This window comes from Mirounga angustirostris, unplaced genomic scaffold (assembly GCF_029215605.1).
Source record: "Mirounga angustirostris isolate CCGP_5_RB_7025 unplaced genomic scaffold, mMirAng1.0.hap1 SCAF_2, whole genome shotgun sequence".
NCBI classification, from domain to species: domain Eukaryota; kingdom Metazoa; phylum Chordata; class Mammalia; order Carnivora; family Phocidae; genus Mirounga; species Mirounga angustirostris.
Window position 1 is genome coordinate 70,492,709 of NW_026991710.1, and position 72,089 is coordinate 70,564,797.

The following is a 72,089-nucleotide window of genomic DNA, read 5'->3' on the forward strand; positions in this document are numbered from 1 at the left end:
AGTACATTTATCATGATGTCCACTGAATAATGTATAGAATTGTTGAATCATTATATTATACACCTGAAACTAATATAACACTGTATGTTAATTATACTTGAGTTAAAAAATTAATTTTTAATATATTGCAATCATATCAAATATCTTTTCTGAACACAACTAGATATAAAAACAGAAATCAATTCCAAGAAAAAAGTTTTGGAAAAAATACACATGGAATCTAAACAACATGTTCCTAAATAACCAGTCAACCAAGAAATCAAAGAGGAAATTAAAAAAATACATGGAGACAAATAAAAAAAAAATACAAATCTCAAATAAATACCTAACCTTACAATCAAAAGAAGTAGAAGAATAAATGAAGCCCAAAGTAGGTAAAAGAAAGGAAATTATAAAGATGAGAGCACAAATAAATAAAACAAAGATTTAAAAAATAAAAAATAAACTAAAATCTGGTTCTTTGAAAAGACAAACAAAACTGATAAGCCTTTAGCAAGGCTAGTCAAGAAAAAAAGAAAGAGAACTCAAATAAAACAGAGTAGTTACAAGCAACACCACAGCAATACAGAAGATTTTAAGAGACTACTACAAAAAATTATATGCCAACGAACTGGACAACCTAGAAAAAAATAACAAATTCCTAAAACATAAAATTTTCCAAGACTGAATCAAGAAGAAATGGAAAATCTGAACAGACTGATACTAGTAGTGAAAGTGAATCAGTAATAAAAAACTTCAAACAAACAAAAGTCTAAGACCAGACAACTTTGCAGGTGAATTCTACCAACATTTAAAAAAAGTTAATACCTATCCTTCTCAAACTATTCCAAAAAATTGAGGAGGAGAATTACCCTGATACCAAAACCAGACAAAGAGACTACAAAAAAAGAAAATTACTATTCAGTATCCCTAATGAACATAGATACAAAAATCTTCAAGAAAATACTAGCAAACTGAATTCAGTAATACATTAAAAGGATCATTCACCATGAAAAGTGGGATTTATTCCAGATATGCAAGAATGGTTTAATATCCACAAATCAATCATCGTGCTAAAACACATTAACAAAATGAAGGATTAAAATCATATGATCATCTTAATAGGTGCAGAAGAGCACTAGATAGAATTCAACATCCATTCATGGTAAAAACTCTCAACAAAGTGGGTATAGAGGAAACATACCTCAACATAATAAAGACTATGTATGACAAACCCACAGCTAACATCATACTTAATGGTAAAGAGCTGAAAGTTTTTCCTCTAAGGTCAAGACAAGGATGTCTACTCTTGCCACTTGTACTGTAAGTCCTGGCCAAAATAATCAGAGAAGAAAATGCATCCAAGCTGGTAAGGAAGTAAAACTGTCTTTATTTGCAGATGACATGATGCTATAGAAAGAAAACCTTGAGGACTTCACCAAAAAACTGTAAGAACAAATAATGAATTCAGTAAAGCTGCAGGATACAAAATTAATATACAGAAATATGTTCTGTCTCTCTACACTAATAATGAAGTAGCAGAAAGAGAAATTAAGAAAGCAATCCCATTTACAATTGTACCAAAAAGAATAAAATACCTAAGAATAAATTTAATCATGGACATAAAAGACCTGTACTCTGAAAACTAGAAGACACTGATAAAAGAAATTGAAGATGTCACAAATAAATGGAAAGATATTCCAGGCTCATGGACTGGAAAAATTACTATTGTTATTTTAATAAATAACTTACAGTACTCAAAGCAATCTACAGATTCAATGCAATCCCTATCAAAATACCAACAGCATTCTTCATAGAATGAGAACAAATAATCTTAAAATTTTTATGGAACCATGAAAGACCCCAAATAGCCAAAGCAATATTGAGAAAGAAGAACAAAGCTAGAAGTACCACACTCCCAGATCTCAAACTATTCTACAAAGCTATAGAAGTCAAAATGGTATGGTGCTATCACAAAAATAGATATACAGATCTATGTAATGCCCAGATAAACCCACACTTCCATGGCCAATTAATCCATGACAAAGGAGGCAAGAATACACAATGGGGAAAAGATAGTTTCTTTAATAAATGCTGCTGGGAAAAGTTGAGGGCTATATGCAAAAGAATGAAACTGGATCACTTTCTTACACCACACAAAAATAAACTCAAAATGGATTATAAACCTAAATGTAAGACCTGAAACCATAAAACTCCTAAAGGAAACACAGGCAGTAGACTCTTCAACATCAGTCTTGGCAATTTTTTATTTAAATTTGTCTCCTCAGGCAAGAACAACAAAAGCAAAAACAAACAATTGGGACTACATCAAACTAAGAGGCTTTTGCAAAGAAAATGAAACCATCAACAAAATGAAAAGGCGACCTACTGAATGAGATGACATATTTGCAAATAATATAACCAATAAGGGGTCAATATCCAAACTATACAATGAACTTATACAACTCAACACCAAAAACAAAACAAACAAACCAATCTGATTAAAAAATGGGCAGAGGATCTAAATAGACACTTTTCCAAAGAAGACATACAGATGGCCAATAGACACATGAAAAGATGCTCAACATCACTAACCTTCAGGGAAACAGAAATCAAAACCATAATGAAATTACCACTGTTACTGGTGGGAGGGTCTGTCTTGTGTGAATGGAGGTTTCAGTTCTTGGATTCCCCATCAAAGATTTATGTGAGGGTCCATTCTCAAAAAAAAGACAGCCAGAGGAAGGTAGCAAGCACACAGCAGTTTATTACGGACACTACACTCTCAAGAAGGGAGAGTGGGCAGGCCCAATGTGGCAACTGCACCGGGGTTAGGGCTGTTTTTTCTTTTAATGTTTGCAGAGGTCATGGCCATCTTCCCCCATAGGGTGGGGGTGCGGTGGGGTAGAAGGGTTGAAACCACAGTGTATATATATTATAATGAAGCTACAGGTTACCCTGGGGCAGAAGTTGAAGAGCAAAACACATATTCTGTACCTGTGGCTCCTGGTCTGTCAGCCCCGGGGTGTTGGAAGCCATAAGGCCAGGATGTTAAAAGCCAAAAGTCAGGGTGTTGTCCCCTCAGCCTTCTAATGTATCACCTATTTATCACCGCCTTTGCCTCCCGCTGAAGTCTAACTAATTGCCTACTCTATGATCACCACACAGAAGTTAGAATGGCTAGTATCAAAAGACAAGAAATAACAAGTTGGTGTGCATGTGGAGAAAAGGGAACCCTCATGCACTGTTGGTGGAAATGTAAATTGGTGCAGCCACTTTGGAAGTTTGTACCTGTTAATCCCATTCACCTATTTTGCTCATAGGTGGGGGGTCACCTTCACCGCCACCCCTCTGGCAATCACCAGTTTGTACTCTGTATTTAAGAGTGGAAATGATAACTAACATAACATAATAAAATAAAATTAAAAAAAATAAAAAATAAATGCCACAGCAAAAAAAAAAAAAAAAAAAAGAGTGGAAATGATATACATCACTTCTAGTTCTGTTCTCCAAAATAAATCTTCCACAGTATGATCCACTTTCTTTCCCCCATCTGCTAGTTGGTTCCTTATAGCCAGCATGACCTGGAAGCTCATGTTACAGATGCCAGAGCCTCCATTTGCCCGGGCCTATAGGATGGTATGGAGTAGAGGCCCCAATTCCACCACCAGACAGAAAAACCCAGACTGGGATTTTATTTATTAAACCAAAAACATTAGGGGGTTTTATCCATCAGAGTATGTCTAGTTTTGTTTTTTTTTTAAAGATTTTATTTATTCATAAGAGACAGAGAGAGAGAGAGAGGCAGAGGGAGAAGCAGGCTCCCCGCTGAGCAGGGAGCCCGATGTGGGACTCGATCCCAGGACCCCGGGATCACGACCTGAGCCGAAGGCAGACGCCCAACCATCTGAGCCACCCAGGCGCCCAGAGTATGTCTAGTTTATTCCATCAATTTGCCTTATGTAAGTTCAACCACAGAATCATCTACATAAAACAATGCAAAAAAGTTTTTAATTTAAACCATGTCACTATCTATAGGATATGAGCCAGTACTCAAATTATACTCTCAATATATTTTGTCTAATTTTGATATATAAATTATGCTATATCTGATTACATTTTACACCAATTAAATTTTCTATGACCTTAACTAGAACATCCCATTTAATTTTTACTTATCAAGGTGAGAATTACTTTATAGATGAAAAGACTGAGTCTCAGGGTGGTCAATTAATTTCTCTTAAGTCACTGAGCCAGAACTTAACCTAAGTATGTCTGGCTCTAAGTATGTCTTTCCACACTCTAGTTAGTGTGGAAAGTTTCCACCACTCTAACTGATGTCTGCTTACTCCCATGACAATTCCCAACACAGCTGGGCTGAAGTGCTCAGAGCTGATTTGAGAGCACTGAAGTATGGAGCTCTTGGTGTGTTCTGGTGTTACAGACCCTATTAATTATAGACCTATTAATAAATTGTATTGGCCCTTGTCCATCTCTTTTATACTCTGATTCTACTCAAGAAGAAGTACAGTACTTCCACTTACTTAAGTTTAAATATCAATGCTCTAACTTCATTATAACTTAAATTTAAAATTAAAAGTGTTATATGTCCATTAAAAGAGGAGTACACCAGAGTCCAGTCTCTCACGGTTTGTCTCCCTCTCTGATTTCTTCCCATTCAGTTTTCTCCCCCTTCCCCTCTGGTCATCTGTGCTATTCCTCAAAAACTAATAATGAACTATATGTTGGCCAACTGAACATAATAAAAAAAAAAAATAATAAAGAGGAGTACACCAATGTTCACTTCAGCTTTTTTCATGATAGAAAAAAAATGGAAATAAACCAAATGTCCATCAATAGGGGTATGAAAAAACAAACTGTGGTATATTTATATAATAGAATACTACTCATCAATAAAAACAGTGAACTGCTGATACATGCATCAAAATTGGGTATAAAAAGCATTATGCTCAGGGTGCCTGGGTGGCTCAGTTGGTTAAGCAACTGCCTTCAGCTCAGGTCATGATCCTGGAGTCCCGGGATCGAGTCCCGCATCAGGCTCCCTGCTCGGCAGGGAGTCTGCTTCTCCCTCTGACCCTCCTCCCTCGCATGCTCTCTGTCTCTCATTCTCTCTGTCTCAAATAAATAAATAAAATCTTTAAAAAAGAAAAAGCATTATGCTCAGCAAAAGAAGTCAGATACAAAAGGAGATTTACCATATAATTCCATTTCTATAAAATTCAACAGAAGGCAAAACTAATCTATGGGATAAAAATCAGAAGAGTGGAAGAAAAGACACTTCAAAGTAATACAGAGTATAGTGTTAACCAGAAAATGTAACTCATTGTTCTTCCTTGATCCAAGAACACTATCAACTCATTCTGCTCCAGGAAGCAGTTTCTCTTAATTTTCTCAGATGTGTTATTAAAAACAATATTGCTGTGAAACCCTAGATATACAATTACATCAATTTAAATTTCCTTCATTATTCTGTTTAGTGATTAATAGTCTTAAGAGTAATTAGTACACTATTTTATCAAGTTGGGGTTGATTCCTTCACCATCTGAGTGGCTCAGTAAGAAGATGGTCTTTACATCATGATCAAAGGCATTTATTAAAACATACCATTTGTGACATGGTCTTTAAAAAGAATAGAGTTATTGAAATATAGAGATTATTTCAAGAGTGTTTAAAATGTCTTTTACATTTACTGTAAAGTGAATGACATTAGCCATATAACATTGAATCTAGTTATAAATTAAATAGTTACATTAAAGTGTAAGTAAAAGGGTACAGAGAATAAAGAAGAGGCAAAAATTTGTTTTAGAAAATTAAATCTTTAATTCTTCATATTTTGGGATAAATATCTAGATTGTGTTAACCAAAGTCTAACTTGAAATACAAATTTTACTTTAGAAAACAAATGAGGCAAAAAAAAATTTTCTCCCACTAGTGTCATAGAAGAACTTTGTTAAGCTCTGAATCTTCTGTGCCTTTCTTATGATTAGGCACAGTAAGATGTTTGGATTCTCCTTTAGATCCATCTTTTTCTGTCACCATCTTTGTTTCCACCCTCCACTCCCACCCTTGCTACCCCAGCTACTGCTGGTATTATGCCTGTAACGTCCCCACGAGGCCCCTGAGCTGGAGAGTCATCCCCTTGCAATCCAGTGCCTCATTTGATACACTCCACTGCCTTCTTTACAGTCCTTTAGATTTGATTGTTCTAAAATAATCTGCTCTTTTGTGAAGTTCCCCTCTAGTACTAAATAGAATCTACTACCATTTTTAAAAATTTTTATTTAAATTCCAGTTAGTTAACATATACAGTAGTATTAGTTTCAGGTGTACAATTTAGTGATTCAAAACTTCCATATAACACCGGGTACTCATCACAACAAGTGCGCTCCTTAATCCCCATCACCTATTAAACCCATCCCCCACCCATCTCCCCTCTGGTAGCCATCAGTTTTTTCTCTTTAGTTAAGAGTCTGTCTCTTGGTTTTCCTCTCTTTTTTCCCCCCTATGTTCATTTATTTTGTTTCTTAAATTCCACATATGAATGAAATCATACGGTATTTGTCTTTCTCTGACTTATTTTGCTTAGCATAATACTCTCTAGCTTCATCAATTTTGTAATTATGTTTTCCTGTAATAGCGCAAAAGCTCCTGCTCGTTCACGTTCAAGTTCATACTTAATTAAGGTAAACGGGCCGAGTCTCTGCTTCTGTTGGTGCTACTGTGTCAAACAGTGAAAAGCCTCCACCCGTGGAGACCAGACATGGTCTTTGTGGTGGAAGGAGTGTTGGCCACCAGGAGGGACAGAAGTTCTGTCTCCACGTGGGTGGTCTCCACGGGTGGTGGCTTTTCACTGTCTGACACAGTAGCACCAACAGAAGCAGAGACTCTGCCCATTTACCTTAATTAAGTATGAACTTGAACGTGGGGCAGGAGCTTTTGAGCTATTACAGGAAAACATAATTACAAGGGGGACTTGGCTCTGGTTTGAATCAGCCTGAAATTGTAGTCAAATCCTTTGACCCCCACCGTAGATGTAAAGCCACAACACCAAGGGAAGACATCATCTCCTGATGCCAGCTCATCAGATTTAAAGAAAAATAAGGAATTCCATGTGTTTTAACAGATTTTTCTAACACTGTAGAATTAGATTACAAAACTTGACTTTTATGGGCTCTCCAGTCCACCATTCCATAATTGTATTTACTATTTTCCTTTTTCCATGAAAATACTGAATCTGGCCTATTTGGGCTGTTACTTAATTTTATATTTCTATCAAGGAATGACTATTTCTAGGTTTTTAGATATTTCTATCTAAAAATGAAAAAGAACCTCAGACATTTTTTTACATATAGAGGTTGTTCTTCCAAGAGGAAGACAAGTAAAAATAGGCATTTCAACATTTTTGATAATGATAGTGATGACAGTAACAAAAGATCATGTTTTCTAGAGTTGTTATATTTCTTGCTTAATCTCATTTATTTTACTTCTGACTTGGTCTATCATTTAACTCACCATCACTTTATCCATTTAATTTTACTATAAATTGTTTTAAATTTTTTTAGATTTTAAAAATTGAGGAGACATGATTCTGCAGGTAGAATATAAAAACATATGTATAACCATCTTGAGTTTAAAAATCCCTCTAAGAGGGGCACCTTGGGAGCTCAGTTGGTTAAGTGTCTGACTCTTGATTTTGGCTCAGGTCATGATCTCAGGGTTGTGAGATCAAGTCCTACCTAGGGCTCTGCTCTGGGTGTGGAGACTGCTTAAGATTCTCTCTCTCCCTCTCCCTCTGCTCCTCCCCCCAATTCTCTCTCTCCCTCTCAAAAAAAAAAAAAAAATCCCTCTAAGAGATGCATTTCTTAGGCATTTACAATTTTGAATCTAAATAAATGACATTTTATTCTTTAGGGTAAAAGTAGGTAGGATTAGGAGGAGGAAGGAACTCAACTCTGTAGCTCAAATTCTGGAATAGGAGGAAGACTTCATCCTCAGTAATAAGGGTCATATACAAGAAAATCAGTCATTCAGGGCGCCTGGGTGGCTCAGATGGTTAAGCGTCTGCCTTCGGCTCAGGTCATGATCCCAGGGTCCTGGGATCGAGTCCCGCATTGGGCTCCCTGCTCCTTGGGAGCCTGCTTCTCCCTCTGCCTCTCTCTCTCTCTCTGTCTCTCATGAATAAATAAATAAAATCTTTAAAAAAAAAAAAAAAAGAAAATCAGTCATTCATTCAGTCATCCAATATTTAATAAGTTCTTTCTATATGTACAGTACCATGACAGCAATACAGAAAATTATTTGGGGATATAGAGAAATCAGTGAATTAACTAGAAAATCTCAAAAGAAAAAGAAAAAACCCTAAAATCAGAAATTTTTAGGACAGAAAATTTAGATGAAAACCCAGGTGGGGGGGATAAACTAGCTTCAAGAAAATGAGATATATAGGGGCACCTGGGTGGCTCAGTCATTAAGCGTCTGCCTTCGGCTTGGATCACGATCCCAGGGTCCTGGGATCGAGCTCCTCATCAGGCTCCCTGCTCTGCAGGAAGCCTGCTTCTCCCTCTTCCACTCCCCCTGCTTGTGTTCCCTCTCTCACTGTGTCTCTCTCTGTCAAATAAATAAATAAAATCTTAAAAAAAAAAAAAAAAGAAAATGAGACCTATATAAATTATTCTTCCAAAAGGGAGACATTTGCTTGGAATGTGCTAGGCCAGAGGTATCTCTAAGAATCCACACTGGACACACTCAAGCAAAAAATATCAAAGTAAATCCCAATAAAAGTCCACCAAATGGCCAGCTGGCCTCAGATTTCCAATGAGTGTTGTAACCTTTATGGTTGGTGCAAAGCAATGAGCTATTATCAGACAAAATTACAGCAAGACCACAACTAAAGACTGGCAGTGATTTGTTTTCTGTGGAATCACAAACTGTTATTATTGCAGATCATTGCAGAAGGCCCAAGGCAATGAAAAACCTAAGAAATACCAAAAATATAATCCCAGCTAGTAACTAAAAGACTATGTTTGTCAATTGTGAAATCTCTGAAATGATTTCTGAGAAAATATTTTTCAGTTTTTCATTAAAGAATGTGCTGATTTGATAAAAAATATATATACACACATATACATACAATATTCATATTAGGCATTTTAACACCACAAAGTGAACTTTCAGGAAACAATCAGGTTATTTACAAAGTAACTGAATAATTAGGTAATAGCATGAAACAGAAGGTTCTGTTACTTTACTCTGGTAAGTAGAAATTTCCTTCTAGAAGGGTAAGGAAAATTATTAAATAAAGAGCAAGATCAAAAGTACCCCTCAATCTGTCTGTATGTAGAAAAGAGTTTTTGATTGTTTCTTCTTTCCTTAACTGTGGCTGGTATAGATATAGACATGACTGCCTTCTAGAAATCATTATAGATTCCCTTCCCCATTCTTAGGTATTACAGTGGTATGTGGTCTTTCAAAGCCCACTCTTTCCAACAAAATCTATTCCTTAGTATTCAATTTTTCTCCTTAGGGAGACATTAATTTAAATTAAATTTTTCTCCTTAGTGGGCAATAATGAAAAAAAATTGCAAAATACTGTGTTAGTCTTTCAGGCATTTGTTCTTAGTCAATCAGCCATTATTTAGAACATTTATTGAATAAATGCCCTACACCAGGCACTGTGATGAGTGGTTGGAGATACAATGGCATCCTCTCAATGGCATCCTCTCCCTGTCCTCAACAACTCCTAATCTATCTAAACAGGAAGAGAGATAAGCAACCAGCCACAATAGAGAAGGAGAGCTTGGAAACACAGACAAGGCCTGGATAGGAATCAGGACAGGATTCCTGAAGGATGTGACTTCAGAACTGAGTCCTGAATAAACAAGTCAAAGATAGACAGACAAAGATAGCAGGTATAAAGGCTCCCAGAAAAAGACATGGGGCACAGGGAAGGAAATGCAATACTTTAGTATGACTTAAGCTCAGTGTGAGGCAAGAAAGTGTAAAGGGTGGGGCTGAAGGCCTATGTAAAAGCAAGAAACTGAAGGGCTTTCTATATAACATTGAGAGTTTAAATTTTATCCTGAAGGTATTAGAGCCATAGAAGATTTTAAGCAGAGACTGAAAATATATTATTGGTGTTGTAGAAAATTTATTTTGGCCATAGTATGGAAAACAGACTGGAGAGAAAGTAAAGATGTTCTTATATGAACCCAGGTGAGACAATACTGGCCTCAAATAAAATAACAGTGGTAGTGGGGGGTAGTGGTGGATGAAAGTAAGATTTGAGGGCTATGGAACTGACAGGAATTGACAGGACTACAGTGAGGTGGGAGAGATAAAGGACAGATAGGTGATAAGGACGAGATCCAGAATCCTAGCTTGAGCAACTGGAACAGAAACGGAAGGAAGAGCAGTTGGGAATTTGAGGTAATTTTGGAACTTCCAGGTAGAGATTTCCATTGTAAATATGATATTCAACCCTGAAGCACAGGAGGAAAATCCATATAAAAAACCAAATGAGTAAATGAAGCCATGGGAATGAAAGAGATCAAGACAGACCCTGGAGAATGAGAAAAGGAGATGGACAAGGACAGAATCTTGAAAACAAAAACATCTAAAATCTGCTAGAGAAAGAATAGCACATAAGAGCAACTGAGAAGAAAACCAGACAATACAGTACCATGCATGTGGCAGGTAGGTAGAGCTTTTGAAAGAGGAGAAAACAGTGGCATCAACTCTATCAATGCTAGCAGAGAAAGCAAATGAAAGTGTTCATTCATTCCAGTTAACTAACAAGCACTCACTGATTAACCAGAATGAAGTCATTCGTAACCTTTATAAGTTTCTACAAAATTGTGGGGGCAAAAAGCCATATTGCAGTAGGCTGAGAAATGAGCAGAAGGTAAAGGAACTGGGTCATTAGAAGTTGACAACTCTCAAGAAACTTAGTTGTGAAGAGGAAAAGAGAAGTATACGAGTAGCTGGATGGGAATGTGTATGGATGAAGAAAGGTTTTTATTTCTCTGTTTTATGAAAGAGATTTGAAAATTAAGTACCAATGAAAGAAAGCCAATGGAGAAAGAGAGATGATAAAGTAAGAGAACATGACACTTCTTAAACAGGAATTTATATTAGGTATGAGTTTGGTATTTGTTATTTCTGGCTATGGATTACATGAAAGTTTTATTGGCACATTGGGTGGGGTTAGGAAAAGCATTACTGGACTTCCACAAAAACAGAGGAGGTCTGGGAAATAAGTGGGGAGGGAGAACTAGACTGGATTATAAATTCTGAGGAAAAAAACCCATTGTATCCCCTACCACCGGGCTTACGAGGGCTCAGTAAATGACAGCAATTGACTGATTATATAAAGTCCTAGATCCAGGATTTGAAGAAACAGGGATAAGAAAGGAGAGAGAAGTCTGGATTCCAAAGAAGTCTCTGGACTTCTGGATTCCTAGAAGTCTCTGGATCTAGGACTTTATATAATAATTTAAATCTATTTAAATTACTGTATATGGAATAAATTGATAAATTTATATGGAAAAACTAGGTTTTTCAACTGGTTCAACTAAGGTTGAACCGGTAAGCCTTGATTAATGGATATCAAAGAGCAATCAGGCTGATGATGAGACAGTTCAGAAGAATACTGTAGAGATGAGTACTGGTACCCAAACTAGATACTACTACCTTTTGGTTTCAGAGAGAAAGCGTGGATATGGAAGAAATAATAGAAGTATTTAGTAATAAACAGAATGTTGGCATAGCCAAGATTTTAGCGTTTTTCTAATGGAAGGGAAGAAATTTTATCATTTATTCTAGAAAATTCTAGGTTATTAAGATTTCAATTAGGAGCTGCAAAGAGACCTCACATGAAAATATGTTTTAAAAGCATTTGTCTATTTTTTTGACTTGGCTATTCGTAAGTCTTATCTACAGCATCTTGCAATGTATTCTAGCAGGCAAGAAGTATAAATGACATTGGAAAAGAAAGTTGGGGTCAGACTTTTTATGTTGAGAGAGTTTTAGCCAAGTCAAAAGCTAGCAAGAGACAGCACCAGGACTCCTTCTCAATCTTTGATTCTAAATTTTGTGATCACAGAATATTTTGGAAGGGTAAATAGGTAACATGCCCACAATTAGAATATTACTACTATAACTTGGCAAGAAGTAATGAGGATTTGAACAAACAGGGATAAGAAAGGAGAGAGAAGTCTGGATTCCAAAGAACTGTGGAGGTGATGTTAATAGGATTTGACAACTGAGTACATGGGGTAGGTAAGAAAGAAGGATACATCATAATGAGTACGGGGTTTCCCCAGAAATGACTCACCACACAGTGCAACTTGGTTGTGGCATGCCAATGAGACGAATGTGTGTCCATATGTCATCTAAGAGAATCAATTCATAACAATCTGCTTAAATAAAGATTATCATGACAATGAGACTGCAACAAAAAGTATTGTTGAAATAGCCCTGATTATAGAAAAAGCAGAATTAGTAAGGATCTGTGATTTTTTTCTCTAACACTACTCCTTAGAAAAAATGCTCCAATTGAGAGGTAGAGTTTGACTGGAGTAGAGGGTTGTTGGAAAGGACATAGCAGGCTTAAATAACTTATTGAAACTAAGAGATTACAGAATATTAGAAATTGAAAAACTGTTAGAGATTAGTTAGTTCAATTATTTCCATTAAAAAAAAACTGTATATAGACGATTTCAAACATACATAAGTGAAAAGAACAGTATAATGAATCCCTAGGGTAACCTGTTACCAATTCAATAATTATCAATTTATAGCCACTCCTGTTTCATCTTTATCCACCACCCCAATAACTGTAATATTATATAAATATTTTAGTATGAATCTCTAAATATAAGAATTATTTTTTAACACATAATATTGTCAGAAGATATTAGCAAATGCTATATCCAATAAGGTGTTAATCTCCAAAATATATAAGGAACTCATACAACTCAATACCAAAAAACCCAATAATCCAATTAAAAACGGGGAGAGGAACTGAACAGACATTTTTCCAAAGACATACAAATAGTCAACAGACACATAAGAAGATTTCAACATCACTAATTATCAGGAAAATACAAATCAAAACCACAATGAGATCTCACTTTACACCTGCCAGAATGGCTAGTATCAGAAAGACAAGAAATAGGGGCGCCTGGGTGGCTCAGTCGTTAAGCGTCTGCTTTCAGCTCAGGTCATGATCCCAGGGTCCTGGAATCAAGCCCCGCGTTGGGCTCCCTGCTCGGTGGGAAGCCCACTTCTCCCTCTTCCACTCCCCCTGCTTGTGTTCCCTCTACGCTATCTCTGTCAAAAAATAAAAAATAAAATCTTAAAAAAAAAAAAAAGAAAGACAAGAACTAGTAAGTGTTGGCAAGGATGTGGAGAAAATGGAACCCTACTGCACTGCTGGTAGGAATGTAAGTTGGTACAGCCACTATGGAAAACAGTATGGAGGTTCCTCAAAAAATTAAAAACAGAAATACCATAATGATCCAGTAATTCCACTACTAGCTCTTTACCCACAGAAAACAAAAACACTAATCTAAAAAGACATATGCACACTTAAGTTCACTGCAGCATTATTTACAATAGCCAGGATACAGAAACAACCTGTGTCCATTGATAAATTAATGGATAAAGAAGATGTGGTATATACACACAATGGAATATTACTCAGCCATAAAACAGAATGAGATCTTGCCATTTGTGACAACATGAATGGACCTAGAGGATATTGCACTAAGTGAAATAAGTCCAACAGAGAAAGACATATGTCATATGATCTCACGTATATGTGAAAACTAAACAACAAAACAACTAACAATAAAAAAAGCAGAAACAGACCCATAAATAGAACTAACTGATGGCTGCCAGAGGGGAGGAGAGTGGAAGGATTAATAAAATGGGTAAAGGGCAATGGGAGATACAGGCTTCCAGTTACGGAATGAACAAGTCACAGGGATGAAAAGTACAGCATAGGAAATACAGTCAATGGTTCTATAATAGAATTGTATGCTGACAGGTGGTAGCTACATTTGTGGTGAGGATAGCATAAGGTAGACTTGTTAAATCACTATGCTGTACACCTGAAATTAATGTAACACTGTGTGTCAACTATACTTCAACTAAAAAAGAATATGAATTCAATAGAAATTAGCAGATTTTTTCTTAAAAAAATATCGTTTCCAAATAATCATCACCAAAAAATTAATAAAAATTCCTTAATACCATAAAATATTTTGGTAAAAATATTTTTACCAAATATATTAATAAAATATAAATATATTTTATTAATATATTTATATATAAATATATAAATATAAATATTTTTTATATATTTACTAAATATAAAATATTCAGCATTCAACATTTCTCCAATTGTTTCATAATTTCTCTAGATATGTCTCTGAAGTCTTTTTCATCTATAGTTTCCCCTTCCTTCTTTTTAAATTTTTCTTGCTAATAAAACAGAAGCCAGGTAATATGTCCTATAAAGTTTCCCACATTCTAGATTTTGCTAAATGCATCCCAATGGTATCATTTTACGTATTCTTCTATACCTTGTATTTTCTTTAACCTGGTATATATAGGCTTCATCAGATTCAAGTCCAATTATTTGGCAAGAATGCTTCACAGGCAATAGAGGCACACAATGACTAGCTCTTTTTTGGTCCAAAACCCCCCTTATTTTTATTTTTTTAAAAGATTTTATTTATTTATTTGAGAGACAGCGAGTGCACACGAGTGAGTATGAGCAGGGGGAGGAGCAGAGGGAGACGCAGACTCCTCGCTGAGCAGGGAGCCTGACCCAGCAGGGGGGAGGGGCAGAGGGACAGACAGAAGCAGGCTCCCCACTGAGCAGGGAGCCCAATGTGGGGCTCAATCCCAGGATCCTGGGATCATGACTTGAGCTGAAGGCAGACAGTTAACCGACTGAGCCACCCAGGCAAAACAAAACCCCCTTATTTTTAAAATATGGATTAAATTGAAGCCTCAGTATTGTCAAGTAGTTCACACAGCGATAAAATCAAGAACAAAACCCCAGCCTTTTAATTCTATTTTCTACTCCTTTCATTATATCAGATATTGTTAACATCTTGCTGATTGATTATAATATACCAATTACTCTGCTATGCATTATATGAGATATGGTCCCACCACTCACCACTTGTTACACAAGCCATAAATCCAGAAGTCATTCTAGGATTCTTCACTTCTCTTACTTTCACTAAGTCCATTAATTTTATCTAAATAACATCTCTCTCATTTGTTCCATCCTCTACCCCCCACAGCTACTGCTTTAGTTCAGACCTTTCCCATTGCTTTCCTGAATCACTAAAATAGCTTCTTGGACCCCCCTTCTCCATAACTATCTTGCCTTTTTCAACCCAGATCTACCTTGTCAATAAAAGATTTTTCCAAGTTACAAGTCTAAATATATTATTTTTCTGCCTTAACCCTTTGATATTCTCTCATTTCCATGGTGGAGTCCATATTCATTAATACAACCTACAGTCCCCATCATCTGGCCTTTGTCTATCCAACCACCCTCATCTTCATTACTTCCACTCACTATATTCCAGTTTATTGAATCATTGAAGCTTTCTGAATGTGCCAGCAAGGATATATAGTAATTAAAAGTAGACTCTAGAATTAGACTTGACTTTGATCCCTATAGTCCCCCATTTACTATCCATGCAACCCAGAACATACTTACCATCTCTGTGCCCCACTTACCTCACCTGTAGAATGGCAATAATCTCACTGTATTATTTTCTGTGTGTGTGAAGGATGACTGAAATAGCACAAGTAAAAAACTAGCATGAGGGCACTCAGCAAATATTGGAAGTGTGTCATTCATTATGTTGTTCATTCATTTCTATATCCTTTAAATCTATTCCCAAGAATGTTTCCCTCTTCTTTCTTGATAACCTTTCCCTTATTAATAACCTAGAAAATTCCGATTCTGATCTCTAAACCTTGTAGATATTTGCATTGCTGTGCCCTACAGCTGTAAGTCTGTCTCTCTACACAACTGTGAAAATTTTAGACAGGGACCAGATCTTTCTTATATTTGGCTCTTCATGTCCTGGAACGCGGGCTCTCCACTGTCCCGGTTCAGTGGAAAGCTCAATAATTCAAGTTTGGTAATCTGAACAAAATTGATGGGGTTCACTTTAATTATATCAATTTTAATTTATGAGTTACTGAAGCATATTTTAGGAAAAATATAAAATAATTGATTTTAAAATATTAACTGTTCATCAGCTCCTTTCCTTTTTTTTCTTTTTTTACTAAATTAAATAATGTAGGATTGTATCTTATGACAATAAGTTTCCTTTTCTTTCAACAGTGAAAACTTGCATAATTATAAAATTTTTAAATGGTTAAATCTTTTGCTACTTATTTTAATTCAAGTCCAGTATATTATTATATATATTCAGAACTCAAACTATTCATCTTCATCTAAACCTTCAATTAAATTCCACAATGCAAACCTCTTGGCACTAGAACCACATTTCATGTTTATTCAACTGAGACTGTGTCTTGAAAAAGTGTTGAAGTCTGGGGGTTTTCTGGTGAGAATCCACATTCTGACATCACCTTGCCCATGACAGCGATTGGCTGTTAGAAGGCAAAGAAGAGTTTATAGCCAGTCACAGCAAGCAAATGAGTGAGTGAGAGAGCAGAGGAAATATTCAATCTGTGTCGCTCACTCCTGTGAGACTGTCTCCTCACTCCAGCACTGCAAAAGGGTAAGATTTACTATGATGACTTCATTTTCTTAAAATTGAACACTCCACATTTTACAACTCTGGACCTGCTTTGAATTTTTTATTTTAATGTTGATGTTATTGAATTGTATAGAATGGCTATGTAATTTAACACTTGTTTATCATTAAACTAGTACCTCAGAGTTAAGATTCTTTCCAAAAGGTTAAGCTTATTTACCTACGCATGTAAATAAGTTCTTAATATTGTGCACATAAACTAGAAAATTCTGTGTCCTACTTTCTATCTCTCCACCTCACAAATAACTGTTTGTTTCCTCATTCTGATGTATTCAAGATAACCTGACTGAAATACTATTTTTCACTTGTAACTCTGCCCCAATGAGTGCAGATTTCACCATAAATTATGCCTAATCTACTTGGATTATATATAATGTCTTTTTAACATGTTCGGTTTCAAAGTGTTGATATCCTGTATATCTAAAATCAGTATGGGAAAATATATAGGACTAAAGAAATAAATAATGTTGTTAGTTTATCAGACTTTTCCCAATGAATACTTGTAATTAGATTTTCAAAACTATCCTTTAAGAATTTGAATTGTCATCTGGGTTAGTAGTAGTCAATATAGAGTCTGTGTTTTTTATGAATCAGAAAGTAAATAAAATGAGATTTATGTAGGCAGCCGATTGCTGCCTACATGAATCACTTGGTTCTTTTTATATTATTCCTGCTACATTTTCATCTAGTTGTTTTTATGGTTTGCTATGAGAAATTTATGTAATCAAAACCCTTTCTACAGTTCCATGTACTTAAGTTTTTAGCTCTTTAAGACATTATAAATATTCCAACTCTTTTCATAAAGCTGCAGAGCAATAATCTTCCTGTTTGCTGGCAAGCTTGACCATGGGTAACAAAGTTCAAAGTATTACTTTAAGCACCCCAATAGCAATAAAAACTTCTTAGACAGATGGGCCCCCTTCAGGGGCAAAGCCTCTTTATCACTGTGTGGCCATTAAGAACCTTTACTAAAGTAGACAGAACTGTGAGGAAGTGAGTAGGCATCAAAATCAAAAGACCCAGTCTGCCACAAATAAAGTGTGACTTAGGATCCAAGACACCTTCTCCAGGCCTTAAATTTTACTCTGTGTAATGTTTAGTGGTAGATACTCAATAAGGATGCAATAAATTGTGGCTAATGACAAAATGCAAAATCAAACTTCAGAATATGGTATATGACATGGGTTTCATACATACATTTTAAATATCACTTTTCCAAGTGTGTTTATGGGGAAATTGCCATCATCACTATATACTGCTTCTAAAATGTTGCCAAAGCTGTCACTCTCAGTTAAACACTCTCAGTTAAATGTATATGTCAGTGCAAATGGGTGGGTATTAGTAGGCTTTTAGCTAAGTTTATTCAACCTCTATTAAAATAGGATTTTATCAGGTGCCTGGGTGGCTCAGTTGGTTAAGTGTCTGCCTTTGGCTCAGGTCATGATCCCAGGGTCCTGGGATCGAGTCCCGCATCGTGCTCCCTGCTCAGCAGGGAGTCTGCTTCTCCCTTTACCTCTCCCCCATTCGTGATCTCTCTCTCTCTCACTCACTCTCTCTCAAATAAATAAATATCTAAAAGAAGGATTTTTTAGGATTTTATCAAATAGAATGAAATTAAGTAGGATAGGATTCTACTATCCCTCTTTTTTTATTTATGAGGAATCTATATGGAAGTGAAATCTTTGCATGGCCACAAACCCCAGGACTGTTTGGGAATTACTCCCATTCTGAGAGTTCCATCTTCAATTCTTCCATAGAATTGAAGTCTCCATGATGACTACTGCCCTGACCCTGAAAAGCCCTTGATCCATCCTGTGAGTCTCCCCACTAGTGATGGAAAGCTTAAGTGGAGCTGCAGAATAACCTAATTTGAGGAAATTTGTCCCTGAGATCCCAAGGTGAAACTCTAATGAGCTCTTCTCATAGAGTTATTCTTAGACATGGCTGTTTGGTGCTACATGCTATGAGAACAGTATTTCACATATTATGGATCATTTCATACACAGAAAAAAAAATACAAAGTATTCTAAGGTATTCATAGGGAAATGGCTCCTATTTTCCATCTTACAAATAAACTTTTAGTCCAAAACCCATATAGAACCAATATATAGAATATATACCTATAGAATCACTGTTATAAAATCAATCATTTAAATGTATTCAATTTTTGCTTAGTTTTCAATTATAAAAAAACAGGTCACATAACTACACTAACAATTCAATTCCTTAGTTGATATTCCTATGTCAATGATATTAGGAAGCCTCCTTACCCCAGTGTGAAATACACCAAGCATTCAAGCCCCTTACAGTAATGAAGTGGTCTGCCACTGACAAATCACAGCAGATTGGGTAAAACCAAATATGGAACTCAAGATTACTTAAACAGGTAAAGTTAGTTTTCTACCACTTAAAAAAAAAAAAGCAACAATTTTAAAATAAAAGCCACAAAATTGGTCTTAATTAGTCAAAACTCTAACTAGATAGAAATGAAAACAAATACCTCATCTTCTAGTATGAGTAAAAAAGTTACACTCTGGGGCATGTGGGTGGCTCAGTCATTAGGCGTCTGCCTTCGGCTCAGGTCATGATCCCAAGGTCCTGGGATAGAGCCCCGTGTCAGGCTCCCTGCTTGGCTGGGGGCCTGCTTCTCCCTCTCCCACTCCCCCTGCTTGTGTTCCCTCTCTCGCTGTGTCTCTCTCTGTCAGATAGATAAAATCTTAAAAAAAAAAAAAAAGTTACACTCCTAGTTTTAATATTTATTAACTTTACCACTTCATTAATTCCAGAAGCAATCACCAAAATGAAGACTGCTTTAATTTTGCTCAGCATTTTGGGAATGGCCTGTGCTTTCTCAGTAAGTTCAATATTAAAAACCTATAGTTATTTCCTTGTTTGTCTTTTCATGTAAAAGAGAGAGTATGTAATAATTAAATGTTCTTATAAACAGATGAAAAATACTCATCGAAGAGCCAAATTAGAGGATTCTGAAGAAAATGGGGTAATTATGCTTAGCACACTTTCTTGGCCTGACTATACTTCCTCTAGATTTATTGCATAGTAAACATGAATATATCATTTATTTCGCTTATGCAGGTCTTTAAGTACCGGCCACGATATTCTCTTTACAAGCATGCCTACTTTTATCCTCCTCTAAAACGATTTCCAGTTCAGGTAAGTATAAAAATTAATTTTCTTTCCCACCCATTATAATTTAAAGGGAATCAAATTTAACTACAAAACATCTAAATTCAATTCTCACTGAAAGTCAACCAGAAAGACTTACTTCCTACAAAAAGTTTGTTTTTACTACAATACAATAAAATTTATTCCTAAGTCCTCTTTTAAAGCAGAGATATACGCATCATTTGGGCCCAGTCTAGAATGATATAATAAAAGCAAACACCTTGGTACAGAGTTCAGGTATTTTGGCTAATGCATTGACGAAATGGACAACTTTATCTGTTGTTGACAATTAAGTCAGTGATAAGGTCACTAACAGTCATTTTATAGTTGAGTCAATACTGTCATATAGCTGTTAACATCCGATCATTTACAGTCCTTTAATTGGTAAGGGAAAAACTGACTTCATAAACAGCAGAGACCATTTTTTTAAAAACATTCCTGATAATCAGTGGTGATTGCTGAAGATTTTCTGAACCTCTGACCTGTGTTGGTCACTATAACAGAAGCGTGGCTCAAGCATGATAGAGGAAAGAGACAAATTCATGAAGTGAATTGTGAGAGTGTTTGTGAGAAAAACAAAACATCCTTGAAATTTGTAAACAAAAAGGAAAATAACAAACACTAAAAATAAGAATTTCTGTTTTTACTAGGTTACCAGTGAAGAAAGCCTTTGAAAACTTGAGGGTGTGGTGTTGGTTTAAAATATTCAACAAACCAGAATTGTGCTATTTTTATTACTATACAGTTTGGGTTCAGGGCACCATTTATGTACCATTTGACCCAGGACTCCTGAGACACTAAAAGCAGTCAAGATGCTGAAAACGATGCCTCAGCACAGTGGCTTGGCAGAGCATCCTACCATATGTTGGGCCAACCCATTTCTAACTCATACAATGATAGGAAATGATAATCTTAAAGTATTTATAGCACCATAATAATTATGGGGAATGTGTGTGGCCACAGAAATATAAGCACAGATGATACAAGAAGTTGTGGGTTTTCAGAATTGTCTTCCATTCTTTGGTACACCTCAGACCCCACAAATAAACAGTGCTCATTTGAATGTTTGCTTCATTCTCTTTTTTTTTTTTACTCTTTTTTTTTTTAATTTTTATTTTATTTATTTGACAGAGAGAGACACAGCGAGAGAGGGAACACAAGCAGGGGGAGTGGGAGAGGGAGAAGCAGGCTTCCCGCCGAGCAGGGAGTCCGATGAGGGGCTTGATCCGGGGATCCTGGGACCATGACCTGAGCCGAAGGCAGACGCTTAACTGACTGAGCCACTCAGGTGCCCCCATTCTCTTTCTTAAGCTAAATGGAAATGATATTAAGTTTACATTTCTGGCTAGCTCCTCAATTTTTTTTAAATATCACATAGAGATATTTCCATCTATAAATTTTTATAGACATATAAATGTGATCCAATTAAAATATCCATAGTGAAAAGATATGAGAGGTTATATTTTTCTTATGATAAATTCAAAGTTCAAAAATCTTTAAGTAGATTTTTAATATACAATATTTAGAGAAATTATATGCAAATTCATTTCAACTAATGTAGAATTTGTTAGTAAGACAGTTGTATTTTAAAAATATCCAATAAAATATATGCTCCAATCCAACAGCCTGACCTCGTATTGATGATCATCTATTCTCCTACTTTACAAAGTTTGATTTCTAGAATTTTTTCCCTTACATGTCTACTTATATATTTTCCATAGCTCTGTATTATTTATTCTCTTAAATCTATCAAGTATTTGGTGCCCAGATTGTCACCCCCAAATTCATTAAACTGTATTGGCTTTGAAATTTATGTTTTATTCAAACAAATCTGTTTACATATAATCATTTCTTTTTTTTTTTAAGATTTATCTATTTATTTTAGAGAAAGTGCGCACAAGTGGGGGGAAGGGCGGGGGAGAGGGAGAAAGAGAATCCTCAAGCAGATTCCTGCTGAACATGGAGCCTGACGTGGGGCTCCATTCCATAACCCTGAGATCATGACCCAAGCAGAAATCAAGAATTAGCCACTTAACCGAGAGAGCCACCCAGGCACCTTTACATATAATCATTTCTAAAATACCAACTTCCATGAAATATGTCATATCACTTATAAAGCTATCAACAGTCTACCTATAGCTTATCTCTCTGCTTGGCTATAGAAATGGAAGCATAAATAAGCCTAGTACCCTAAGCATTTTTAATTAAGGAAATTGCTTCTTTTAGGAATCATATGTTATTTGAATTGTATGCGAATTCTTTGAGGGCAGAATCTTTATATTTCCTTTATCGTACTGATCTCAGCTATCACAGTGCTTGACACAGGGAAACTGTCCATGTTTCCAACTTCATCTCTTGCTACCACCCTCATTCTCAAAACAATGCCTGAAACACATATTTTGGGACTGAATAAATGGGAGTGACAGAAGTTGAAAGGAGTATGGTAAAACATATATACATATGTGTGTGTGTGTGTGTGTGTATTTGACTTCTGGAAGAATAGTATGTCTTAGTTACAAATTGGCATAAATGAAAGAAAGGAAAAAAAAATGTCAAGGCTTTAGGGCATTTCATGAAGCTTTAAAACTGTTCTCACTGCAGACACCGAAGAGTGATGTGGTTGGGACAGCAAGAAAGCTAAGGGTGAGGAAGCATGTAAAAAGATTCAACATTCCCACTGAGACAAAATACATTGCAAAAATATGCTGTCCTCTCTATTAACTAACAAATAGAAATAGTTTACATGTAATACCATGCTTTACTCACCCTCTGAGCTAAGGAAAGCACAACCATTAAAGTCATGGCAGTGGAAGAACAGGTATAATTATTCTCTTTTCCACCCAAGGTTATTCTTGGCTCAAGGGGACAAGCATTCCCTTTTCTTGGGTGGATGGCATGGCCACTGAAGAATGAGCCCTACAGGGACAACCCTGAGTAGGACTGGAATATGAGTGTTTCCTCATATCTGATCTCTAACCCTTAGGTTGTTCTGAAGCTCTATTTTCTAAGACCCACAGTACTTAACTAGGTCATCAGAATCTAAGCTAAGATTTGTAGGGGAGAAAATAACAGCATCTTAAGTCAGGTATCCATTTATCCAGCTGGTGCTATTAGGGGTGGTTGCAGAAAGAGAAGGAAAATTCAGTTTATCATTGGGAGAAAGATGAAAAATCTCCACCATCTTAAAGTCTCTGATAACAGGTGTTTAGACTTATATTTCCTTTTAAAAAGTAGCAAAGCTTGTTAACTTATATTTTTATATACAGACTCCTCGGTTTAATATATTCTCATTCAATATTGAACTCTTTAGAGGGATGGTACTCTATAACTCTCCTAAATGAGTAAGTGAATTAATTTTGCTCTTATATAATTTTTACCTCATATATATAAAATCTCATTTATATATACAGAGAGGCTTATTTTATGAAGTAGCTTTAATTAGACTGAAAGATATTAAAAATTATATGTAAATCTAATTTCAAGTTAAATTCTAATTTAAATTCAGCAGGAGCTCATTATTTAAAAGAATCATTTAGGGGCGCCTGGGTGGCTCAATCGGTTAAGCGGCTGCCTTCGGCTCAGGTCATGATCCCTGGGTCCTGGGATCGAGCCCCGCATCGGGCTCCCTGCTCGGTGGGGAGTCTGCTTCTCCCTCTCTCTCTGCCTGCCTCTCTGCCTACTTGTGCTTTCTCTCTCTGTGTCAAATAAATAAATAAAATCTTTAAAAAAAATAAATAAATAAAAGAATCATTTAGTAACAACTTTTATTTCACAATAAGCCTAATCATTTCATTTATATTTTATAAAGAAAATAAAATAATATGATCTATGTATTAGTTCATTTGCCTTGAACTGGCTGGAGAAGTCACAGCTGCTCTGGGCTTGATTCCTTCTCTGTAAAATAAATTGAACCAGATAATCCTCTTGTTCTTGCAGAGTTAAGCAATTCTGTGATTCACTGCTCTAGTTTTTACATACAAAATGTTTCAACATATTTCCTATGTTTTTGGTATTGAAAATGGAGTATCTCATTTCATATCTTGATCACTACAAAATGCCTTTTTCTAACCTCATTTTATATATTCCCAATCTCCTTATATCTTTTTCTCAGATTCATATGAGAACTGTTCTAAGTAAATAAATCAATCAAGATGGTAATACTAATTAGGGTAAATATTTGTACATATTTTATCTTAATTCAATCAGCAGGAAATTTCCTTTGGTGTTGAACATATGTGTACATATATATGTACACAGATATTCATATATTTATGAATTCACACATATACACATTTTTTTTTAGAGCAGTAGTGACTCATCTGAAGAAGATGGAAATGGTGACAGCTCAGAAGAGGAGGAAGAAGAGGTAAGAAATTTCTGCAGGATTTTTCATAATAAATCAGGCAGCATAAAAACAAATAGGAAACTAGTCTACTGTAGCCTGGACTTAGCAAACAGCCATTGCCAGTTTACCAACTACCCACAGTCTTCTATTTTGGACAAGAGGAATGTTATTGAAATTAGAACCAACTAAAATGACCTGTTTAAAATACTATTGCAGTTTGACGTTAATGCGACCTATAAGCAGTACACAAAACCAAAAATGTCTCCATAATAAGTGTAAGTATAAGGAAGAAGTGTAAATTCTGATAAAAAGAAAAGAGAGTATTATCTATACTTAGGTGGACAGAACATGATGATAAAAGACAAGTTCCTAAACTCAGTGCAATACTTGTTTTAAGGACTGAATTTAAACTCAATGTACTACGTGGGTAGTATATGAAAAGCTAATCCTATATCCTCTACAGTGTTATTTTGATTCATTGGTCTTTCTTGACCCACAAAGTAGGGTTGTTGTTTTAAACAAGAATTTCATATGTCTTTTTGTCTAACAATAAAATTTATGTTCTTATAGAAATGCAAATACTCAAAGTGTATAAATATATACAGCACTATATGGTACTACAGATTCTACACATAGTACTGCATAGTCCTCTATAGTACTACAAATTAGTGTAGTTCACAGCTAAAATTCATCTGTATATCTTGGAAATTGTGCTAACATGTTTATAACTGACACTCTTGCTCAATATACTAATTAGGTACCTTTTCCTGGATAGTCAATTATAGCTACCCACTGCTTTGGGGACCTTCTAAATTCAGGTATTCTTAAGTGCTATTTATGAATGGGCAGCAACAGTCAAAAATGGATCATGTATAAACATCTGCTATCTTGAAAATAAAACGGTATGGGAACTTTAAAAGTGACAAATAATTTGTTTGATTTTTTTTAACCATAAAAGTATCATTTCCAGTACTATAATTTACCCTAATAGCTTAAGGAAGACCTTATAAGAATATCAAGCCAGTACCAGGAAAAATGCCACCTACTAAATCCCACAGAATTCTACCCGGAGTTCCACTTAGTAATCTTACACAACTCAGCTGAGGTAATCCATTTAACTACAACTGTTTGCTGTACAGTGATCGCAAAATTGCCTTGCCAGTAGATTTCCCAATTAGATTACATACCTTTTGGCAATGGTTCTTCATTTGTTATGATGGTGGTTGGGAATGGAGGAAGATTAGGACTTCTTTAAAACTATGATGAAATCATACACACTCAAAATGTTGCCAACAATCTCTGAACATTAATCATCCTCCCAAAACTTATCTGCAAACTTCTCATGACCCAGAGGACTAGAGCCCATAGGTTTCATCTCTGGTTTGGGGAGAAACAGTGCTGTACCGTCCTTATACCTCCTCACATTGCCTAGCACAGTTTCTTATACAATATATGGTATCCAACAAATACCTGGTGGTTTGGTTTTGAAAACTTCAGAGAATAAATACTCCAAACATCATTCATTAAAAGTGATCATAGCAAAGTGGATAAATAAACCTGGAGGCTTCTCTCCTGAAGAGATTCTAGAACTCCCTTTTTCCCCATTTCTTCCCTAAAATTTCATTGGCAATTCAGGTTAAATACATAGAGTCCCCAGGAATTGTATTCAAATGAGAGGGTGCTTAGGAATGTTTTCTATTGGGTGATCATTTTTTTCCACTCCTAAACTATCCAGCCTCACTTTAAAAAAAACTTTTATTTAAATATAATATACACAACACAATTATCATAGGTATAGATGTCACTGAAATTTCAGAAACTGAACACACAAGTGTAACCAGCACCGTATCAAAAAGCAGCACATACATTGTGCTCCATTTCGTTCATTAACCAAAGCCACCAAGAGCAACTGCTATTTTAAGTCCTAACAGATACTGGTTTTGCCTATTTTTGTGTATTGTATAAATGGAATCACACATCATATATTCTTTTATGTGTGGTCTCTTCCACTCTCAACTTCAACAGTTGATCCATATTGTTCTACAACTGTTTATCATTCATTCTCATTGTCAGTATCTCATGATGTGAATGTACCACAATGTATTACTCTTCTGTTGATCGGCATTTGGGTAGTTTCCAAGTTTGGGCTATAACAAAGAGTGCTATTGTGAACATTCTAGTATTCCTTCTGGTGAACATATGCATTTACTTCTGGAGGCCATTTTACTTAGAAGTAAAACTTCTAAGTCAAAAGGTATGCATATGTTCAATCTGAGTAGAGGCAACCAAAGCAGATATACTGTGATCTCCCTCTATCAGTGTATCAGTTGCTCCACATTCTCACCAACACTTGTTTCTTTCAGTCATTTTAGCCATTCTAATGGGTTAATAATACTTTTTAAAAAACTATTGCTAATTTTTCTATTCAAAAAGATATCTGATGCTTAATACCCATCAACACACTGATCTGTTTTCCTTTTTAATTCACTGCAACAGGATATCCTTAAATAAAGTATCTAATAAAGAAAGGGCTTTGTAGGAGAAAACAGAGAAGTTCATGAGTTGAGAGTTTGGATTTTTAATCATGACTTTGCCATTAATGAACTACCGTCTATTTGACCTGATGCAAGTTATTTATCTTATTGGAGCTCAGGTTTTTCATGTGTAATATGACAGTACAGGACCCAAATTGTATGTTCTATTCTAAGAATCTTTCCTCCTTCTCCCCTGAAAGGTTCAGTCTGTTGGAATAAAGCATAAATGAGAAAAAATAAACAGCATGGTGTTTGTGGGTTGTCACAATTAGCTTAGAGACTGTTTTGGGGTGGATTCTAATAGTCCCAAGAGTTTACTGAAACAGTGGAATGTACAAATTTGATGAAATAAACATATTCTTCTTTAGTCACTTTGTTTTAGTAATAAGGCAGGCTAAATCTGGGTTGTGTTTGTTTTATTTTTTTATTTTTATTCTTTACATAACTTATTTTTTTCTTCTAACATTTTGTTTTGGAATCTGTGGATTAAGTTTTTATTTAAATTCCAATTAATTAATATACAAGGTAATATTTGTTTCAGGTGTACAATATAGTGATTCAACACTTCCATGCAACACCCAGTGCTCATCACAAGTGCCCTCCTTAATCCCCATCACCTACATAACCCATCCTCCCACCCGCCTCCCCTCTTGTAACCATCAGTTCATTCTCTATAGTTAAGAGTTTCTCAGTTTGCCTCTTTCTTTTTTTATCTTTGCTTGTTTGTTTTATTTCTTAAATTCCACATACAAATGAAATCATGTGGTATTTGTCTTTCTCTGACTTATTCCACTTAGCATAATACTCTCCAGCTCCATCCACATCATTACAAATGACAAGATTTCATTCTTTTTTGCGGCTGAATAATATTCCATTATATATGTATATGTGTATATATATGTATATGTATTACATCTTCTTTATCCATGCATGTTTTGAAGTCTTGACTTTTAATATTAGCTATGAATCACATCAGACTAACTCCATTAACAAACAACTGCCTAACAACATAGAATAAAGGCCAAGAATAAAAGGTTAAATAAGATTATAGTAATATTAATAAAATTATAATAACCATTCATTTGAGGAGTGTTAATTTTTTTAAAACATCTTCATGCAATAACTTTATATACCACTAAAAATTTCTCAGAGTGTTTAGTTTCTTCATTGCACAGTAAAACTGATTGTGTGTCAAATGCCTAAAGTTTTCTGAATACTGCATACAATACAGAACTAGCTTATATGCTGGCAGATGGCTTTTGAATTAAATATGTTTTTTGTCTAAATACACTTGAAAGCATATGAAAAATATTCACTTCTTTTTGCCAGTAAATAAGACATGCAATCAATTTGTTTGAAGAGAGGCATTTCTATAAAAATTCCTTTAGGAAAAAATATCCTAGGCATAGTGTGAACATTCATATAAATCCTCTTCCTCATCAAAAACATCATAGTGCATTACAAATGGCTCAGCTTTTTTAATTAGAAAATACAGCTTCATCACATATAAGACCTTAAGGGGCGCCTGGGTGGCTCAGTCACTAAGTGTCTGCTTTTGGCCCAGGTCATGGTCCCAGGGTCCTGGGATTGAGCCCCACATCGGGCTCCCCGCTCGGCGGGAAGCCTGCTTCTTCCTTTCCCACTCCTCCCTGCTTGTGTTCCCTCTCTCACTGTGTCTCTCTCTGTCAAATAAATAAATAAAATCTTAAAAAAAAAAAAAAAAAGATCTTAAGCAAGTTATTTAGCTTTTCTGAGCTCACCTTCCCTTTCTTTCTTTTTTTTTTTTTTTTTAAAGATTTTATTTATTTATTTGAGAGAGAGAGTGAGAGAGAGAAAGAGCACAAGAAGGGGGAGCGGGAGAGGGAGAAGCAGACTCCCTGCTGAGCAGGTAGCCCGATGCGGGACTCAATCCCGGGACTCCAGGATCATGACCTGAGCCGAAGGCAGTCGCTTAACCAACTGAGCCACCCAGGCATCCTCACCTTCCCTTTCTAAAGAGAATAATAATCCTACCTTACAAGGCTACTATAAGAAATTAAAAAAAAAACAGGTATAAGCTCTCAGCTGATTTGTCAGCAAATGTAAGAATCCATTTACTACCATGTTGTAATAGTACATAAGACTTTAAGAGCCTAAGGCATCTAGGATAAAATACCACATAGTCAGATATGCTGAAATTATTACAAAAGCATGTTTTATTGATTAAATAGAATATGGAAATGTCTAAAAACAGAATATGGTGAGATAAATAGAATGAGGTAACCTTGAGTTGAGTTTTAAGAAGTGAGAAGTGCAAATGGCATAAGAGGAAGCAAAACTGTTAGCATCAGGTGATAAGCTGGCTGAGGAATACAATGTTTTTCTCAATTGTGGCTCATGACTCCAACAGATTTTGAGTTCTCTTCCAGCTAAAATAACTTTCCTTGCTCTGGATATTTTCACCAGGAGAATTCAAATGAAGAAGAAAACAATGAGGAGAATGCAAATTCTGATGAAAACGAAGATGAAGAATCTGAGGCTGAGAACACCACCCTTTCTACCACACCTGGCTATGGAGAGGAGACCACACCTGGAACAGGGTATATAGGTCTAGCTGCAATGCAACTTCCCAAGAAGGTAATCATTCCTCAAAAATGTTAAATCTGATTTCATTTCTTCACTGAAATCTAAGGTTATCTTGACACCAAACAGAGTGTTTTATATTACCTTCATTAACTCATTGAAAAACCAAGAGCAGATTCAATTTCCCTGTTTACAAATAAGGAAAGATCTTTTCCCAGGCCATGCTATTACACTGACTTCCTACATTATAGCAGAAGACTAAGCACAAGCATCTTAGCAATGGATAGAAGGTCCTGAAAGATGCCACTGTATTTCAGGGAAGAGGACTCTAAGACAGACAAAATGAATAGCAAAGCTATAGGAAGCATCTCCCACAGAGAAGGCTTATTTATCAAGTACATTTTTCTCCATCAAAACCCAATGACAAAGGTACTAGTCCTGAATTCTTAAAACACCCACCAAAGGTACTAATTCTGAATTTTTAAAACACCCACCAATTCTTTTGTAAGTTAAGCTGGCTTCAATTCAAAAATACATCTAGAACAAGGCCTTAGGTACAGCCTGTGTTGAATGAAGGAATGGTCTTAGGTTTTTACATTTTTACACCTAGATCTGGATTCTTTCAAACTTTTCCTTACAGGCTGGGGATAGAGGACACAAGGCTACAAAAGAGGAGGAAAGTGATGAAGAAGAAGAGGAAGATGAAGAAAATGAAGCAGAAGTGGATGAAAACGGGCAAGGCATAAATGGCACCAGCAGCAACAGCACAGAGGCAGAAAATGGCAATGGCAGCAGTGATGGAGACAATGGAGAAGAAGAACGTGAAGAAGAAAGTGTCACTGAAGCCCACGCAGAAGGAACCACAGTGGCTGGAAAGCAGGACAACGGTGGCTCGAAGACAACAACCTCTCCAGATGGTGGGTTTGAACCTACGACTCCACCACCAGAGCTCTACGGGACTACCACCCGACCATCTGGGGAAGCCACCTCCCCTGGATATGAGGGAGAGTACGAACAAACAGGCACTAACGAATACGACAATGGATATGAAGTCTATGAAAATGAAAATGGGGAACCTCGTGGGGATAATTACCGAGCCTATGAGGATGAGTACAGCTACTATAAAGGGCGCAGCTACGACGGCTATGATGGTCAAGATTACTACTACCACCATCAGTGAAGGTCCAGCCTGGGATGAATTCCTCTATTCTGGCATTTCATGTGGCCACCATTTTCAAAGTTCAACTCAGGAAGGTGAAATATAACAAATGTGCATATTATAATGTGGAATGGTGCTACTGTTCCAAAATAATTTTCTCTAATTGCTTCTGCAAGTAATGGGCTTCTTGTTGCTTTTCCCTGATATGTTATTGAAAGGTTATTGTAAATCAGGGCCATTTAAACCAATCCATGAGATTGAGTTCAATTACATGTTTTGAGGTTGTAGTTTTATAAATAGTATTTTTAACATGTTTATACTGCTAAAACTCTTCATGCAAGAAGTGCTTCTAAGAATTAACATTAATGACACTATATACAAAGTATGTGTAGTTCTTTAATCACACTACCTATCCAACACTGTATATTATGTTTAATTATCATCTTCATGTATTTTTATGTGACCTTTATGTATATTCTATCTATGGGTTTTATCACAAATAAAAATGCAATCTTTCAAATATGTTCTAATTTTTAAAAAGAGAGAGAGAGATTCAGAATTGAAAAAGATGAATCCAGTGAGGAACAACAAAGCTAAAGGATAAAAGCTTATTTCCACTATGGTTTAAAACTCAGAAGAACTCTAAGTATTTTGTCATGGATAAATCAACATAACTAAGATTTTGACATGCTTGTGGCACAGTCAACCACACACATCAGGAGAATAAATGGCTTTTATTAGAGTTGCCAGATTTCACAAAAATATAGGATGCCTAGTTAAATTTAAATTTCAGATGAACAATGAAAAACTTCTTAGTATAAGTATGCTCCATGCACTATTTGGCCTCTGTGAATTATTTGGGACATACTTACACTAAATAAATCATTCATTATTTGTCTAAAATTCAAATTTAATGGAATATCCTATTTTGTATCTGGCAACCCTACTCCTTTTTGATTTGGTTTTAGGCGGGGTAGGGTGTAGGATGGCGTAGAAAATTCTTATACATACACACACATTCACATATCCACACACATGCACAGCATTAAAGAGTGGTTGCAGACATCATGACATCAGGATGCTTCACTCCTAAATACTTCAATATTTAGTATAAAAACAAGAAATTCTCCTAAATAGCCACAATACCATTCTCATTCTCATTCTAAAGAAATTAAACACTGCTATGATAGTATTTTGTAATATACAGATCATATTCCCACTCTCCCAATTATTCTAATAATATCATTGATTACTAACTCATTTAATCCTCACAAAATTCTATCAGGTAGGTATTTTTGTCATCCCCCATTTTACTGATGAAGGAACTGAGTCAGGCACAGAGAGATATACAGCTTGCACAAGGTCACAAGTGGCAAAGCTGAGGGTAAAACAGAGGCAGACTGGTTTTAGAATCTGTGTTCTTTACCATTATGCTATATTCATTAGTGTATATTTATCAGTAATGGAGGTTGAGCCGTAAGTGAGCAGGAAACCTTTAATGATGAGAACACTGCTGAAAAATAAGCTTTGTCCTATATCACAATTTTCTTAGAACCAGCCAGGTTTTATGACTTGGGCCTAAAGAATATTTTCAAAGCAAGGGTCTTCTCATATTTTGGCATATGTTTTTACATACTGTGCAAAGTGCATGGACTATCGAGTTAGATGGGCTTGAATAATGGCATTATTGAGAGTAAATTAATATCCTCCTCTAGTCCCCATCACCTCATCGCCTACCTGTGGAGCGTACACAGCAGTTGCTGTTCAGAGCCCAAGATGTTAATGAGGTGCTCAGAATCATCATCTCTCTCCTCTCCACTCCCCTTCCTTTCTCAATCTTAACACCTGGGTGCAGCGATTGTTACATAATTACCTGGTCCTTTGGGAACTCATGGAACATTTTTTTCTTGCCCTCCTGCCTCTTTTGTAAACAAAAGCTTTTGACGAGATTGAGGCCTTGGGAACAGTCGTCAGATCAGCAGCAGCATCAGAAATGCAAATTCTGGAGCACCACCCAAGACCTACTCAATGAGAAACTGGGAGTGGAGAGGTGATTCTTGTGCACCTTCAAGTTTGAGAACCACTATCTTCATTAATATAGTAGCTAATGTTTATTACACATTTACTGTGTGCCAGTTCTAGTCTAAGCATTTTACATATATTACCTCATTCTCAACAATTACTTAAAAGTCTACTACATTTTACAGGTAAGGAAATGAGTCACAGAGACATTTAGTAACTTGCCTGAGATGATGCAGCTGTTAAGTGGGGGAAAGGAATCTGCTCCAAAGTCCACACCCCACATATCTCTCACAGCTTCTTTCTTTATAGAGAAAAGTTACCCTGTTAAGATAAGTGAATTTAATTGGGAATCAGAAGAGGGAATTTTGGATAAGAGCACATATAGCAACCCTAACTATGTTTTTACTTCTTTGCCCTTTGGTGTTAATAAGAAGATATAATTTTACAGGTTTCATGTCATGCTCAGGTGATCAAAGAAGGATCTCTTTGAGAACAGAGACTGTTAGTAAACAAGGAAAATATCCCTTCATGCTGCTGTCGAAATAGGACAAAACTTTGTCAAGCATTCCCCAAAAGGCAGTGTGATTCGTGACAGGGCCATGAGGATCTCAACTGCAGCTGCTAGGTTTGCATGTCATAACTCCACTGATTCAGCCAGCAGGGAGACAACAAGCTCAAATGGAGTCAAAGTTTATTACTTTCACAGAGAGCAAAAGTAGGATCAGCATGGTGTCAGCTCTCTGGTCCCACAAGATGACACTGAGCCAAAGGGGCCAGACGACAGACAGCATAGGTAAGTAGGTCATTCCACTGTGAAGGAGCTAGCTCTCACGTATGGCTAAGTAGAGAGACAAAGAAATCTGCAGTTGAGACTTAAAGGGGGAGAGGTTGAAAGTCCTATGCTCAACTGAAACCAGGGAGATGGATGAGAAATAGCCTTGTGACCAACTCCCAGAAGATGGAGAGGTGGGAGAGGAACTGCCTCTAGAATTTCTGCACCAGGCTGCTTATCACTCCTTTCTCCAGGAGGTAGTATAGGGTACTTGGCCAAGCCTCAGGTCAGACTGCAGTCAACCTTCACCCATGTGGTCCATACAGAGACATGGCAGGTTGTCAGGAAGTGGCAGTAGAGTTCTTCACCTACACCCCTCTCCCAGATCCCAAAGTTTGGGAGGCTTATGAGTTTCTTGGATCATGTAAAGAAGGCTGGTCACACAGGGGAGTTTGGATAAACTAAGAAAGGTCACAGGGCATGACAAGGATTACTTCTACAAGATGATTCCCAGCAGACATGCGGGGCCTCACCAGGCAATGGTACACTAAAAGTCTTCTCGGCACAGGCCATACTGTGGGGGTGGATGGTCTGTGGCTATCAGAGTGGCCACAGGGCAGCTGCATCTTAGAGATGACTCTGTCCCTCTCCCTGCGGTCACTCTAGGTCCCATCCCCTCATTTCAAGCCCTTCTTACATCCTTAACATGATACCACAATCAATATCCTCTCCGGCTGGCAGTCAGGTAACCCATATTTAATCAGTGGGGAACATTAAATATCACCCTGCCCCCCTTTTCAATTTACTATCGTGACATATTCTTTTTTTTTTTTTAAAGATTTTATTTATTTATTCACGAGAGAGAGAGAGAGAGAGGCAGAGGCAGAGGAAGAAGCAGGCTCCCCGCGGAGCAGGGAGCCCGATGCGGGACTCGATCCCAGGACCCTGGGATCATGACCTGAGCTGAAGGCAGACGCTTAACCGACTGAGCCACCCAGGCGTCCCTATCGTGACATGTTCTACACCCTGTTTCTTTCATGACTAACCCCGTTGATTTTCTACTTCACAGAATTAAAGCTTTGATTTCAAAATGATTGTTTCTAGGAGCTTCAAGAGCCTATTTCTGAAATGAAGAGCCAAACTTTAACTTTCTTTCCATTTGGATTCCTTTCATTAAAAAAAACAAAAAACAAACCCAGTCTATCTCTAGGCAAAGTGAATCCCTCTGAATGACCAAGAGAAGAAATAATGAAAGTGGGAGAAAAGCAGAAAAATGTAAAAACACTTTTTTGAAAAGGATAATCTAATGTCAGGAAATACGAGTCTCACTTTAAAAAAAGAATCAATACTAGTTAAAGGGAAACCATGAAGCAATCACTCAGACTTATGTTTATCCAAGTGCAAATATTTGTAAATATTTTCTGCCCTTGTATCTTTAAACTATTCAGTGGGTTAAGAACTCATTAACTGGATTTGTTGGTTTAAGAATAAAAGTTCCCATGCAAATTACTCTGGTCTTTCTCAGGTTCCCCCCTTGAATTTTATGGCCCCTAGAGTCCCAAAAAGATAAGACCTGCATTGGTGTGTATCGAACTTGTCTTTTCTCTTTTTAAAATACAAATTTAACCTCCACTATTTTAGTCAGCGGTCACCAAACTTTTCTGTAAAGCAGAAGTCAGTAAACTTTTTAAAGGACCAGTTAGTAAGCATTTTTGGCTGTGCAGGCCATACGGTTTCTGTCACAACTACTCCAATCTGTCATTGTAGCAATAGCAGACATAGATGTATGTGAACAAACAGACATGGCTGTGTTCCAAAAAAACTTTATTTGTGGTGACGGAACAGATTTGGTCCACAGCCCATAGATTGCTGACTCCTATTTTAGATGATTAAATAAAGTGCTAACCAGGAAGAACTGTTTAATTTTAAAATTTAGCTGCTGTTAATAACTTAGGCTATAAACAAACTATTAATGAATTCACTATCTTTTTTTTTTTTTTTAACTTGAAGTTTGGCCCTTTATTTCAAACTCTTCTTTAAAAATTCAGTAAAATTTCTGGTGTTTGATACAGCAATCTGTGAATTGTCTCCTTTGTGCAGCTACTTAATAAAATGCTTCTGACATGTCCTGGCTCTAAATACATCAAGAAGTATTACCTTTGATAAATAATATTTAAAGATGATTTTTTTCACTACACTATCTTTGGAGATTTTGTGACAGAGATTATCAGCTATGTCTCACCCCTTAGCCAGGTAGGAAAAGCTGGATATTGATTCCAGCTGTAGGACAGTATAGTAATGTAAAATTAACTGCACAACATAAACCATTACTTATGCTGTATAGAATGGGTCATCATCAAATCCAGTACAGTGATGGTTAATTCTGAGTAAACAGGGGTGTCCAAATGAAACATTATTTCTAAGTAATACTCAATGAGATTAGCATTTGAATATGTGGACTTGGCAGATTGTCCTCCTCAATGGATTAGGCATCATCCAACCCATTGAGGACCAAAACAGGACAAAAGGTAGAAGAAGAAGGAATTTGCAGCTTTTGCTTCCTACCTGGCTGCTTGAATGAGGACATCTGTCTGCTCCTGCCCTTAGAGTGGGTTTTATGCCATCTGTTCCCCCGGTTTTCAGGCCTTCTGACTCAGACTGGGATTTACATCACTGGCTTTCCTAGGTCTCCAGGTTGCAGATGGCAAACTATGGGACTTCTCGGCCTCCATAATCATGTGAGCCTATATGGAAATATGTGTGTGTGTGTGTGTGTGTGTGTGTATGGGCTCACATACATACGGATATATATATACATATCTCTTACTGGTCCTGTTTCTCTGGAGAATCCTCACTAATACAGGTATACCAAACATTCCGAATTGAATGCATTTTGAATGCTCAACACCTGCACTGTTATCAGAAATTGACTCAGGCACACTTATTCTCCAAAAACGGTTCCAATGATATCCCCCATTCTACAAGCTCTTCAGCAATGTGACACTGTCACTTCTCTACATCAAGGCATGGAAACTACTTCTGCACAACTTTGGATCTGACAGCTTTGACCAATACAATGACAATGACTCCATAACAATTCCAGGCTTAGCTCACAAAACTGGCCTAACAACTTCTGCTGTCTGGTCAAGACCCTGGAACTCATGAAATATAAGACAGAGGAGACCGCCTGAGAAAGAACAGAATATAACAGAATGTAATTTGCATGGGAATTTTTATTCTTAATCCAACAAATCCAGTTAATGAGCTTTTAGCCCACTGCGTATTTTAAAGTACTGAGCCACCAGGTAAGAAGTCTAGCCTGTTCTACCAGAGAGAGAGGTCATATGGAGAAGCACCAAGGCACCATCAGACTTCAGTCAGGTCTTTGGATAACTTTGGATAAGACTTTGCACTTTGTTCTCTCTGAATGTTCCAAACGAGAGAACCCAAGCGAGGACCTCATGGCTAAGCCAAATCACACTACAGAACCTTGAGAGAAAATAATATATTGGTATTTTTAAAAAGATTTTATTTATTTATTTGACAGAGAGAGATAGAGAGCACAAGCAGGGGGAGTAGCACAAGAGGGAGAGAGAGAAGCAGGCTTCCCGCAGAGCAGGGAGCCCGATGCAGGACTCGATCACAGGACCCTGGGATCATAACCTGAGCCAAAGGTAGATGCTTAAGTGACTGAGCCACCCAGCCACCCCTATATTGGTGTTTTAAAACATTAAGCTTTGAGGAGGTTTGTTTCATAGCAATAGATAACTGGAACAGGAGCTGACAAGCATAGAGAAAATCTGGGTTCATGAGAATTAAGAAAGTCATGAGAGAAGAGCTAAAATAAAATATTAACACTAAAAACTAGAAACTGAGGGTGCCTGGGTGGCTCAGTAGGTTAAGCGTCTGCCTTCGGCTCAGGTCATGATCCCAGGGTCTGGTGATCGAGTCCCACATCAGGCTCCCTGCTCTGCAGGGAGGCTGCTTCTCCCTCTCCCTCTGCCTGCCACTCCCCCTGCTTGTGCTCTCTCTCTCTGTCAAGTAAATAATCTTAAAAAAACAAAAAACAAAAAACTAGAAACTGAGAAGACTACATATGCTCCAATTTGGTAAGAAAATATTAGTATGAGCCCAATGCAATGAGTAACTAGCTGGTAAATGTTGTCATACTCTGTCTCCTAAGGAGAAGATTCTCAGTCCTGAAAAACAAAACAGCAACCTCTGAAAAACACTATTTTGAGAATGAGAGATATTTCCCCCTTGAGGTAACACAGCAAAGTTTTACAGCCACTTCCAGCGATGTTACCATGTCCTGAAGGAAAGGACTGGTATCATTATAATTATGTTTTAGCTACATCCTCTGAGTTACATTTTAAGGTGTAATAAGACATCTTTCTAATATAAAAATAAAAGTAAATTATATTGACATGTCTTCTCTTTGCTAGTAATAACTGAATGAGTAAATAAATAGCCTAGAGAAATGAACACAGCTAGCTTCACGCTGCTCTATGACCCTCCATGGTTCCATATCTGGATGAAATTTTTATGTACTTCTGTCGAAAATCTCAAATACTGAGAGAAAAAAAATAAAAAATAAAAATAAAAATAATTTTAGGGTAGAAGACAAAGTTGGTTGCAAGTGATGTTTTAGAAAAAGTGACCTTTTTTTAAAAATTTAGGATGAATATTGATATACACATGAATGAACATATTTAAAACAGAAACATTTTTTTCTGCTAAACACAGGGTAAGACTCCCAGCACACCAATTCTGGACTCCATTCTGAAGATCAAGGGGGAATAAATACTTCTATGAAAAGCTTAAAGCCTTGACAAATCTTTAAAGGTCTATCTATATGGTAAATAGGAAATTACTCAACAAAGGCCCCTATTTTCTAATCACAACACTGTAATGACTCCCCACTGAGTCTGGAGGGGAAATGTACATGTGTTGTGTTTGTAAATTAGAAAAAAAAATTACTATATATATTATATACTATATATAATTTCTCTTTCCCCCCCCCATATGTAATATGTTTACCTCTAACTGCCTAAGATGATACAGAGAAATGTGCTGCAGAACAGTGTTAAAAATAAGTTGGGGACCAAGATCCCAGAAGATAAAATCACTGCCTATAATATTTTTTTTTTTTTAAGATTTTATTTATTTATTCATGAGAGATAGAGAGAGAGAGGCAGAGGCAGAGGGAGAAGCAGGCTCCCCGCGGAGCAGGGAGCCCGATGCGGGACTCGATCCCAGGACCCTGGAATCATGACCTGAGCTGAAGGCAGGCGCTTAACCGACTGAGCCACCCAGGCGTCCCACTGCCTATAATATTTTTAAAAAATATCTATCAAAGCAATTGGGCCTAGAGCACAAGTACAGGGAAGATGGGTGTAACATTCCAGAAATAGATGGGAACACAAAACAAAACAACTAAAACCTCACCCCGGATGAGGGTCCAATAGCTGGAACTGACAGTATAGGTTCCTAGTTAACTAACATTTTATATGATTGCTCTCACTCAAGGGAAGGGTAAGGAATGAAAAAGCCACCACAAAATGCACCATGTTCCATGGACTACTTTCATCTTAAAATCTCTTTGAGGACCAACCCTGGGTCAATGTGACCCAGGAAAGCCAGGCTAGGTACATAGTCTGTGGAGGTGTCCATTCTTAAACTGTCAGACAAAAACCAGAAGACAATCCAAGTGTCCATTTCTTGCCTTAGTCTCTACTGCTTCCTAGTTTTGTTTTGTTTTCCAGTTAAACAGGGATGGTGTGAGGATAATCCTTTTTTTTTTTTTTTAACAGAACACTGTTTTTATCTTTGGTTATTCATTCCTAACAAATATCATGGCAAAACTGTTTATGACACAAAACATTTAGAAAACACTGAGTTTCCGTAGTTCAAGCTTAACTGAGGGGGCAAGTCAAGAGGGTAGAATTAACACCTCCACCTCAGAGAACTCGAGCAAAGGATCGCTCTGGGTCGTCCCCACCCCCCACCTCCGCCGCAGTTTCTTCTCTGCAACCTTAAAACCGGAATAGGCTTTTTTTTTTTTTTTCTTTTGTCAATTGTAGGTTCTAAATTTAAGGCCCAAGTTGATTTTTTTTTTTTGCAGATTTGAATTCATTTTAACTTTGGGAGCATATATATTTAGCTACTGCCAGTTTACTCCTTGCTAGGCCTAGGAGCTAAGCAACTTTTTTCTCTTAAAATTCAATGAATTTTCTCTTGTTAAACAAAGATACATCTAGATAGAAGTAAACATCTTCCCATCAGTGGCATAAAGGAGAAATACCTCACAGGTTCTAGGCAGTTTCACCCTGAAGATCCCCGCGACAAGCACACCCACCGCAAGCATTTCCCTCGCACAACTAACTGACCGTAAAGCAACTTTGCCGTAAAAGATACAATCACGAAGAATCAAAGGGGCTTTCATTAAAGGGGGCATAATGAAACATGAAAAACGAATAACAAAATTAAAAACACTGCTGCGAAATACAAAATATTGAGTACAGTCAAAATGTATAGTGCAGATTTGGGGTAAAACTGCACGAATAACTGATTTCATTTTGTAGATTTTATCTAAGCCCTTGTCTTCATAGTCATTCATAGTATTCTACTATTTTTTTCTTTGCTTGATGCTTCATCTCCTCATTGGCATTGCACTTTTTCTTTTTTCACTAAAATTTCTTCCTTCATTAAGAGAAGTTTAAGGGGGAGCTGGGTGGCTCAGTCCGAAGCATCCTAGTCTTTTTTTTTTTTTGAGTTTGAGGTTGGAGTGGTTTATTATGAAGTACTGCTGTAACAACTCTGATAGATACATGTTTGTAATACTAAACATAGAACACTCAATAAGCACCCAATCAACTGTAAAAAAAATTGATTTAAGTAAATCATAAGTGTAATCACAATACTGATAATTGTGTTCCCTTAAAGATTTTATTTTTTTAAGTTTTTATTTTTCTAAATGAGAAAATGGTATTCACAAAAAAATTTTTTTCAGAAAATACTCAGATTTTTTTTTTTAAGATTTTATTTATTTATTTGAGAGAAAATGAGATAGAGAGAGAGCACATGAGAGGGGGGAGGGTCAGAGGGAGAAGCAGACTCCCCGCCGAGCAGGGAGCCCGATATGGGACTCGATCCAGGGACTCCAGGATCATGACCTGAGCCGAAGGCAGTCGCTTAACCAACTGAGCCACCCAGGCGCCCCAGATTTTTTTTTCACATCAGAAACTAGTGATTTGAAAACCAGCACTTCAATGCAACATATCACATGAAGCATCTGAGTCTTGATTTTGGTGCAGGTCATGTTCTCAGGGTGTGAGATGGAGCACCCCCCAACCACCACCAGCTCCATGCTCAGGAGGGAGTCTGGCTGAGATTCTCTCTCCCTCCTCCTCCACCCTCCCCTCTGTGTTCGCCCATGTGCATGCGCTCCTGCTCTCTCTCTCTTTCAAATAAATAAATAAATCTTAAAAAGAGACACAGAGAAGTATCAGTTTCCAAATACTAGGATGCATATTTGTAACTGAGCTTTGTGTCCCCTTGTGAAAGCCTTCTACACTGTTTTTTGTTCTTGGCATATTGTCACATGTTCAGTGGTAGTCTGTTAAGTTCTATGGGAAATGTAGGTTCAAAACTCTACACTATCGTATAGACCATTATGAGGGTAAGGTTTATATAATATAAAAATGGGAGTAATGTGTCAATGGAGAAATCAAACCAAACTGTTAAGCCAAACTGTCAACCAGTTATTTTTTTTATCTTTTATGACAAAACTGTCATACAGCCAATTCCTTATGTGGTGAAAATGTTTTTAAGGAAAATGCTCACAGCAAAGTAATCATTCAATGAAAGTTTAACTTATTACTATGCTCCTCATTTTCAGATGAAGAAATGGAGGCTCAAAGAGATTCCATTTAGTTGCTTAGGCAACTGACCACAACAAACAAGTGGTAGAGTCAGTATTTGAACTCAGGTCTGTTTGACTCCAAAGCTACTAGATTTAAATGTCTCCATCGTCAATGATAACACTCAAACATTCTAAAATCCAGGGTTGAACAGTGAATCAACAGTACTTCCAGCCCAACAGCTCAAACTCTAGTCCTGGCAAGTGTTTTAAAAACCAGCTCCAGTTACTCAAAAAGGATCTGCAGAATTTGGACAAAGCAAAAATAGGGATTCAGCCTAAACAAAAAAGACGCCATTCTCTCAGCTAAAGCTGCCCAAGGGCTGTTTTGTTTGTTTTATTTTGGTTTTTGTCTGTTTTGGAAGTTAGGAGAATTGGGAGTTTACATTTAAATCTCATTGTATATCATTTATAGTTTGTTAAAATTGTATTTAACCAAAAATAATTCTTACCATTTAGCCATTGGGTTAAATAATTCTTACATTATTGTACATTGATGCTTCACATATAGTTCTAATGTAAATTATCCCTCCAGGCAGTGTAATATTTTTAACCTGAACTATTGCAATCATTATTTTGGCACACAGACTGGGCAAAAGAGGAGAGAGCAGGCAATTGCCCCAGAAAGGCTTATTCTAATATGGGTGTTCTCTTGTTTCACTGAGGAAGTCAATGTCCTAAATTGACCATTCTGTAACATTCATTTCCAAACCCAAACTCTCAATGTTTCTCCCAAAACCACTTCTTCTGCAGTTTCCCCCATATCCATAAAAGGCAACTTCATTCTTTCGGTTGCTCAGAGCAAAACACTTTGGAGTCACCCTTGATTCTTGATTTTCTCTCACACTCCACATCTGGTATGTCAGCGAATCCTATTGGCTTTACTTTTAAAATATATCCAGAACTTGACCAGTTCCCCCAGTCCCTTCTGCCATCACTCTGATTCCTAATCGTCGTTTGCCTGGATTACCTCGAGAGCTTCCTAGCCCATGTCTGCCTTTTCCTATCTCAGTTACTCTGCAGTTACTGCTCTGCCTAAAACCTCCAAGGGTTTCTTCTCACTCAGGGTAAAGTCAAGAGCCTTGCAATGATCTATAGGCCCTATGTCATCTGCCATCTACTACCTTTTTGACCTCATTTCCTGCTATTCACTTCATTCGGTCTTTCCAGTCAAAATGCCTTCTCCTCTGTTTCTGGAACACGTCAGCGGGCTCTTGTCTCTGGGGCTCTCCTCTTCCTCTTCCTTCTACCTAGAATGCTCTTCCCCTAGATGCCATGTATTTACAGGGCTCAAAAGTCACTTTCTCAGTGAGGTCTTCCCAGGACCCTATCTAGTATTACAACTCAGTGTCCCCCTGTCCCCACCCCCAGTTCTTGTCATCCCCTCTCCTTGTAATACTTTTCTTCTTAGGCTTAGTCTGTGTCACTATCTACACAATATATTTTACTTATTTATTTTGTTTATTGTCAGTCTCCCCACCAGATTATAAACTCCATGAATACCGGGATTTTTTTTTTCTGTCTGTTTTGCTTCCGCTATTTCCCCAGTGTCTCTCACATAGTAGGTACCCAATACATTTTTGTTAAATGTTGCTGAATTTAATACAGAGAAAACTGAAATTATAAACTTTCTACACAAAAGGATAGCTAAAATGTTTTCCACTTACAAACTTGTTAGTTATTCAGAGAGTCCTAATTAATAGCTCTGAAATCAATTTTAATTATCTGGCAACATCATACACCAAACTGAGGTATTTATATTTTCTGTTTATCCTACTTTCGGGAACATTTGATAGCAGCTTTTCACCACAAAAACATTTTTAGATTAAAATTACTTTGCCCCCTGTGGTTATCTGTGGGCACTGGTAACAAATTGTTTGCTAGTGCTAAGTGAGTCTATGCTGATTGGCCATTGGGAACTCTAACAAACTTTAAATTTCAGCAAAATTTGCCCGGAGACTGCTAATCCTGTGGAAGAAGCCAGGTATTCTGAAGGTAAAAGATATCAGGTAATTTGGCTCTCTTGATATTCTTGATAGCAAATAGCTTTATAATGTAGTTTACATTTTCAAGATATATGCCATCCAGTTAGGGAGATTGCTTTTGAAAATAAATGCTTTTGAAAATATTGAAAGTATTCTCTACTCAGCACAACTGTGTAATATTTAGTGCTTTAGTTTATAAAATATAAAATATGTTACCAAGTTCTGGAAATTATCAACTAAAATTGATAGCTTGGTAGCAACTTCCTCTTTGATTTAGGTGTTAGCATTATCAAGATCCACCATAATCCAAAGCCTCTAATTTTACTCTACACCTTCACTTACAAACCAGAATAAGGATAATGTGATCATATTCATAGTTTTAAACCTCATCTGTGCAGATATTTCTATTGATCGGCATTAAGTCATTTGATGACTTGTATTGTCCTGCTCTCTAAAATACTTGGATGGCTAAATTATAGTTAGAATTAAGATCCTGAAAATTATATTGTTTAGATGAGAATAGCCTAGAGTTTTAGAATATATTTAATAGTTACATTATTTCTTCAAATAAAAATCTTTACCTTGAAATGTTTAAAGATTGCAACAGTATTTAGATTATTATACCCATCAAAAGTGTTTTCCCCAAATAATCTCAAAGAGTGGTATAAATATTTTATTCTCATATTGGTCTCTATATGTCTGTGTGGTAGTCAGAAAAATACTTAATATTCATCAAAACCAACAGCTTAGTAATTCACAGTTATATTGACTTTTTTTTTCAATAATGGCTACTTGACTTAAATGAGCTCACTAGATACTCTTAGTATATTCACCAGAGTATAAACATGTGCCTTTATCCATAACTAAATGTTAATGTTTAAACTTAATTTTGTTGAGCTCAATATAAAATATTTTTTGCCTTTAAATCAACTACATGTAGATTTTTTTGTAATAAGATGAAAGAATAAAAACTTATTCAAAATAGTATAGAGTCTTCATTAAGACTACTGGCTCTGTAGTTACACTGTTTAGATACGAATCCCAGTTCTGCCTCTCTCAATACCTGGGAATTCTAGGGCAAGTTATTTGACTTTCTGTCTAATTCCTATTCTAAAACAGGAGTGGTAATACCATCTAACTCATAGGGTGTTGTGAGGCTCAATAATTGAATATATGTAAAATTTTCAGAACAGTGGTTGGCTCATTTTAGTATTCAATAAATTTTAGCTATTAATATAAGGATTACATAAATTGTCTCACTCTTCAGCCCACAGATGGCTACTAGCTCAGATAAATTGCTGATGAATTTAAGGACGTATATTAAGGGGCCATCCTGGTAGCAGACAAAATTTTATTCCTCACAGTAAAGCCTGCTTTGCTGGCACCCATGTAGAGTTGTTACAACTAACGTCATATTATTATGAATTATACAAATAATCAAATTAAATGATCTCTAAAAACAAAAGGGAAAAGTTTCAGCTGACAATAGAGCAAGTAAATGTATCTATAAAAGTCATTTCTATCAACTGATTTCATTGTTTTAATAATATTGGACAATTTTCACTTTTACATTAGAATAATTAGACATATGAAGGCTCTTGGGTTAAAGTATCTATACTTGGATATAAATGATTTTTTTTAAAACAAGAAAATGGACTACTGGGAGAAGGATGTTTATATATACTGTTGTGTTTTATTTATTCTTAGGACTACAGTTTGTAATTGGCAATGCTTTAGGGTAAAATATTATTACCTTTTTGCAGAGAGTCTCAGAGATGCAAATTGTCTGTTTGGGACTGCTTCTTTTCAGCGTGACCTGGGCAGCATCAGTAAGCATTTAAAATTCAGTTATGCATCATATTATCTTCTGTCTCTTTATTTTTCTAAGCAAATGTTTTGTTTTGTTTTTTTAATTAGTAACCCTTACCTTCCTCAGCTGCAATAAAGTACCAAACAAAAAGAAAGCATCCAGCACTTGACACAAATGTCTATCAACAAGGAGTACCTCAAGAAATGTGTGCTGAATTATGAGATGTCAACATGTGGCCTTTTAGGAAATGCCAAAAAGAGTATTTTTGAGAAAACTAATAGCCAGCCACAGTGTTTCAAATCAGCTAATGTTAATGAGTAAATGCTCAGAGACCCAAGTTATAACACATCTAAAGAACTTCTCGATATTTTACTAAAAACTGAAAAAAATTTGACTTGACTGTTTTAAGGCTGACCAAATAGATTTTGTAAATACAGTGGCAATGGAAAGAAACCAGACCTTTTCTGTAATTCTTGTAAACAGCCCCCCCCAACACTGAAATCCTGCTAATGATTTTCTCTTCATCAGCAAGGCTAAAGATGGGAAGAAGGACCCCTAAGCCTAACATAAATTGAGCTGCAATTTCTTTTTGTGTCTTTTCTTCCCTCTGATTCCCCTGGATGAGTACTCAAGATGTGACTAAATTATCTTGTGAAAATGCTGAGTGTTACCGATATTTTCTGCAGTGCAGACACAGTGCTAATTAGATAATGTCTGAAAAGCATCCTAGCTTTTCAGAACAACAATTTCAGTTGGAGAGCATGGAAACAAGTAGTCATTCTGTTGCCAGAAGTACTTAAATAGGGATGCCTGGGTGGCTCAGTCGGTTAAGCGTCTGCCTTCGGCTCAGGTCATGATCCCAGGGTCCTGGGATCGAGTCCCGCATCGGGCTCCCTGCTCCGCGGGGAGCCTGTTTCTCCCTCTGCCTCTGCCTCTCTCTCTCTCTCTCTATCTCTCATGAATAAATAAATAAAATCTTTGGAAAAAAAAAAAAAAGAAGTACTTAAATATAGGTCCTGAGCCAGTGAGTGACCAGTTGGGTAATCCAGTGATGAGCATGAACCATGCCATCCAGTGAGGACAGCAGAAGTTGGAGAAAGCATGGCCCCTCTTAGCGTATATCCTTCGACAGTCCTGTGGTGGGCCATACTGCTTAAAATAGACATCTGCCAGGCCCAAATCACACAACTCAGCTCAATCACAACCACAGAGGCATGTGCTTAGGCATGACAGGGGTTGATTGGTTCTGCCGACCCAGCTCAATCCCACCAGCTGAGGATGAATTTATTTTGAGCAACATATTCCAAGGAACAGCTGGAGTGGCATCTTCTGACCATTTCCCAGTAAATGTTATGTCAATATCAATCCAGTGACCACCGGTCAAGAAAAGGTGCCGGCATTCCTCTTTAGAGGGAGACAATGCCTTCTCCATTATAGGGCCACACTCAAACGTGGCAAAACTGCAACGTGGGTGCAGGGGCAGAAGGGAGGGATGCATATTTCAGATGAAAAAGGCTCAGCAAGGACATAGAGACAAAATTTGGAATTATGAGTGGCTAAATGTGATGTTTTCTCCCAGATAGATTCCATTTGAGCAATTACCTAAATTATTTATTAATAGATTGTGGTATCAGAAATTAGAATATATTGAGTCACTTATATCTGTTTTGGAATTATAATCAAAATTCAAACTGTAGGAGAAAAAAAGTTTTCCTCAACCTTCTTTGGGTTCATGGCTCTGTCAGAAAATTAAACTGATTCAACAGATCAACAGGAGAAAAGCATGCAAATGTTATTAAATTTCTACATGTGCATGGGAGCTGTCACAAGAGAATGAAGACCAGACAAAGAAACAATAAATTTGTGAAAAATTGATAAGACAAAGGGATTTGGGCTGAAGGTAATCCAACTGGGTCCAGATAGTCCTTAAATTCCTTAATGAGGAAGATTAGGGTTAGTTTAACAAAATTTGTGGATTCCTCCCATGTCTTCTCTGAACTGATGAGAACTGGTCCCCAGTAACAGGAGACTTTGTTTCCTGCCTGTAGGCAGAAAAGGGGGAACTTTTTCTGCATTTACGACTAAATTGCCTTCAGTTCAAGATAATTTTTATGTCAAAGAAATGTATTTTGGAGGTGACATTCTGATTTCCTTCAAACACAAAATTTGGAAGTGGAAGAAAACAAAAGATGGATATGGGGCCATGCAATTCAATTAATATTCATCAACATGCAGTTAGACTACAAAGACTTTATTATAAGTTACTTTGTTGTAAGTTCATGACTTATTATTGCAAACTTTTTTGAGGTGCTCTATACTGCCAAGTATGCTTTTAATTCATAGGTGTGTGTTTTCTATGAGAAGATGCTGAATACCCCAAACCACCGTTTTTTTCTCTTGCTTAGTATCTACCCATCTCATTTTTATGTTTTCTCTTTCCTACAGCCCCATATGCAGAATTATTTTCACTGTTTTGAGGGTTTTGAGAAATGAGGCAGTGATCTAAATTTACATGCATAAGAGAATTAAAAAAACCAGTGTTAAAAAAAAGTCCATAATGGATGGAATTATAAAATATGCCTTGAAGGTACTTAATGTAAACTTCAGAAACATTTCCTCTTATTATTAAATATGTTTTTTTGGCAGAGAGCAGGCCATTTAGAATTTTATTATTTTAAACCTGGGACTTCGAGACAAAGGATTTGGTTAAAATATCTCCTTTACTTCTACAACTTCTACCGGCTGTTTAAGTGTAGGTAATTTTATTTCTTCTACTGGCTATCTCACAGGGGAATCAGATGAGATTAGGTATACAAAGGCAGTTTACAAACTGTAAAGTGCTATGTAAATATAAGGTGTTATTAACAAACTATTTTGTTTCTAGGATTTAATGGAATGTTAGGCCTTGGAGCCAAGCCAATAGGGCACTTTTACTAAAGTTTTGAGTTTATTTCTAAGACAAATTTATCAGTCAGGGTCCAGTCAGGAAAATAAAATAAAAATAAAATAAAACTCTCATGACAGGGAGTTCAGTAGAGGGATTTTATTTGGAGAATTGTTATAAAGTATAGGACAAACAGAAAGCAAATCATGGGTAGTGAGACAACCCAAAGATTAAAATTACTACCACTCCTTGGGCTGAAGAAACAAGGAAGGAGGTGGTGTTCTCAGTGCCCTGAGTGGGAGGAGGGGCCCCAGCAGAGGCAGGACCACAAAAGAGATGTGTCCAATCCCAGAGATGCAGCCCCAAACAGAGAAAGCAGGAAAAGACATACCTTGGCTGCTCTCTCCTTCTACCTTCCAACCTCAGGCTAGGCCTCCCGTAGGCCAAACCCGGACTGAAGCCAGATGGCAAAGTTGCTTGGGAAATGTAGTTTGTAGAGGTCATTCCTGAGAGAACAGAAGTACAATATCTGAAAGTATAATTTCCTGCATTTTATTGTAGAAAAATACAGAACGTTAAGGTTTATTCAGGAAGACTGCTGTCTGGGTGGATAAGACCTTTTTATTTCACCTTTCCCTTGAGGGCTTCTGTCTCTTCTACGACGGAAATACCACCATGATGCCTGTTTCCACTTTAGCACATGCATTTAAACACAAACCAGTCCCACCCATTGGTTCCTTTTCCCAAATCTGAGATACCCAGGAGTTTCAAAAATGAATAAGAAAATTAAAATACTGGGAATATTGTTATGTCTGCTCTTCCACAGCAAGCTTGCTCCAAAATTCTCAGGTTTTCTTCTGCATGCTCTCCTGTGACACCAAAAGCCTGGAATACACTGCCTGGATCTATTCCTTCCTAGTTTCTGGCCTTTCTCCACCTCAATAGCTACCTCTCACCCCAGGTACTCTCAAGATCTTTGGACATGTCTATGTCAAATCACAAGGAAGTATTTGTCCTGATCTGTAGGCCACTCCATTTTCCTTTCCCAGACAGAAATCTCTGCTCAGGTGACTGGCAACAACGAAGTCCCATCCTTGGATGTGGTCCTACCCCTTATGTACATGGCTATTGTTTTACTTTTGCTGGACCACCAGCAGCAGCATCTCTTTGCTCGCATAGCAATCACTAAGCTTATGCAATCTATGCACACGTATACTCCACATCACTGGACTCTGATTTTGGTTCACTGATACTAAACAACTCCCAGTGTGCCAGTGAAAACTTATTTTTCAGTTGATAACAGCAACATCCACGCTTCTGCATCTGGAGTGACACCCCTCCCCTACTGACAATTCTCCTGTGCTTGAGTATGGTTCTAATGGGGATGGCATTGTCTCCCTCTGGTGGAGGAATGCTGGCACCCTCTTTTGTAAGACTAAAACAAATATTAATGTAATGTATCCATCTTCTTTGGTTGGAATGATTTTTCACATTGCATAATACAACCCAGTAAGAGAAAAAATAAATGGGACATTTATTGTTGGCAGGAATGGATGAAAGAATGAATGTTTGGTGAAGTTTTATTTCTTGTTTCCTTCCAGACATTTCAGCCACAGACTGAGAAAACTAAGGAAGACTGTGTGGAAGAACAGAGGGTAAACAGAATTATTCTTCTCAAATAAATGTATTTCAACTCTGCAAAGAAAAAAAAAACTCATGAGAGGAAATTTTTAACTGTTAAAATATTCCTGTGCGCTTAGAATGGAATTGCAAAATTACACAACATAATTTTGGCACTTAATTCAGACAATATTTGATAGAAAAAAGAAACATTCTGAATGGAGATTTGTATCTCTTCACTGTGATTTCTTTCTTCAGAGGGAGAAGTGAGTAAAAATCCTGGCGTATTATTGGCGAACTATTTTCCCACACATGTACATGAGAACAAAACAACAAATAGGGGAGTAAACAAAGGGAAGGGAGTTAACCAATCTTAATGTGGAATTCTGTTTACATGGAGTTAGTTTTCCATATGCATGCAGAAAGTTAAACAAGTATCCTCAGCTTTTCATGTCACCAAATTGCAGCCTACCATGGTTTCTCCTGGCAGTCTCAGAAAATTCTGTTCTAGAACCTAACAATCTTCTGTTCTTTACCTCAGCTGAAAATTACAAAGGCAAAAAGGGCAAATGTTAGTCTGAATGTTCACGCTGTGAGTCTTTCCAATTTGACATCAGACATGAATATTGTAAAATCTGCATTTCTCCTAATCCTTACAGCCCCTCCTACCTGAAAATATTTCCACATGCTCCATTTCCATTGAAACTGGTAATAAAATTAATACACCCTGGGAGAGAGAGCCGTTGATAGCCATCCTTGGAGAAAACAGATTCACAGACATGTAGAAAAGAAAGGGACAAGGTTTATCTTTAGGAGCTGGCTGACAGGCACTCTCCTGTGGTTATTAAGAAGCACCACCATTTGTCAGAGGCAGAATTTGACTTCCCTTAAGTTAAAGAATATCTCATACAATAAAAAAGAGAGCCAGACAACATAATAAGATATAAACACATCTTAATACAATGTTATGTTTTTGTAGATAACGTACAAAGGCCACCATGAGAAACATGGGTATTATATTTTTAAGTATGTTTACACATCATCTGGGAGGAAAAATCAAACTGACATAAAGGTAAGCTGAATTTCTGAGTGAAGATCCCTATCATGAGCCAAACTCTGGACTAACCCTAGGGGAAACTGTAGAGGAGACAACTTTACTTTTGATTACTCTGGGTTTCTGTCTGTGGTGGGTGCCTTTGTCCTTTTCCCATAGTCCCTGGCTCCTTAAACATCTCTGCTGTAGAACTCTGACACAGATGGGCCACCCCACAGCCTGGCCGAAATCCTGCCCTGCTTCAGGACCTGCCCCAGCAGGTGTGATACTGGTAGACCCCCGATGCCCGGGCCTTTTTCTTATTGCTTCTGAGTAACGTTTGATCTTTTATAAGGAGGGTTTCTGAACATATTCTATCATAATGGTAAGGATTAGAAGACTAAGAGAAGAAATCATTTTAGCCTAAAGAGTGACATGTTTTAGTGTCCCTTAAATTCATTCCACTGATGACTCCATCTGGGCCAGAATGCTTGGAAGAGAAAGAATAAGGGCCTTGTCCCTGAAATAGGACAATAATTCTTTTCATTCAGCCCCTTTTTGCAGATTCATTGGCCAAAGAGCTGGAAACAGCTTAAAATGCCATCAGCAAAAGAACTATTTACTTTTTTCCAAATCTGGCTTCATTTCCCATGAAAGTGGTAGTTCTCTTCAGAATGTTATTTTGTTCTGCTCATTATTCTTTAGATGGCATCTCTAAGACTAACTAACTGCCTGTTAAACTAATTTGTTACATTGAGTAAGTTAAAACTTATTTGTTGTAATAAATATATGTTGAGCTCTTCCTATTGTGCAAGATACTATGTGAGATAAAATGATTGAGAAAACTTAATTCTTTCTCTCCAGGAACTTAGAGTTAGAAAAAAAAAAAATGACTTATAAAAGTCATTATAAAACTCAAGACAGAAATGTGCAAAGTGCTGTGGGAGTAGTACCCCAAAACTATGATTTTAGGGGTTTAGAGTAGAAAAAAATAGTTTCTAGTCTGGTGTTTAGGGAAAGTTACATAATGGAAATAACTGAGCGGGGCCTTGGAGGAGGAATACAGTTTGAGCAAACAAGTGGATGAGAGAAATTTGAACAAACAAGTGGATGAGAGAGGCCATTCCCCACGAAAAGAATAATATGAACTAGGGCATGGAGATAGAAAGGCAGAGCATAGGAAATCAGACCAGCGAACTGATACAAGGACCACCATGCAATTAGTGATGCAACCAGAAATCATTTAAAATAACAAATACAAAAATGACTGACCATCACATTCCACAGTTTAAAAGTTGTTTCATGTTTTCATCTATAAAAGAACTCTATTCAGTCTTGAACGAAATGCACACAATTCATTAGTATACAAGCTACTGTTTTTAAAGCAGTCGAAGCACCAGAAAGAAAGCAAAATCTCCCACTGCAGAGTAGGGAGAGAAACAAAATTAAAAGGGATTATCCCAATCTACTGATTTGCTAACGCATCTGTTTAACTCAAAAGGCTATATTCACAATGAGCAAATGAATTTTATTTCAAAGGAAAATATAAACGTCTGTGTAAAACTTTCCAGGACTCAATGACTTAAAATAAGTCAAATGTTTAAAATGCTTTTTATTCAGAAATAATTCACTGTAAAGTTTGTTTCTGTTATAGTTTTCCCCACAGGAAAATCTTACCTATTTTCGGAATATTCCTGCCAATATAAAAGATCAGAGAATATCATAACTCCCACAAATAAATAATTTCAAGTTATATCTTAAAGATGCTACAGTTCTAACTTTTACATGCTGTATATTAGCCAGTTTCCTAAGAGTAGAAGGCATTTCCATAAGTTATTCTTAATCTTGAGGTTCCAGTATGAGCTGATTCACAATTTCCCCATTGCTTCCAATAGTAAGATACATGTATGAAAGCAAGCAGTCCGCCAAGTAAAATGGTATACTTATTTGCAGACAAAAGAAAGAGAGAAAAAGGAAGTCCAAGCAAAATACATTTTGGATAGCATAGTCAGAGGGGCCACAAGCTCACGGAATCCTCCCAGAGGGTGACACTCAGGTAGTACATAGATAGAAGGGTCCAGAATTAGTCCATCCCTATCTGCCACCACAACGTCTAGGGAGGGACAAAGCCTGAGAAAATAGCTGTGCATCCAATAATCAAATGACTATCACTCCTATCACTCACAATAGGTAGGAAAGCAAACAGCCATTTGATAAAGTTCTGTATGAAATGATAGTTACCATTATTTATATAGACATTGTTCTAGATACACAGACACTGTTCTAGATACTTTACACACATTATAACATTTAATAAAATCATTTAATTCTCCCAACAATCCTGAAAGGTAGCTATCATTTTACTTATTTTACGACTAGGAAAGCTGAGCCACAGAAAAGTAAAATAAGGTTTCTAAGATCACACAGCTCATCAACGGCAGGGTTGGGCAACTGACTCTAATACCCACGCTCTTTCCGTAGTACACCTACTTTCAACGAGCACTTGGCTGAGGTAACAAGAAAGACCATTTGGCACCTCCTGCCTGCTGTTTGGCTAAATGTGATTCCCCATTATCCTGGCTCCCTGAATGTGGGCTTTCCATCTCCTTTACCTTCCCTACACACTTGCCTGTGAGTGCAAGCTTCCAGCTGTCTACACTTTTTTCCTCCATCTGGGAGCACTCATGTATTTGCACATATTTAATTAATACATCCAAGAAAATGTCCACATGCTCAATAGGAGCCAACAGACTGAAGCGGTGGCCAAAAAAGACAGGAGAAAATTAAGCTGTATTAGTAAAAACAGGGCTGTGGCCAGGGCAAGGAAGCTACCAGATGCTGTGTGCTCAGGACTGCCCAGGCTACATCAGAGTCTGGGGCCATTTGGGACCCCACAGGGTAAAGGAGATCCGTAGTCAGACGACAGCCCCAAACATGGTGACCTAATAAAAGAGAACTGTAAGTGTCAACTTGGAGAAGAGAAAGCATCCAGTGAGTTTAGGGGAAATCTTAACTTTTCCAAATATTAGGTTGCAAATGAAAGAGGAAATAACCTTAGTAATTGTTGCATCAGTTACTAGGTGCAGGTTAAAAAAAAAAAAAAACTTAAAAAAATAGAACAAAATGAAAATTAGATTATAAATGAAAAGATCTCACATAAAACATAACAAGCAATTAGCCTGTAAAGTGTTCAAGGAGGGAACAGCTGACCATAGGTCATGAAACTGGGAAGGACTTGTCCTGGGTGACCCCGTGAGGCTGTGATACCTAACCCTGTCTCTAACTAGGTATTGCTTTTCAAGCTCAGGTGCTACATCCTCACAGCATCAATCTGTCCAATATTAAAGACGTTCTTTTTCTCTTGTCTTCATTTTTGCAGATCAATATTCCAGTCCATTTTAGTTATTAATCATCTTCTATTTGGACACCAATAGAAGGTTTTTTTTTCTTTGTAATGTTTTTCTCTGGCATAATCCAAACCCAAGTGATTACATCTCAGTCTTGGACACTGCAACATCCTCCTAACTGTTCTTTCTTACCACTATTCTTCCTAAACTGTTGATTTTTATTTTGTTGATCCCTTGCTCATAAACCTTCACTAGCTCTTCATCCTTTGCAAAATAAAACCAAATTCTTGACCCTCGAGTTTCAGGTCTACAGCTCTCCAGCACTCTGTATGTCTGTGAGAACCCCAATTAGATATGAGGTCCCTGCCCCACCACTCCACGCCCCCTTCTATGCCCCTGCAGGACTATTGCCTCTATCATCCCATGAGTCATCAGGTATTGCTTAGTACATGTGGCATACAGCCCAATTTCCTACATGTCCCCATCCCTCAATTAATACCTCTTATTTTCATTTCATATTACTCACCAGTTCATATTACTGACCAGGCTTATGTCATGGTGTTGTCAATTTTATCTCACCCTACAATTTGGAAGTGGAGAGAAAGTATGTTATTTATTTTGTCTATAATTGTTCTGTTGCTCAAGCGCTCCTACCTGTGGGTTAATGTGAGGGAAGAGAGAGTGTGCAGAAATTAATTTAAAATCAGCCTGTTTAAACTTAAGTTTATCAAATCATTGTAATAGTTCTTTAAGTAAGTCCTTTAGTCTCTTTTGGGTAAAAACACTCAGATCCCCTCTCTCCTCTCTCTCTAAGATGGCATACAGGCACATGAGGCAATGGGGTATGGCTTATACCATCCACTACATATGATACACCATATGTACAAACATGGCTTCCACCACAGTGGAGGGGAAGATGTGGAATCATCAGACATGCATGGGCAATGTTGCTTGACCACTTGCATGCTATCCACCCTGCTTGTATCCGAAGATGAAGTCTCTGGTTACCATAGCTTAAGATCAGCCCAGTACAGTCTTGGTTGGGGCCCAGTGGTGCATCAGTCTCTCTTGGCTCTCATAGACAATTTAGACCCCTCTGTGTTTGAGTATGACTCACATTTGTCCATAGTGTATATGTTCCGTCTATGTGGCTCTTTTAAGAGCCACCCCACAACCCTCCACAGTGATACCTTCTGGAAAGTTCCTGACCAGACTCTCAGACACTTTCATATCTACCCTGTGCCACACAAATACTGTGAGTGGCATGGGCAAAGTTGCTGTCAACCCCTTTTTCTTTTTGACCCCATTGTTCTGCCAAGCTTATTGCAACTTGGCTGCACCTCAGGTTGGCAAAGTACAGCCTATGAAGCAGCCTCTTTACAGACTACCCCCCCACCAAAAGGACAAATTGAGATACATGTATAAACACTACTTTCCTTCTTCACTTTCTCTTTTGCATCCCATTATCACTTGAGGACTGTCTTTATCTAGATCTCCATTACTTAAACTTTATGACCTAGAACTGTAGTTCTCAAATATAGTCTACAGACCAGCAGCTATCAACATCAGCTGGGAAATGTTATTAAATGCAAACACTAGAGCCCCATCCCAGATCTACTGGATCAGAAACTCTGGCCATTGGTTCCAACAATTTTTATTTTATCAAGCCTTCCAAATGGTTCTGATAAATGCTAAATTTGGGAACTATTGATCTAAACTATCAAATTTGGTTTATTACATGACAAACAGGGAAGAAAAGAAAATTAGTGAATCCTTTTTCTGACAATAGCTGGGTTTGCAACACTTGCTGCAAATCCTTTGTTTGAATGTCAGAAGCTGAGTATTACCTAGATTAATCTATTTGTCCATTTTCTGAAAACAGGGGACAAAAAGAAGAAATGAAAAGAAAAAGAAAATTTTCCTCTAGGCAGATGAATACCTCTGAAGACCAGGGCAAGAACACACACACACATACACACACAGAAAGGGAGAGAGAGAGAGAATAATTATTTTTTAAACTATGAACTCCATTTCACTTGGAATGACTTACACAAGATGAGGACAGCATTTTTTTTTTTTTGCTAAAAATATTACTATTATCAATTTGCATTTAAACATCTTATTGTTTGGTGTGGTACTCACAAAAATTTTAATAGTGAACTTTCCACTTTTAGTCCAAATATTTGTCTTTGTCTCAACAACAAATAATGTTGTCATTGAGATTTTAACCATGATTTCAATATCTTTTATTTTAGCAATTATGTTTCTATGTTTAGGAAGGACCACTCTTGAATCATATGCTCCTTAAATTCAGGTCCTCCTTCAAAATTGGGCCCTAATCTACATTTCCAAATTTATTTCTTATTCACTTCTTTAGGATTTCTCTATTCAAACCACAAAGTTTTATTCATATTATCTTTCAAATGTTTCCTGTTTCCAGACATTTGAATATGCCACTTTTTCTTAAAATATCCTCTCTACTTTCCTATCACATATCTGGACCCTACCCATCCTTCAAACCTTTTTCATTCTTTATCCATGAAACTTGCTTTGACCATTCCAAATTTATCTCTACCAGCAAACTTCTATTGAGTTAATAGTCTTTCTCTTAAGCATCTGGTGGGTAATTGTTTTTAAATTGATTGGGAATTATTAATTTTTTAAAATGTAACATAAAATAATACTTTATGTTGAAAATTACACTTTAGCAGGAAGAAAAAAACAAAGACAATATTGCTCTTCAAAATCCTGGTAAGAGAAGAAATCAAGAACCAGCACCTAAAGAAAACATTGCCCAGGAAAGAGAGAAAAACTTGTCCATTCTTGGAGCCAATGAAAATAACCAAAGTAGCAAAACCCAAACTCTTTTTGAAAACAGACAGATAACAAATGAAGATGATAGTATTAATAACAAAGGAAATGCCCACAGTGACCTAAAGATGTCCATTTATCCTGAATCCACTGGGAATAACGGGGCTGAGGATGGAGACAATGCTATCAACAAACTACGTGACCAAGAAGAATATGGTACAGCTCTCATCAGAAATAATATGCAACATATAATGGAGCCAAGGACTCTGCCTGAACTCTTGGTAGAAGAAAACAAAGAGAAGAAACCCAGGAACGTTCTAAGCAAAATTCCAGCAAGTGTGAACTATGTTAAAGTCCCCTCAAAAGATAGGAAGAATTATCAAAGAGATCCCCAAGCCCAGAATAGTCCAGTTAAAAGCAAAAGCACCTACCATACGCAACCCAACATTGGCTATCCAAAACAGCTCCCCAAAGTCAAAAAAATCCCCAGTGATTTTGAAGGCAGTGGTTACCCAGATCTTCCAGAAAGGGGCGACAATGATATCTCTCCTTTCAGTGGAGATGGTCAACCTTTTAAGGACATTTCTGGTAAAGGAGAACCTATTGGTCCTGACCTAAAAGGTGCAGATATTCAAACAGAGTTTTCCGGCCCAAGTGAAACTGGTACTATCGGTCCTGATGCAAGAGGGCCAGGTTATAATGAGATCCCAGAAAAAGAAGAAGGTGGCAGAAGTACCATCGGAACCAGGGATGAAAATAGAAAAGGGGCAAGCGCTGCTGATGTAAGTCTAGTGGAGGGCAGCAATGGTATCATAGGTAGCACCAACTTTAAGGAACTCCCTGGAAAAGAAGGAAACAGAGTAGATACCAACAGCCAAAATGCTCACCAAGGGAAAGTAGAATTTCATTACCCTCATCCACCCTCAAAACAGAAAAAGAAAGAAGGCAGTAGTGATGTTGCTGAAAGTGCTAATTATAATGAAATTCCAAAAAATGGCAAAGGTAGTAGCCGAAAAGATATGGAGCCTTCTAACCGGAATCAAGTAATCTCAACTGAAAAACAAAGATTTCCCAGTAAGGGCAAAAGTCGGGGCCGGCTCTCTCCTTCTCATGATCTTGATAATGAAATTAAAAATGAAATAGGTTCCCATAATGGCCTCAATAATGAGGAGACTATAATAACACCGAGCAGAAAAAATCATTATGTACCCCACAGACACAATTCTACATGGAATAAGGGTGTGCCACAAAGGAAAGGCTCCTGGGGTTACAGAAAACCCCACTCCAGGAGAAGGTTTAGCCCCTCTAGGAAGCATGACAGCAGTGAATCATCTGACAGTGGCAGTTCCAGTGAGAGTGATGGAGATTAGCCCACTAGAAATTCCCAGCGGGATAAAGCTTCAGATATCTAGTCATCTGTAACCTAACAGGAAAGGAGAGCCACCTGAGAGCAGACCAGATGAGAAAGGGCAGAGCAGAGAATTGAGTAAGCCAAGAAAACTGGCCTCCTGGGGAGATTTGTTGCTCTCGTGATGGTCACAGTGTGAGGTTCTATTCAAAGTCATGACGCTTTTTTTCAAGAAGAAAAATTAATTAAGGTTATGTGGAATAGGTAACATTTGAATAGATGTCATTTAAAACTAGTTTGTGAGTGTCACAAAAGCCTTCGTTTGTTGTTTGCTTTATAGATATGAAAAGCAACAATATCGCTCATATGATAATCTGTAATTAAATCATCCATTAGAAAGTCTGTTGTCCGTGGTGCTTTATTTCAGAGGCAACAAGATTAGTTCTGCCTCTGGCAAAGGCGGTGTTATGAAGTTTATCTGTTGAAGAGAGCTTAACCGCATTCCCTCATCCCACTGCGCTTCAGCTGACATTTCCTTCTTCTTCTGACCTCCCTGTTTTCTAATGGAGATATCCTGCTTCCTATCTTTCTACACTCCCTTCCTGTGTTGCACATTATAACTTCCTATAAGGCAAGTTTTATTCCTGGAACAAATTTCCATGTTATTACTTTTATTAGTTCTGCCTCCTTCTAGACAAAGAAGGGAATGGGATGAAGGGAGGAACGGGGATAATTTGAGAAGGAGAAGCACAAGTGCAAAGACAAAACCAAACTTACTTTGGCAGATGGTATTCATTGGCTGATCCCAAATCACTTCCAGTTTCTTTCTTTTTCCCAATCTTTCATATAGATGCTTTCCCAGCTAATGGCCTTAGGACACTGTTCTGGAAATTAGACCCAAGCTGCCTGGTAAGGGAGGGGAGTGAAATTCTGGAAGGCTTTTGCTCTTCTTGGTAAGAAAAGCTTTTACAGCTAGTAGCATGCTTCCTCCTTTCTTACCCTAGTCTTCTTTGCTCGACATTAACATGATGCTCGAGGGTGCAGCAGTCATTTTGTAACCATGAAGAGAAGGTGACAGGTAACAGAAAATATACATTTTGGTCTCTGCCCCTGGTTCCTGGCATAGAACTCTGAAAACCCTTATAATTTCCTAAGTGATAAGAGCACTAGGAACATCTTTTGTTCTAATATTTGGTCTTTGACCCTGGTTCCTGACACAGAGCTCCTAAATGCCTTGGAATTTCCTGGGTCTTTTGTTCTAATGAGGTGACTCTTGGTGGGCTCCTAGATGGGGGCTGGTCATGAGATAGGCCAGATTAAAAGCTTGAAATTTTCAGTCCTATGCCCCCATTCTCCAGAGAGGAAGGAGGGGCTGGAAATGGAGTTAATAGTTAATTATGCCTATGTGATGAAGCCTCCACAAATACCTCAGACGTCTGGTGTTCAGAGAGCTCTCAGGTTGGCGAACACGTGGAGGTGACAGGAGATAGCCTACTCGGAGAGGGCATGGAAGCTCTGAGCCTCTTCCCACATACCTTACCCTTCACATGTCTTCCATCCGGATGTTCATCGGTATCCTTTATCATATCTTTTTACAATAAGCTGGCAAACAGAGAGTAAACTGTTTTCTTGAATGCTGTGAGCTCCTCTAGCAGATTAACCGAACCCAAGGAGGGGTTTGTGGGAAACTCTGATTTATAGCCAATAGGTCAGAATCATAGGTGACAACCTGGACATACAATTGGCATCTGAATTGGGGAAGGGGGCAGTCTTATGGAACTGAGGCCTTAACCCGTGGGATCTGATGCTATCTCTGGGTAGATAGTGTCAAAATTAAGATAAATTGTAGGACACGCAGCTGGTGTCACGAAAGTGCTTAGTGCGAGGGGAAAACCCACATATCTTGTGTCAGAGGGGTTGTGAGTGTGGTAGAAGTGTGAGAGTAAAAGAGACACACAGGAGAATTGTAGGTTTTCTAACACAAAAAGACAAAATAATCACAGAGATACCACTAAACCAGCTCCATCAGTCTCCTGCCCCCAGAATGCTTGTTCTGTGAGTAAAATAATTCTCTATGTGTTAACTGTTCTTTTTTTTTTTTTTTTATAGCTGAGTTGAATTACTAATTCACATACCTCTCTATTTCTTACATTCTTCTAAATGAGAAGGGCCAAGAGAAGAAGAAAGAGGTAGAAGGTAGAGCAGGTTGTTTATTACTTCTCTTGTCTCTCTAAGATAGAAGTTTCCAGACAGTAGAAATAATGACTGGTACATTCTGGACGGCACCTAGACTATTGAGTTGAATAATGTATATAACACAAATGAAAAACATCAGTATCAATACAACATCATGGTGCCTTCAAAAAATCTAAACTGTACATTAGGTTGATAGAAGGTACTTTTTTTTGCTAAATAAAAGTTGCAATATAAGCTATGGAAAGAATCAGATTCTCCACATACACCCAAATAATAATGGCTAACATGTGCCGTGCTCTGTTGCAACCTTTAATCTGCACACCGCCCAGTTATATGGGTACCATTACTATCCCCATTTTACAGCTGAGGAAACTGGGCCACAGAACTGTTAGTAAGTGTCCGAACTAGTAAACTAGGATTTGATCCAGGTAGCCAGGCTCTTTGCTCTTAAACACTCACTGTACTACCATACATCATATAGATAGATATACATAATACAGAATACACATTACATATATGGATGGAAGTATATATATAGACACATATACACGGAGAGTGTGTGTATATATCCATATATACATGTGGGCATGCGCGTGCGCACACACACACACACACAGCAAGAGAGAACCTGAAAATAGAACCTGAAAACAAGGAATATCTTCTTTCCCTCACTTAGTCTCCATCTTTTAGGTATAACAGTAATAAGTGTCGATGAAAAGAGTTAACATATCACCTAATAAATTAGTCACCATTAGAATTCCAGAATAAACTCTTTCTAGTACTTCGCTTTTTTAAAGATAAATACAATCTTGGTGCACAAGTACACACACACACACAACTTGAGGCAATTAATGAAATGAAGAAAACTATTATCAGAATTTAAATTGCAGAAAAATGAATTGAAATCAACCTGCTATTTACATTCTAGATTATAACAGATTTTTACATGTAAATGGTCTGATCACATGAAAAACACTTGGCATTGTAAAGAAAAAAAAAAATGAAGTGATGGAGAAAACGAATGTTTTCTTTGGGTTTGCAGGCAGGACTTCCAAAGGCTGTCAGTCTTAGTCTGCTATCTAGTGGAGAAATTGTACATTTCAATTCTCTGGCCAGATGTTCTTTTTTCTCACCAAGCTTCAGTATTTGTGCACATTCACTTAAAACACTGACAATGTTCAGATTTTCATCCATTTAAGGGAAACTGGAAATGTTTCAACATCTTCGATGCCTTGCCAAAGGATTCAGACATACAGGGTTGAGTCCAAAACTGAAGGACCAGATATCTGGAAGCCCAACCCACAGTCAGGCCGTGGGTCTGTGCTGTGTCCAAACACACATTTCAGCCAGCAAGCTGCACTGCTTCACTTTTTTTAAAAAAACAAACATAGATTTCCAAAACAGGGCAGAAAATTCCAGCTTCACAAAGCTGCCTTTTATGCAATGATTGAAATGTGCATATTCTGCCACCTTGTGCCCAAAAAGAAAAAATTGCTCCAGGCATTTATTTCAATGCTGGCTACTCCCTCCAACCTCACCCTCCTAGATTTCTCTGCTTATAAATATCTACCTTGATTTTGCAGCTAGAGTTCTTCTGTTTTTAGCAATCTAGCTAGTCGGGACGATGTATCTGGTTCTGTTTGGCATAACGTTCAGCTCTGTCGTAAAATGTTTACCGAATGACTACGTTTTACAAAATTCCGTGGGGATCAGAAGGAGAGAAGAGATGCTCCTGGCCCTTATCGAGACTATTATTTAGTCAAGGAGAAAGGCGTACAAAAGATACAAGGCGACTGTGGTAAAATCAATAATAGAAACATAAATAAAGAGATTATAGGAGTTCTGAGGAAAGAGATGAACTCTAGCTGAAGGTAAGTGCAAACATATAGTAAAGTTCATTTTCCTTAAGGTATTATACACGCAGAGGGGCTTCAGGCAGTCAGTTCCAACAGGAAAATGAGGGCCTGATAGTCAATAACCTTAAATGGTACTGTATATATTTTAGAGCTTAAGAAAGATTACTCCAACCATAGGGTGGGGAAGTGGTGGTGGGTGAGAGGCGTAGGGGGAATTGGAAGGCAGATTAGCTGTAAGAATACCTAAGGACCATTGCTATAATCTAGAAGAAACATAACATTGTCTCTTCACTCAGTATATTAGGACCTGCTTTGAACTAAGTAGGTACTCAAGATGGTAACAGTTGCAAAGACACTATGATGCTTTCAGAGAAGCCCACATTTCAAAAACAACTTCCAATAGGGTAAACTCTGCTAGTCAAGATATTGATACCTGGAATCACAGGTGTTAAAATATACTATTAGGGGCACCTGGGTGGCTCAGTCAGTTAAGTGTCCAACTCTTGATTTCGGCTCAGATCATGATCTCAGGGTTGTGAGACTGAGCCCTGCATCAGGCTCCACACTCAGCTTGGAATCTGATGGAGATTCTCTCCCTCTCCCTCTGTCCCTCCTCCTGCATGCTCTCTCTCTCTCTCAAATAATAAATAAATAAATCTTTAAAAAAAAAAACATATAATATTAGACAGCCCAAAGGAAAAGGAGAAGAAATAGATAGGTCTGGATAAAAGTCATGGAAAGGGGATTGGGAACAGAAGGGTAAGTGGGGAATAAAGGCTTACAAAAAACTTACTGGAGAAATCTGGAAAAGAAGGAAAACAAAACTCCAATGTAATCTCAAGGCCAGAAACCCAGATGAGAAAAAACTAAAAATGATGAGTGGATTAACACAATAACTGCAAGAAAATCTACAAGAACATATGTGGTTTTAACTTTACAGAAGAAGGACAGGAAGAGCTGCAAGTGGACCATTTTATCGAATGGCAAGTACTTTAAAAATTCATGAGGATAGTGTAGAATAGCATATGTGCTCCTTATTTAGAAATATGGTTATTGCTATATTTAATATTAAATAGATTTTTACTATTGTTAGATTAATAGATTAACAATAGAATTTAAACAATTTTAATTTTACAATTTTTATTTAAAACAGTAAGATAGAGAAGACTCTGAAAGATCTCAGAGAGACAAAGAAAAGATTAAAAGTGTAAAGAAAACTGCTAAGGAAAATAAGAATAAAACACTGGGTAAAATATAAGATAAAAATGAAAACAATTTTATGAATATAAGTTAGAACATTTCTGTGAAGTAGTCCTTTCTGGGAACATACAAATCCTGAAAAATCTTAAAACCCAACTACGTCATTAACCAGGAAAGAAATTGGAAAATGTTTTCAAAGAATTACTTCTCAAAATAGCCCCATTGCCAAATGGCTTTGCTAGTATAGTCTCTCATACTTTCAATGAATAGATAACTGGCATGATACATGCACTGTGCACTGTTTTGGAAGTAATGAAAAAGATGGAAAGCTGCCCACTTCATTATATAAAGCTAAGATGAGCTTGATATCAACCCCGTAAAAAATGATCAAAATAAGAAAACAGACAGACATCACTTATGAACACAAATTGGAAAAATCTAAGCAAATTGAATTGCAAAAGTACTTAAAAATTTGTTTTACCTTTTTAAATGAGTATGGTTGACACACGTTACATTAGTTTCAGATGTACAACTTAGCGATTTGACAAGTTTATACATTATGCTATGCTCACCACCAGTGTACCTACCATCTGTCCTGTTACATTGCTATTACGATATCATTGACTATTTTCCTTATGCTGTGCATTTATTCCCATAATTTATTCATTCCATAACTGGAAGCCTGTATCTCCTACTCCCCTTCACCCATTTTGCCCTCCCTCCACCCGCCTCTTTGGCAATCATCGGTTTGTTCTCTTACTTATAAGTTTGATTCTGATTGCTGTTTGTTTATTCATTTGGGTTTTTTTTCTTTTTACATTCCACTTATGAGTGAGTGAAATCATTTGGTATTTGTTTTTTTCAGTCTAATTTATTTGACTTAATATAATACCCTCTAGGTCTATTTATGTTGTCTCAAACGGTATGATCTCATCCTTTTTTGATGGTTGTGTAATATGCAACTCCATGTGTGTGTTTGTGTATAGATATACCACATTTTCCTTACCCATTCATCTATTGATGAACATTTAGGTTGCTTCCATGTCTTGGCTATTATAATAGTGCTGCAATAAACATAGAGTGCATGTATCTTTTCCAATTAGTGTTTTCATTTTCTTTGGGTAAATGCCCAGTGGTGGAATTATTGAATCATATAGTATTTCTTTCTTTTTTTTTTTTAAGATTTTATTTATTTATTTGACAGAGAGACAGCGAGAGAGGGAACACAAGCAGGGGGAGCAGGAGAGGGAGAAGCAGGCTTCCCGAGCAGGGAGCTGGATGTGGGGCTCGATCCCAGGACCCTGGGATCATGACCCGAGCGGAAGGCAGACACTTAACGACTGAGCCACCCAGGTGCCCCTCATATAGTATTTCTATTTTTCATTTTTTGAAGAACCTCGATACTATTTTCCACAGTGGCTGTACCAATTTATATTGCTACAAACAGTGTGTGAGGGTTCCTTTTTCTCTACATGCTTGCCAACACTTGTTATTTCTTGCCATTTTGATTGTAGCCATTCTAACTGGTGTAAGATGATATCTCGTTGTGGTTTTGATTTGCACTTCCCTGGTGATTAGCATATTCTCATGTGTCTGTCATCTTATGTCTTCTTTGGGAAAGTGTCTGTTCAGGTCCTCTGCCCATTTTTTAATTGGATTGTTTATTTTTTGGTATTGAGTTGTATAAGTTCTTTATATATTTTGGATATATCATTGAATATACCTTATTGGGTATATCATTTGCAAATATGTTGTTCCATTCAGTAGGTTGTCTTTTTGTTTTGTTGATGGTTTCCTTTGCTGTGCAAAAGCTTTTTATTTTGATGTAGCAAAAGTACTTTTTTAAAAAATTAGTTTCAGAGGTAGAATTTAGTGATTCATCAGTTGCATATAACACCCAGTGCTCATTTCATCAAGGGCCCTTAAAGAGTCATTCAGTATAATCAAAAAGAATTCATCCCAGAAGTACAAAAGTACTTCTTTAAATAATATTATAGGGCACCTGGGTGGCTCAGTCAGTTAAGCATCTGCCTTCACCTCAGGTAGTGATCCCAGTGTCCTGGGATCGAGTCCCGCATCTGTCTCCCTGCTCAGAGGGGAGTCTACTTCTCCCTCTCCCCCGTCCCCTCTCCTCTGATCATGCTTTCTTTCTCTCACTCTCTCTCTCAAATAAAAATAAATAAAATCTTTAAAAGATAAAAAAATTATAAATATTTAATATTATAATATTATAATATTAATGTTTAATATTCTAAAATATAATTCTATTATATATCACATCAATAGCTCCACTTTCATCAAAAAATAATGACATTATTATTCATTCAACAAATATTTGAGTAGAGTTGAGTTCCGTTCAGATCTGTTGACTACCTACAATGTGGCAGATACTGTCACTGGTGCTGAGGATGCCCTCACAGAACTGACATTCCAATGAAAGAAAGACAAGCAGTATACAGAAAAAAAATAAAAAGTATGTTAGATGGTGATAAATGTTGTAGAAAAAATAAAACAGGGAAGGGTGATAGGAATTGCTATTTTAAATTGAATGGTCTGAGAAGGCTGCATTGAGGTGACATTCAAGCAGAATCGAGGAAGAAGAGGGAGCTCACTATGTAGATATGAAGGAAAGAAGCTTTTCAGGCAGAATTAAGAGCAAGTATAAAGGCCCTGATGCAGTATCCTGCCTGGTGTTCTCAGGAAAGCAAACATGGTTTGAGTGGATGTGCAAATGGGCAGTGGTAGGAGAGCAAGTCAAAGCAATGGGAGCATAAAAGACAGAGCCTTGTAGATTAAGGAATGAGATAGAAATCTAGTTAGAGATTGTGGACAAAAAGTGGATGGCCAGACTTATCTTAAAAGAATAACTCTGGCTACTGTGGTGGAGAACAGAATGTAGTCTGGTAAAGGTAGAAGCAGGGTAAAGTCTGAAGGCTGTCCTAATAATCTAGATGAAGGAGGTGGTGAGAAGTGGTCAGATTCTGTGTGTGTGATCAAGTAGACACAATTCACTGATGACTGGATTTGAGGTTTTAAAAGAAAGAAAAAGGGCACAAGCGACTTTAAATTTTTGGACTGAGAAACTGGAAAAATACAAAATGCCATTTTCAAATACTCAACACCAATTTCTGATTTTCAGATTATTAGTAAACAAGGAATACCAGGAAGTGGAATACTCCTAAATATGATAAAGAATGTGTATTTTAAAAACAAATAATTTTATGAATAACAATGAAATACCAGTGGCATTCAGACTTAATTTTAAAAACCAAAAAAGAGTTTATAATGGAGAAAAATCCAGAAAACACTAAATATCCTTCATAAGTAAATTGAACAAATTGTGGTACAGTTACATAACGAAATTTTTTAATGGCTTAAAATATTTAAATCTGTGGTAAAAGGATACATTAAGTTAACAGAACAGGATACCAAACAGAATATAAAGCCTGATACCAGTTCTCTTTTCTTTTTACATTAATGTTTATAGTAGCTTTATTCACAATTGCCAAAGCCTGGAAGCAACCAAGATGTCCTTCAATACGTGAAGGAATACAGAAACTATGGCACATCCATACAATCAAATATTATATTTAATGATAAAAAGAAATGAGTTAATACCAGTTTTCTTAAAATGTATATAAATGTATGCCTGCGGGGCACCGGGGTGGCTCAGTTGGTTAAGTGACTGCCTTCGGCTCAGGTCATGATCCTGGAGTCCCTGGATTGAGTCCCGCATCGGGCTCCCTGCTTAGCAGGGAGTCTGCTTCTCCCTCTGACCCTGCCCCTCTCATGTGCTCTCTCTCTCTCTCTCTCTCATTCTCTCTCTCTCAAATAAATAAAAAAGATCTTTAAAAATAAATAAATAAATAAATAAATAAATAAATAAATAAATAAATAAATAAATAAATAAATTTATGCCTGCAAAAAGGACTGGAGGGAAAATGCATTGATGTATCTGTGATTTTTCCTTTACATTTTTCTATATTCTTTGTAAACTTACGTATTGAATTTTTCTTTTCTTTTTTTTTTTAAGATTTTATTTATTTATTTGACAGAGAGAGAGAGTGAGAGAGGGAACACAAGCAGGGGGAGTGGGAGAGGGAGAAGCAGGCTTCCCACCGAGCAGGGAGCCCGATGCAGGGCTCGATCCCAGGACCCTGGGATCATGACCTGAGCGGAAGGCAGACACTTAACGACTGAGCCACCCAGGCGCCCCTCTTTTCTTTTTTTAAGGTTTTATTTATTTATTTATTTGAGAGCTAGAGAGAGTGCATGTGTGTACATGTGCAAGCAGGGAGAGGGGCCGAGGGAGAGGGAGAGAATCTCAAGCAGACTCCACGCTGAGCACATATCCCGATGCAGGGCTCGATCCCAAGACCCTGAGAGTGTGACCTGAAATCATGAGTCAGACACTTAACCAACTGAGCCACCCAGGCACCCTGAATTTTTCTTTTCTTTTATGATTAGAAAAACTATAAACATTATTTGGACAAAGAAACACATGCAAACTGATTTAAGGCTTATTCTCACATGCTATCACAAGTGATAGTAGAACAAGCAAGAGTAAGCTAAAGCTGAAATAATAAAATCTCATCTACTCAAAACTACATCATCCCTGTAAGACCGTAAGTTGGAGAGTCAGAGTGGAGACTCATTTCCATTGGCTATAGGGAGGCTCGGGGAGGTCTGAGGGGGGCTCTCGCACCCAGATTTCTCTATCTTCAATGATTGCTCAATCTCCCACCTAAAACATGTTTGCCCAATTGAGGGGCCTTCCCTAGAAGGGGCTCATTCTTTCCAACAATCTGGGTCTCTGTGAAGAGAGAACTCCAGCACTAAACAGGTCATAAAAGCCAACTCTGTAGGAGAACACTACAGACTAATGGGTTATTGCTTACAAATTCTGCTAACTGAAAATTCTATTAAAAGGGGATAGTCTAGAACCCAAACATTTGGGAAACGTAAAGTAGCACACATCTCAGATCAGCCCATTGTGACCTTTTGCTCTTTTCACACTTTAAACTTTTGCTTCTTTGGTTCATTCTTTGTTTCCTTATTACACTTCCTGTCTCTTTTACAGAGACATAGGTTGCAGTCATATCCTGTTAGAATGACTGATTTGTACATGACGTGATGGCTTGCCATAGCTCTAAAGCCCCCAGATGACTTTCTACATTGTGGTGAACGAGGGAAGCCACGTCCACACACTGGGAACAAGTTCTGTTTCACAAGAGCTTGTCTCAGGTTCCACGTTTGAAGAGTGTCCTGTAAGTTGACTTTAAATCATATTTTCGTGGGCATTCTATCTCTTCAGTTTAGACTGAAAGCATTCCCACAATGCCAGATTAATACAGAGGAAATCTGGACTGGCCACAGACCTAGCGGAGACCTAGGAAGCTGATTTGAGGGTCACTGGGAAGACGCCCCTGCTGGTGATTTCAAACTTTGGTTGTATTAGAATCACTTCAAGAATATGTTAAAAATGAAAATCCTTAGGTCCCATCCATGGCCTTATGTCACAAACAATACTCTATCTACTCACTAATGCAGAGTTTCTAAGACTGACTCCAGACCATTGACTCAGAATCACCTCTTTGCTAAAAATACAGCAGCTTTTCTCACATGATACATTTAGGGTGTCAGGGTATCAGCATATATAGAACTACCTCATTCTTTTTAAATGGTCATTTCAATGCTTGTATTTACTGTCATTTTTTTAGCCAAACTCTATTGATGAACATGTGCATACTTTTTAGTCAATCATTATTAAAACCAGTGTTACAGTAAACATCTTCGATTGTGTGTCTTCGGATATTAGCAGGAGGGCAAATTCTAGCTGTGCCAAGCCTATTTTAGCATCAGAGATACAAAGATGCAGCATCAAGTTGCATATGCCTAAAACCCAGTTTTTCGAGCAAGTAGGTAAATATTGCACTTTACATAAATTTGCTTCTGCAACACTTCATCCCATACACAGTATGTTCCCAGGGCAGTTAATTCCAAACACTGGTGGTAGACTAGGCCCAGAGTAATCATCTGAAGATCTTTAAAATAAAGCAGAACCTCTGGAGCCCTGTCTCCAAAGATTCTGATTCCAGTCTCAGGTGGGTGTCAGGAATCCATAGTTGGGGAAAACTTCCAGGCCATACTAACGTACAGCGAGGTTTGAGAACCAGGAGCCTCCTACGTTGAAAACCAGAAGACAATCACTAGATGGCAACCTTACTCACTTTTTTTTTTTTTAAGCACTGATGCAAAATTAAACAGAACACTTGAGTCTTTTTTCTTCTTATTCATGTTTAAATTTGCAGACATCTCCCTATAGGAAGTTATTTTTTAAAATATACAAGCAGGTGCCTCTCTTTTATAATGCCATATCCCATTATTTTTGAATTCCATAATCAAAACACAAGGCCTTTTTTTGTTTGAATAATAATCCCCCTGGAAATTTTTAATCCAGCTTTCATTTGCACACATCTCTCCTATAAAACCCTGAATTTCCTGCTTCCTAAGATAATAGTTGGAGTTTATCTTAATGAAAAATATCTCTTTTCTTTCTTACTAATGTCTGGATCTCATTAACAACAAAGACAGCTGTGCTCTGTTTTGTGAGGTTAAAGCCCCTGATTAACACTTTGCCATTCTCTTCCTAACTCAGCCTATAAAGGTGCATAGGTTCTTGGAAGGAATGACCTCAGAGGTCATCTAGTCCCAGTGCTCACCTAAAGCAGGATCACTTTCTTTTATCCCTGATAGCTGGTCATTTTGCCATTGCTTAAATACTTACAGTAACAGGGAACTCACTACCTTACACTTCTGGTTCTAGGCAGAGTGATTTACTCTTTTACCACGTGGCATTTTTCATGTTCTCTACCCTTTTCCTCATCAAATTAAACACTTTTCAATGACCTTTCATGTGACCCGTCACCATGCTTGTCACCTCCAATTAGTTGAGCACAATGCCCACATATCATCCACACGTCTTAGCATACAATGTGACAATTACCTCCCTTATTCTGGCCACTCCCTCCTATTAATATAGATTCTGTAGCATCTACAAGATGCTATGCCAGTGCTTGGCCCAAAATGCAAGCTGAATTAATACTGGTTTCCTTTGTTTTCTAAATTTCTAATCACATAATCACTACCCTCCTTCCATTCGTTGTTTGCTTGTTGCTTGCTCCATAAGAACCAACACCAGACCAGCACTGCTCCTTATACTATATTATATAATTTATTTTCTGAATCAAAATGCATAGAGTAATATTTATGATATTGTTTAATCAACATTTTTTGAATCTTGATTTTATGATCCTATATATCAACTATCGCTGCCAGTTTTTTGAGATGCAAATGTCAAGGAGCAAGAATTTCCTGTTCCCTTTCTAGCTGGACTAAGAATCATATTGACAGCAAAAAGTCGAATTTAATTTTGTATGTATGGGGAATCCACACAGACATGGAAATTCCAAAGACAGTCAGGTAACATGAGGTATGGGGGTAGGGATCTGGGACTTCAAAGGGAAGGAATGCAATTTGCAGGAAGATGAAAAAGAGTAAATGTTTGGTAAACAAATGTTTGCTGGGCCACCGAGAAACAATGGCACACAGAGGACTTTGATCAACCAGGTGTAGCTAGGTTCCTCCCTGTCTACCATGCCTAGTTCATAACATAATGTAGTTATCTATTGTGATAGCTCTCTTCCTGGAGTAGGTCCTATATATCTCAATTCTTTTTAGGCAGTTGAAGAGGAAGTAAAGAGTGTTTCCTGAATCTGCTGGGTTTGATTACATTTTAACTCAAAATAATCTTCATGCCAAAGTGGCCCATCTTGCGGCCACCTGCTCTTGACCCCTACACAAATATACTATTGTCTTTTAACATTCATTTCAGTTATTTGTAAGAATTTTGAACAAGGCAGAAGCTAGGACAGTGCCCTGTTGCATGCTAATGTTGGCTCCCCTGTGCTCTTTGGTATTTTTTAAATCCATATGACCGGTAATACTATTAAAATTAGAATGGAAAAAAAAATAGAATGGCAAAATCAGAATAGTGGCAAAGCTATGCAAAAAATGGTGATAATGTAGATTAAAAAATCATTACATCCTCTTTCACCACTTTTTTCCAACATCATATGGGAAGTCCTTATTAATGCAATAAAGCAAAAAGGAGGAAAAGATAGATATAGATATAGACATAGTTATACATATACACACACACACACATACTGGAAAGAAAGAAAGAAAACTTTTTTGCTCACAGATGCCATGATCATCTGTATAGAAACCCAAAAGAATCAACCAAAAATCAAAACAAAAACAAACTGCTGAAACTACTAAGCAATGACAGCAAGGTTACAGGATGTAAGTTAATATACAGGAAATCAACTGCTTTCCTATATAGTAACAATGAACAAATGGAATTTGAAATTAAAAATGCTAATACAATTTACATTAGTACCCCCCCTCAATTAAATACTTGGGTATAAACCTAACAAAATATGTACAGGTCTATATGAGGAAAACTACAAAACTCTGATGAACAAAATCAGAGAATAACTAAACAGATGGAGAAATATTCTGTGTTCATAAATAGGAAGACTTAATCTTGTCAAGATGTCAGTTCTTCCCAACTTGATCTATGGAGTCAGTGCAATGTCAATCAAAATACCAGTCAGTTATTT

At 37.2% G+C, this 72,089-nt stretch overlaps 2 protein-coding genes across 3 annotated transcripts; both read left to right on the forward strand.

Moving 5' to 3' along the window:
• Window positions 1–16,699: 16,699 nt before the first annotated feature.
• On the forward strand, window positions 16,700–31,111 carry IBSP (integrin binding sialoprotein). Its single transcript, XM_045880794.2, has 7 exons — window positions 16,700–16,781; window positions 19,604–19,671; window positions 19,765–19,815; window positions 19,911–19,988; window positions 24,304–24,366; window positions 29,325–29,495; window positions 30,082–31,111. The coding sequence occupies exons 2-7, from the start codon at window positions 19,618–19,620 to the stop codon at window positions 30,619–30,621; spliced, it is 957 nt and encodes a 318-aa protein (XP_045736750.1). The 5' UTR covers window positions 16,700–16,781; window positions 19,604–19,617; the 3' UTR covers window positions 30,622–31,111.
• Window positions 31,112–45,075: 13,964 nt separating this feature from the next.
• MEPE (matrix extracellular phosphoglycoprotein) lies at window positions 45,076–58,175 on the forward strand. 2 transcript variants are annotated; one of them, XM_045880791.1, is made up of 4 exons: window positions 45,076–45,129; window positions 49,596–49,649; window positions 50,594–50,686; window positions 56,703–58,175. In XM_045880791.1, the coding sequence occupies exons 1-4, from the start codon at window positions 45,076–45,078 to the stop codon at window positions 58,173–58,175; spliced, it is 1,674 nt and encodes a 557-aa protein (XP_045736747.1). The 2 variants fall into 2 exon arrangements, with proteins under 2 accessions (XP_045736747.1, XP_045736748.1); XM_045880792.1 differs by lacking the exons at window positions 45,076–45,129; window positions 50,594–50,686 and having other exon boundaries at window positions 49,578–49,649.
• Window positions 58,176–72,089: the final 13,914 nt, after the last annotated feature.

Excerpts from the sequence above, each read along its gene's own strand:
- IBSP (XM_045880794.2), top strand. The coding sequence starts at position 19,618 with ATGAAGACTGCTTTAATTTTGCTCAGCATTTTGGGAATGGCCTGTGCT. Across the intron at positions 19,816-19,910 it reads AGGATTCTGAAGAAAATGGG|GTCTTTAAGTACCGGCCACG; the intron begins GTAATTATGCTT and ends TCGCTTATGCAG. Across the intron at positions 19,989-24,303 it reads TAAAACGATTTCCAGTTCAG|AGCAGTAGTGACTCATCTGA; the intron begins GTAAGTATAAAA and ends ATTTTTTTTTAG.
- MEPE (XM_045880791.1), top strand. The coding sequence starts at position 45,076 with ATGCAAATTGTCTGTTTGGGACTGCTTCTTTTCAGCGTGACCTGGGCA. Across the intron at positions 45,130-49,595 it reads GCGTGACCTGGGCAGCATCA|ACATTTCAGCCACAGACTGA; the intron begins GTAAGCATTTAA and ends GTTTCCTTCCAG. Across the intron at positions 49,650-50,593 it reads ACTGTGTGGAAGAACAGAGG|ATAACGTACAAAGGCCACCA; the intron begins GTAAACAGAATT and ends ATGTTTTTGTAG.